The sequence below is a fragment of the Pelecanus crispus genome, chromosome 5 (genome assembly GCF_030463565.1).
Source record: "Pelecanus crispus isolate bPelCri1 chromosome 5, bPelCri1.pri, whole genome shotgun sequence".
Taxonomy (NCBI): Eukaryota; Metazoa; Chordata; class Aves; order Pelecaniformes; family Pelecanidae; genus Pelecanus; species Pelecanus crispus.
In genome coordinates this window covers 14,259,635-14,331,723 of record NC_134647.1, presented here as the reverse complement: position 1 = coordinate 14,331,723, position 72,089 = coordinate 14,259,635, and the positions used below count along the sequence as shown (strand labels likewise).

General features: G+C 44.7%; 1 protein-coding gene across 1 annotated transcript; it reads right to left on the bottom strand.

The window, feature by feature from the left end:
* Positions 1 to 20,144: 20,144 nt before the first annotated feature.
* On the bottom strand, positions 20,145 to 52,644 carry TFCP2L1 (transcription factor CP2 like 1). The gene is made up of 15 exons (XM_075710652.1): positions 52,583 to 52,644; positions 47,515 to 47,666; positions 33,247 to 33,323; positions 31,515 to 31,620; positions 31,139 to 31,245; positions 30,375 to 30,527; positions 29,082 to 29,192; positions 27,271 to 27,362; positions 25,830 to 25,878; positions 25,640 to 25,733; positions 24,652 to 24,742; positions 23,899 to 23,999; positions 22,763 to 22,905; positions 20,631 to 20,682; positions 20,145 to 20,182 (listed from the first exon to the last, which is right to left on the bottom strand). Exons 1-15 carry the CDS (start codon positions 52,642 to 52,644, stop codon positions 20,145 to 20,147), a joined length of 1,428 nt encoding a protein of 475 aa, XP_075566767.1.
* Between the last annotated feature and the right edge of the window lie 19,445 nt (positions 52,645 to 72,089).

Sequence of the window (72,089 nt, the reverse complement as noted above, 5' to 3'; positions counted from 1 at the left end):
GATCCTTTTGACACAGTCACCCTCAAACACAGCCTATCCCCATCCCCAGAACCTCCCTGCCCTGCTGATGGCAGCTTCTGCCATGGGCAGCCTTGGCCTTTGCAGGGCCACAGCCAAGCCTTACACCCCAACCCTTCCTGGTGATGGGCTTCAGCAGCCTGGGATGGCGGCATTAAGAATCAGGTCAGGCAACTGATTCTGCTTTAAAAAAAAAAAACCACAAAAAGACACTTTTAAGTGCTCAATTCACCCATCCTTTTCACAATGTAGCTTCACCACCACCTGTGCCAGAGATACCCTGGGCGATGGTAAGGGACAGGGGGACTGAGAGGGCAGTCACAGCCTTGTTGCAGTACAGTAGCAAGGCGGTGAAGTTAAACCATCACAGGGGTTACTGCTGGAGGCTGAGGGAGGTGCTGGTATATGGAGATCTGGCCCCTCATCCAAGCTACACTGGAAAAAGAAACAGGCTCCCCAGAGCATAGCACAACTTTGTTGCTGACCTCGCTGGTATTGTCTTCAGGAGGTGTCATGGTTTAGCCCCAGCCAGCAACTAAGCACCATGCAGGCGCTCGCGCACTCCCCCTGCCCCTATGGGATGGGGGAGAGAATCGGAGGAGTGAGAGTGAGAAACACTCCTGGGTTGAGGTAAGAACAGTTTAATAATTGAAATAAAGTAAAATAGTAATGATAATAATAACAATACAATAATAATAATAATAATAACATAGAAAGCAAGTGATGCACAATGCAATTGCTCACCACCTGCCAACTGATACCCAGCCAGTTCCCGAGCAGCAATCGCTGCTCCCCAGCCAACACCCCCCCCCCAGTTTATATACTGAGCATGACGTCATGTGGTATGGAATAGCACTTTGGCCAGTTTGGATCAACTATTCTGGCTGTGCCCCCTCCCAGTTTCTTGTGCGCCTGGCAGAGCATGGGAAGCTGAAAAGTCCTTGACAAGCATAAGCAGTACTTAGCAACAACTAAAACATCAGCGTGTTATCAACATTCTTCTCATCCTAAATCCAAAACACAGCACTATGCCTGCTACTAGGAAGAAAATTAACTCTATCCCAGCCAAAACCAGGACAGGAGGACAAGATACACATTCTTCATTCAAGGCTGCTACCGTTAAACCTGAATATGCATTTCTTTCCCCAGCCACCTCAAACACACTGTCTTGGGCCAATATAAACATTTTTGTAGCTATGGGATGAATCAGATCAGGAAATTCTCCCGAGTCAAAATCAGTCATTTGTTTCTAACCTAGAATATTGAGTGTGCATGTGCTGGCATATGGCGCAGGCAGCACACCACAGCCCAGGCAGGAGCGGGATGCAGGGCAGGAATACGCCTTAGGTCAGTGCAGCAGCCAAACACCTCCTGTTGTGAGAGCCCATCCCCAGGCGACCCACAGACATCATCCTGAGATAAGCAGTGCAGGATCAACAGTAGGAGTAAGGCAAATCACATGCAGAAAAACTGAAAGGAGAAGAAAAAGAAGGAAAGAATACTGTGGAAGAGAAAGCCACGTGGCAAGCTTTCTCTGGTCTTGCCTACAAGCGTGTAGTCAGCTGCTGCATCAATGGCGAATGCTGGACAATACAAAAGCTTGGTCATGAATACACACATCAATCCCTGGGACTGTCTGGCCAGATCACACCCTAACCCAGGCAGTGTGCAAGAGCAGGGAGGAGGAAGGGTTTACTTTGATCTGCTAAGCAGTGAAGAGCAGGCTCATTGCAATGTCTACATGAGGATTTTACTACCTCGTGGTAGTTCACAAGCTCACAAAGTCTCTGAAGACACAGGAAGCACAGTCTGGACATGTCACCAGCAGGTGCTCTGATTGCCCATGACTCCCACTTTACCCATGTAGTAAGATGAAATATTGCTCCTGCCTGCACAGGGCAGGGAGTCCCACCTCTGAGCCCTGTATCTCCAGTGACAGTGGGAACTGGTGCAGCCGTGGCTCCCTGCCCTTTGTCCCAGGGACATCCCTGCCTACATTTTCCCATATGGAGGGCCCAGTCTGTATGGCGTGATACATTACAACTGGTTGGTGCTGATCCAGCACTTGTATGGCTTCTCTTAGAGGGCACTAACCTCCATGCATGACCGTCACCCAAATACGCTCTCTTTCCACTACACTTTTTATCTCCCCAGCTGGTAATTGCACCAAAGGAGGCTCTCGGATAAATATCAGTAGTAACACTTTCTCCCTCACTCGTCATTGTTCTTCCATGATTCAAACAGCTTCAAATGACAGGTTTGAAAAATGGCCAGGGCTTGTAAAGTGTGGGAATGGAAAGTTTCTGAATGCTGGCAAGTGCTTATCAACACCTGCATTGTAATGTCAGCAACCAAGTGGCAACAGAGCTGTGCCAAATTAGGTGGAAAAAGAGCACACACAAAGAAAGATCAATAGATGTAAAAGCAGAATTGCTATGAGCATGAGTACTCCTGAATAATTTCACCTACTATTGGAGTTTCTCTTCAGTAACATCTCTAAGTGTTGTTCCAGTGACCCTCAAGGAGGCTGACAGAAACATCAAAGTTTTCCAGCTGCAGGAAAATATATATCTCACCCAATTTTGCAACTTTTAAGCAAAACCAATCCAATAGCTCAGTCTTGGCTACTTGGGGAAAATATTTTTAATCCGTGAACTCTTTGTTTCTGCTGAAGAACATTAGAGCGCTCAGGCAGCCCTTCAAAGACAAATGTTACTGGCTATCAAGTACGATGTGATGCTACAGAAAAATTCGTGCTCAAGAATAGATAGTGAATATGTTGTTCTGTGTGGTGGTATGCGCTCCCTGACCAGTTCTGTAATAGATAGTGTTATTTCACTGACCACCATTGAAGTGATGCTCCTGGTTACAGTATGTGGGAACCTCAAACACTGAGCAATCATACACTGCTCATCTTCTCCCTATGGTAAAGAGAGCTTAGCCATGCTTCACTAGAGCAGATATTGTCACAGGATTCTGCCAGAACAAAGCTATTTTGACATTATAGGATTTTTATTTTTCTGAAAGCTTCTGTAGCAAAAAAAGACCTTCACTCCCCCAAAAGTCCATCCAAATATTACAAAAGTGTAAAAAAAAAAAAATTTCTGCCCTTTCTCCAGCAACTTTTGCAAGAACTGGGGCATCTTCACCAAGCGTGGCTGCCTCTCACGCACTGAGAAAACCCACCCTTGACAACACTAAATCCCTCCCCCCTGCCCTCCACCAGTCACCATGTCCTCCTAAGCTCTCTCAAAGGCACTCCATTAAAAATATATAAAGAAATAAAACATGTCACAGACTAGTTAGTAAAGGCTGGGCTTAAACTTAATGCTAAGAAAGTTCCTATTAACCTTACAGTTCTCAACTGAGCTGTTCCCCCGGATGCTGCAACCATACCAAGGAGGCATTCAGATTTATCTAGCCTAATGTCTTCTTCCATGGGTCTTGTTGACGCCCCTGCCCAATGCCAGGCATAGCTACAGCAAAGTCCATGTTATACAAGGGCAGCCCTGCACATTTGTCTCATTCCTCCTGAAAGGGAAGTGTTTAAAAACTTAATCCAAGACTGGGTTTTAATAAGTCCTCTCTACTTATGCCATATCTATAATACCCGTATCTTATACCACTGACTTCTGTTATGTATTTAAAGCAGGGGGAGTCAAGACTTATGACTGTTGCCATGGAAATCAGGAATTGCTGACCCTGGTAGACAGACCTACCCTGAAGAATAGGCAGTCGCTGGGACTCAAGGGACTATGAACCAAATCTCTACTCTGCCACAGTCTTCAGCCCACAGGTAAGTCATTTCTCCCCACACCCACAATAGCATCCAGGCACCAAACGGTGTGGAGGTGAATCAGGTGCCCAAGTAATTTAGAGGCTCTAAGTCTAAACCTCTTTGGTTTAGTTTCCCCTCACCGAGCAAGTGGAAGAGCACCTCCCAGCCTCCCTGGGCTCTTGAGAAGAACCTGGGAGATGGGGAGAGATGGCACAGCAGTCCATCAGTAGAGCAGCTAATAAGCTATTTAGCTATGAAGCACATGTGGGGATCCAAGGGACAAGAAGAGCTAGACAAGCCACTTTGCCCAAAGTTCAAGTAGTGAAATGAGTGATGCTCTTTGGGTTTTTGTACTCTTTCTTAGATGAAGGCACAAGGGACATCACACTCCTGCTGTCCAAAAACACATCCTTCCTAGGCCAGGACTTGCAGCATGCACAACTGCAATACACCAGGAGATGCTTTGGCCAAGCCACTTGGTCAGGTACCTGTTCAGAAGACAGTTTACGTACTCAAAGCAGTGAGAACAAAGCGTACAGGCTAAATAACTTAATAAACAAAAATGTACCTAAGGCAATTGGTGTTCTACCCTGCTCTGCTGCCCTTCACTTACTGAGGTGAACAATGAATTAAATTATGCTTTGCCAAGGAAAAGAAAAAAGGTCTGCTGAATTGTGTCAGAACATCCCATTTTGGAAATGAGGCAGGAGTATTTTTGAATGGCAAAACTTGTAAATTTACCATTTGTTGAGTCACAGTTTTGAAGTGGTATTTTCACCCTAAACATAGATTACTCAAAAAAAAATTACCAGCTATGAAACAGGAAGAAGTCTTCTCTTTCTCAAAAGCCATATCAGACACGGGGGGACTGTTCAAGGGAAGTTTAAAATTAAATTTCACAAAAGCATTTATTACTGAAGTTGACACAAGAGAAAGATAGCTATACAACACTTTATTATTTACATTTTTTGAAAAACAAGCTGTTCACTCAGACTTTCAGAAAAAAAAAGATGTGTTGGCATTATTTCTGTAGCAACGGACCAGAAGCTCAGTGTGCTAGCTCTGGACTAAGGTGTAACAAAAACATGGTTCCCACCCACCTAAAAGAACACAGAATACCTAAAGGGTATTTGACAACTCAAGCACAGCTGCTCAGGTTTATTCCTGCATGTGGTTCCTTTGAAATCAGTGGGACTGGTGGTTAGAAACAAAGCAAGACTGGTTAGGCTGCCTGAACAGCAGGAGATGCACATGTACACCACCAAAGGGTCCAAATCCACAACACATTTCATCACAACAGACCATGGTATCCACAGATCCTCAGTAATGTTGGCAGGGACTACTCACAGCAGCATATATGTCAGGTAAGATTTGAAATGGGGAAAACCCTAAAATATATAACTGGTTTTATTATTATTATCAGATTATGCTGTTCTCCACATTTTAGGTCTTTCAAAGGTCAAAGCCTTCCTAGGGTGTGTCACATGTTCATCATGAGTGTTGCACTTAGGACGGGCTCTTCAGCATAGAGCCCATGTGTTTTTGGACAGCATGAGTGTGATGTCCCTTGTGCCTTCATCTAAGAAAGAGTACAAAAACCCAAAGAGCATCACTCATTTCACTACTTGAACTTTGGGCAAAGTGGCTTGTCTAGCTCTTCTTGTCACAACTCAGATGATTAAGGAAATTGCCAAAGCACCTGCTACTATTTCCCCCTTTTTGAAGGAAAGCAAGACAATCATGCTTTCCTTCAAAAGGAAAGGCATGAAGGCACCATGTAATGCTTCTTGTGCTTATAGCCTATGAGCCAGACTCAGCTTGTAAGACTTATCTTGGTTTCATGGTAGAGTCCTGCTGATTGTAGCCTCTCCATTCAAATTAAAAAGCACTGAAATGAAAACAACTTGCATCTTCATTTACTTCAAGCCTGTAACTTAAGAATAAATATCTCTTATCCACTGACTCTGCAGCTATTTCTCCTCTTGATTGTGTATTCTTTTACCATACACAAAAAAGCTGAGTAAATGCACCCTCTCACATCTAGGTTACATAGGACACCAGAGCAAGCAAGCAGAGCAGGGAATTTGCAGCGCACACAGCCAATTGCACAGATACTAGTTTGGAGATTTAATGCATTCACAGCACAGGTACCCTAAGCTGCTCAAAAGGCAGTGTACACTGCCTTGCACCACAGCACATGTAGAGCAAGAGGGCATCCACACAGTATGAAGTAGCTCATTCACTGCAGTTTTGCCCCAGCTTAAAGCCCACTAAACCCCTCACACTGCCAATCCTACCTGTCACTGTGAAGCAATACTGTTAGCAAATAACAAGTTATAAGGTTAGCTGGCAACCATATCTCCACAAGAACTGCCAGACTTAGTAGAAAGTGGTTGTCAAGTTATATTCTATATTTGCTGGGAAAAATTAAGTAAACAAATATATCCCAACTTAATTTTAAAGTAGCCATTCTTAAAGGATGAACTGAAAGATAATTATGGCTTGGCACACCTCTGTTATTTTACATTTCTCCCACTGGAAAGACAAAAGCTTTTCTTAGTGAGTGTATTCACAAATTATCTGAGGCAAGAATGGAGCATTGATCTCTGGCTAGCACTGGCCATGGGCTTCCTCTTGCTGACCCCACACAACACCAAGCAGCCTTTGGACTGGCCCTTCTTTGAGCAAGGTCTGGGCCAGATGAGTTTTGAAGACCCCTTCCACCCTAAATTATTTTGTGAGCCTATGAGTTTATAGCCTTTGTCACAATCACATGCTGACGTCAATTGCTCATTCTGGCAAGACGGTGAAACCTGATATTAAGGCTGGGAGCAAGTTTTATCCATACTGTCAGTTTTCAAGAGCAATTATTTCATTGAGTGCAAAATCACCAGCCAGTAATTAGTTTAATTGCATACTTCTGCAGCTCCCACCAATGCCAAACACTACACAACCAACACTGGGCTGGTAATAGATTAAGCACCCACAGGTGAGCCATGTCAGGAGGAATCAGCACAGTTTACAGCAGCAGACAATACTGTTGGCTACCCCAAGACTTTGGCTTTATGGTTTGGGGTCTTTGGGCAAGCTACTTGCCTGCGTGCCCATTTTTATCCCCTAGACAGCTTAGATGAGATTAATTTTGCTCTGAATTGTTCAGGAGTTGTCTCATTTACATGACTGGATAGGCAAAACCTCAAGTCACACAGATCCTTAAGGAACAAGGCAGAAAGAGCAGATGGAGCATCACTCACTAGAAAAAGACCATCAGAATCACTAGAGGTTCCTATCACAAAACTTCTCCAAACTATGCTGTTAGCTTCATTCCTAAGGAAGTATTTACTGCGTCCAGCTCTGGACCCCTCAGCACAAGAAGGACATGGAACTGTTGGAGCGGGTCCAGAGGACGGCCACAAGAATGATCCGAGGGCTGGAGCACCTCTCCTACGAGGCCAGGCTGAGAGAGTTGGGGTTGTTCAGCCTGGAGAAGAGAAGGCTGTGAGGAGACCTTATTGCAGCCTTCCAGTACTTAAATGGGGCCTATAGGAAGGATCTTTTTAGCAAGGCCTGTTGTGACAGGACAAGGAGTAATGCTTTTAAACTAGAGGAGGATAGATTTAGACTGGATATAAGGAAGAAATTTTTTACAATGAGGGTGGTGAACCACTGGCACAGGTTGCCCAGAGAGGTAGTGGAGGCCCCATCCCTGGCACCATTCAAGGTCCCTTCCAACCCAAAGCATTCTATGATTCTGTAAGTAGCACCCATTGCTATGACAACACCTTGTAGTACAGCTGGCATGGACCAGGCATTGCCAGCCCCTGAGGAAATGATAGAGAAGGGCAGAGAGGTAGGGAAAATATTGTTAAGGGTGGGGAAGACGATAGGGATTTTCACACGGTGAGACCTGGGACAGACCTTCAAGGAGCATAATAAAGCCCACCAAGAAGTGCAGGATGCACTAGTGGTTAACACCACACAAGTTCACCCTCTTCAGCTACTCACCTGGGATAGGTCCCTCCTCCTACCTCGGCACTGCCCCTCATACAGTCACCTAGGAAGGGAAGTGGCTGAGTTTATAAAGCCAGGTCTCCTGACCAGGTGCAGGGAGGGCTGCTTGTCTCTGCAGTAGTAAGGCTGACCCCATTATTGAACAATCTGGGAAATTAAAACTTGCAGAAACACCTGCTGACTTGTTTGTGTGTCCCAGAAATAGTCTCCCATCTTTGGTGGAAAGGGGATTTTCAGCCCTGGCTTCCTTTCAAGACCTCCCCAAAAAGTCAAACGTGTACGTAAAAAAGTGTGATTCTTAACTAAGGGCCATCATTTTCTTCCCCAACACTTACTAATAAGGGGCTTCCTTGCTCTCAACCCACCTGGCACCCTGCTGAAGGTGACAGGCAAAACGGCTGAGAAAGGACTCCAGTGGTGTGACTCAGAGTCTCTGGGGGTTCAGCACTCTGCCAGGATGGGGTTTAGTGTCTTGTACTCCCAACTACCAAAATGGCCTGTTAATTTTTTACTTTATGGCTTATCCTGGCTTCAGCTATTAACCTGTATAGAATCAGGTTTAAAATTGTCTTACACTTAGTGATACACCCTGGCAACACACATACTGTCACAAGGGGTCTTTGTATTTAGGTCAATTATTAACTGAGTGATGCACATGTTGTTTAAGATGCTACTGTTCTTCTAGCACTTAGTGGGTGCTATGTAAAATTTCTTTTTTTTTTTTTAATGTATGCATTTTATATTTATTACCTTTTTCTACCTGAACTCACCTCCACACATATTCCCACATTCATTCAACTGGGATTGGTGGCAACCAGTCAGGACTTTATCAGGAGTCCGATGGTGTGGCGTTTTCTGAGCTCTGCAATGCTGTAATGTCATGAAGATTTCATTTTAAAAGCAAGTCTAAAAGGTCCCCGATGGCCCTTACCTCAAGCCAATGGACCCTTCCCCTCCTGCAGGGCCTGGTGGACCTGGGCAGTCAGGCTAGTTCTTCTCCACAGCCACCAAGCCCTAGTAAACATTTACATCTCCTTGGCCCGGGTTCTCAGTGTGGGCTCCTGGTCCTGCTCTTTGCACCACTGGGGCTCAGAGGCTTTGCACTTAACTATAATTTTTAAGGACTTCCTCAACAAGAGAGACCAAGAGGGACATCACCTGTGGGTGTGAGAGCCTGAAATGTGACAGATTAACGCCACATGGTGACGTTCAGGAGAGAGGAAAAATTGTTTCATTGTTTTAAAGTGGGAGTCTCCAAGAATCAAAGGCTTATTTTCTCAATTGCTTTGCTTGTGTAGCTGGCCAGTAGGTGACCATAATCATTACCACAATTAGATGGAAAATTCAGCTGTTCAATGGAGAATTGAAAAATGCAGAATAAAACCAACACAAAACTGAGTACAAAATTGCATCACTCTCACATGAAACAGCAGGACCCTCTTTGCCATGCAGACATGTTCAGCTGTGCACATCAGGCAGGATCATGGGGGTTGCCCTCCCTCCATAGTGAGCCACTGGTGCTCAGCCGAGGCCACTGCACATCATGCCCAGCTCTTGGCATTTGTGCCAAACAGCTATCTGTGGTTTCTGAGCTGCACAAAGGGCATGGTGTTACGTCAGAAATAATATGGGAGGGTGAATGCTCATTTTCTCACAGGTTGCTTAGTGAGCCATTTGCCAACATCCAGCTGAGTTTCAAAGTGAGTCAACAGCGTGTTTCCACTTTGTCCTCATGGTTTTAGAAGTGATTCATGCTGGATTTGAAGTGAGAGCTAAGTTGCGTCCTTGCCTTAGTCACCATCAACTAATGGTGGCGGTTTTGCTTGAATTCCCCTTGGCAGATGGGCTGGAGACCATTTATTTAGCTGGAATTCAGCTCTATTTCAGACAGGGACAGACAAAACAGGACTAAGACACCCCAGTGCTGTTCCTACTGCTGCAGTAGCACAGGTGGGCTTCATTTTGCTTGTCCCCTCTCTCCATCACAGGCAGTCTTTAAGGTCAAGTCAGACAATTATCTGCCAAGAATGACATGGGTGGTGTTGATAGACAACCTTCTGATTATTTTGGAGCACAGTGGCTACCATCATGAAGCAGAATGGCTACTCTGTCATGACTTCACATGAGCAAGGACATCCTTACAGCAGCAGTTGGCTTAACCCCCTCCCCAGACAACCCTGGAATAGTGTGTGCAGTTGTCAGTTATTTTGGGGAAGGTAAGAGTAAAGAAGCAGCCTCCAAACAATTAACATCATTTCTGATGTTAATTTTAACTACATGGCAGTGAACCAAATTTTCTGATGACAAACGAGAAACCCAACCATAAATAACCTACTTTAAATAAGAGCCACTAATCCTTAAAAAGGTGCCCAAAGATGAGACTGTGGGGGCAATCCCACCACTTGTTTTCAGCCATCACAGCTAGTATGAAATACCCTGTATCATCCCTGGAAAGACACGGTCTCCTCCAGAAACCAGTAAGAAGAACAGCCTAACTGGGAGGCTTGGGCTCCCTTTATCCAGACACCCAAACCAAGTGGTGGATGCTGGTAGTGCAAAATCCTCCTCCCCACCTTCATTATAAAATTTGTGGACTCAGTTTGTTGGTTTAAACAACGATGGAGAGAAGCGTCCTCCTGAGCAGGCTGTCAGTAGGTTGTGTTTCTGAGCAAGGTGTTCAAGAAGTGGACGTGCATTTAAACCAGTAACATAGCTGCATGTGTATTTGTTTGGGAACAGTTGCTCCTCTTCTGCAAACATGGCAGGGGTGCTGCAAAGCCATTGGCAGGAACTGGCAGAGCCAGAAGGGAGCCAAAGCTTTTGAAAAAGCAAAGTACAATGCCTCTCCTTTTTTGTCTCACTAATTACTTCAACAATCACCAAATTTATCGCCATGTTCTCACTTGGACTTTATTTCTTTTAGGCTACGCATGTGACAGTAAACAACTATGGCTGCTCAAGAAACAAAAGTTGTGGCCACATAGGCACCGCCGTGAAATGAGGTAAATCTGTTGGAAAAGGGAAACTGTGGGTGGTTCTGGAATAATTTTGCCCAGGACAATGTTGTTTGTCCTCAGGACAGCTGTGCTGAAGCACACACTTGGCTTAACTTATGTGGCCTCCATGCTTTTGTGCTGAGCCTTCCTTTCCCAGGCTGCTCCAGCCACACAGCCTCAGCCACATTTTTCTTCCTGCATAAAGTCATGTGCTCATTTTTCACTCAACTTTCCCCTGATTTTACTACCACAGGTTGAATTACTAGGAGATGTCACGGAGTTCTTAATTCTCAAAGTGGTGCCAACTATCCAGAAACTCTTTCTTCTCGGAGATGCTAAGTTTTGAAAATGCTGTCATGAAGAAATTCCTCCTATCGCTGCATTTCCTCCAGTCTATCCAACATAATATTTCTAGCATTCCTTCTGTCTAAAGCATAGTCTTAAATTCAGCATTTAACAAAATTTTCACCTTTGAAAATGATTTCCCAGTCACTAATGTGCTTGGCTAATTTTGGATTTCTGCTAATCGATGTTTTTTCCAGCTCTATCATACTTGCTTATGATTTAATATCAGTGAAATCAGAACTGAGGTTTTTCTAGGCTGCAAAATGGATAGCAGCTCAGTTTGCAACAGTCAAAAATAGAAGATTTTAGGATTAAAAAATATATATAGCAAAAGAAAAAAAAAGTGTATGTATTTTCATAATGAGCAGCACTTTTAACATAGCAGGCACCCTCAGAGGGAAAAGGACAAATCGGGGCCCTGTGCCTCCACATCCACAGCAGGGAGCAGGCAGATACTGGCTGACAAGTCCCAGCATAAGGACATAGGTGATCTGGCACTCCAAGATCATGCATAACCTGGGAGGGAGCTTTATCCAGGGTGGTAGTATACTATCCTTTACTGTTTCATTTTGTTTTATTTAAAACACTATTTTCTTCCAGCTTTCTGTTTGTTGTGCTTGCTCAACAAGCTACAAGGTAGATTTTATTTGTTGCTGTAGCTTACCAGCATAGCGTGATACCGAGTGTAGAGCCTGATTCGCATCACCACTCTCCAAGAAATTGGAGGAAGGACATTTTGGCTTTGTGATGAGCCAAGACAGGCACTACAGTCTGTTGTGCTTTCCTAAGCAGGCTCACAGCACTTGGGACCTTAGTTCCCTTCTGAAATGTGAGAGGCTGGTGCACCCCAAAGCCCAGTGGCTGCCCTGCCTCCCTGGGCCACAGATCTCTGTGGAGCAGAGAAGTCTATACTTGTCTGAAACTCCAGTTTGATCAGGACAACCAGCCTCTGCTGTAATATGCTAAAAAAAAAATTAAATTATTGCAGTGTCAAATCTTTCCTACTCAGGTAAACCTGGAAGCATTTAGCTTCTTTACAGAAAGAGTATGTGGGATGTTATTTCCCTGCCTGCTCCACAGTTGTGACTAATCCTTTTAACTGAAAGACTGCATTGTTTTGTAAATTGGAAAATTCATTTCAAAATGTTTGCTTGCTGTTGAGGATTTAGATGAGATTAGGCTAACACTATGGCTTAGCAGCTCTACTCTTAGGTCATGGCTCTCCTCACTCATGAAAATTTCTTTTCAGCTCCTGTCCAGTCTTAATTACAGCTGCCGCTGACTTCTGGGTATGTTCCCTAGGAGATCTTTTCCTTATAAGCTTCTTGATGTGTTTCCCATAGAAATTAAATTGTGCAGCATTACCCCTTTCCCCGTCTTTGAACCCCTTTTATTAGGCAATTTTAGATAAACAAATTTCCTTTTTGTGTTTACCAACCACTGCCAGCACATGGGTCAGGCATAACAGGAGAAAAGGGATAATTTTGCATGGAGCTCAGTGGGAACCACCCGTGCATGTGATGCTTACATGGCACCCTATGCCTGGAGGGCTCAGGGAGGGATCCACCTCTGTCCTCCCAAAGGGCCCCAGGGATGGCCCCTGCAGCTGGCAGGGTTCATACAGCCACCAAGCACTTGCTTCTGGTGGCCTCATGCACTCAGCACCCTCCAGCCAGCCCTGGAGAGCCCAAATGCCAGCCTTGGACCCCCGAGTGCCTACCAGCATCCTTCCATCACAGCACAACCTGCCCAGCTTCCCTGCTGCTGCCTGCACATAGACTTGAACCTGTGCTGAAGCTGAAGAAGCTGTGTTAAATCCCAGCAGCCCTGTGAGACATGATGCTTCCTAACCATGCATGGAGCAACTGAACACCTCACCATGTCAGGCTTCAGGTACCTTGATTTTCACCTCTGGTGAAACTTTAAGCTAAAAGAAACTACAGTAGACAGTCCCATTCTTCTTCTCAGGGATGTCTGTCACCAGTAAGGGAAAAATAACCAATTCTCATCTATCCTCCTCTAGGAATGTTGTCTGTGTGCTTATAGTTTGTATATGAACTAATATATACAGAGGCACATGCTGCATTTTCTAGTTTTGTGATTCAAATACTTCTTCAGCAAAAGAAAGGACCCAAAATTGCTCTTGAAGTCAAAGAGATCTTGGGAGAAGCTGCTCACTTTCAAGCTTTCAGACTGTCTGCAGTTTGAAATTTGGATTAAGAAGCACCCTTACATGGTACTACATCCATTCCCTCTCCTTTGCCTTAATGTGAAGTTTGGCTGCTGGAAGATGCTATCTGCAAACTGGGCTCCATCTTCTCCAACTGGAAAATTACACTGGACATCTATCAATCTCCTGAATATGTATGTGATTAGATCTATGACTTAACGCTTAGAGGATACTGAAGTGTTCCCAGCCAAACCATTCTTAATGCTCCACATCCAAACCTCACTGCCTCTTCTCCAGCACGTGTCTACCAGCTGCTAAATGGGACAGAGCACTGCTACCAGGAAAGACTTTTTGCTCGGCTCTGATGTCACCGAGGACCAGGGTCTGAAACACCTGTGTCCTCTGAGCACTGCAAGACCAAAGCCACCTGTCATCCAACACAGCTTGTGCTCTCACTGACATGTATGCTCATTGTCATGGTTTCTGTAAGAATTAGGCATTTCTCCTCACGCCTTGACCTGGATTAAATACGAACTGGTCACCGCATTGTGCTGCAGAGAAATGAAGTCAGTCCCAACATGAAGACAATGCTGAAGGACATTTTGCTACAGCTGATGTTCTCTCCACAGCACTTTGCAAACTCCAATCCCACTGATTTTGAGAGGGTGCCCAGCACCTTACAGCTGCGTGCCGAGGCTCCCCTGTGCCCATCCACGCCAAGCAAAACAGAGACGAAACCCGTGCTTCTTACAAACAGGTTTATTTGCATTTTGACTGGAGCACAGATTCTAGATACAGATTTCTTCTGCACAACAGTACAAGAGCCAGTGCAAAATATGCTTTTTTTTAATTCATGTACAAAAAACCCCCAAAAACCAACAAACGAAAAGACAAAGAGTGTGGCAGTATTTACTCACAACTGGTACGCCTCAGCCTCCCATCAACCCACCTCCACTTGCCCTCACCCATCATGCCGACTTCACGGTCAGCATCGCCTATCTCGAACGGCTGCATTGTCAGTGAACAGAGGTAACTCCCCTAGCCCTTTGAAAGATAAACACTCACCCCAAGCAAACTGGGACAACAGCAGGCTACTTAAAAAAGTTGGACACACCAGCTGCTCAATAATGCGTCCCCCCACAGGGAGCAGAAGAATTTTGAGGGAATAGCAAAAAAAAAAGTACACATTGGAAATGCACAAAAAATTAGGCACCAGCTTAACCCATTTTTTTTAAACAGAGGCAAGGATGTTAAGATACACCTGCAGTCTGCCTTCTCATATTCACCCACAGTAGTGATGATCAAGGCCAAACAAACACTCCCTACTTTGAGCACCCTGTGTTGTCAAACAGATTATAATCTTAAGAAAATATTTCTATTGGTAGCATAAAGTTAAACCATTTCATAACTGGAGGAGAAAGAGAAGCTACAGTCTGAATACAAGTATTTCTTTAAGAACAGTCAAAACCAAACCAGAAACAAACAAAAAAACCCCTGTCCCAGTCATCCACCAGATGATTGTTATAATTACAGCCAATGCTTAAGCAATACAACACCGAGCTAGGAAAGTCATCGTATGGTTGTTCTGCTTAGGGAGTAGCTCTTACTAGTTTACAAAGCGTTGGGCAATCTATTTCTCTTTTACTCTAACTAATTTTTAGAAGCTGCAATATAGAACTGCAGTATTAGTGCAGGAGTATGCTCGTCTTCACCAAGGCCTGGGATTTATATTGCAGAAATTCATCAAATTTACATCACTCCAAGTGTACCATGTCCAAATCACCTAGAGTCATTATTATGGACTTTTACATTTCTACCCAAGGAATGGCTGGGTTTCGAAGCTTGATCAACCAGAGTCTTTTACATTGAACTGCAATTAAACAAAGCAGAGTACCAGTTAAAGCCAAAGAACACAAGTACTCAGCACATATATGATTTGATACAGTACGGTAGGTATGTGTATATATATATGCATAAATATGTATATGTTACATTATAAGAAGAATGCCATTCAGGACTTCTCAACTGCAAGAATCCTTGTACCACCTGCAAATCTTGAAACTTCAGCCCATTAAATTTCACACCAAGACAATGAGAACTCCAATATTTTCCAGATTGAATTATTATTTCTATTTTAGCCAATTAACCAAGCAGGGCCAGCTGAAAGAACAGGAACTTTAATTTTAATAACACCAGTTCTGCCACCTCAGGCAGATGGCACAAATTTCTATCACCAGATTATTTGCCCCTTCCCTGCCCTGCAGTTGTGTATCATGGGCATTTCTGAGTTCTCAGACCATCATCAGAGTCGTACTAACTGATCTGTATCAGTTTACTCAGTTGCCAGAGAAAATGCCACAATTTATGAAATAATTTCAAACAGCCAGTATAGTCCTGACAAGAACGTAGCAGTACTGGCTGGAGACATATTGGTTTTAATCATGTAAAGGTTCTGCCTTTTCATCCCCAGCAAGCCCACTTCTACTTATAACGGCTGTCACCATACCTACAACCTAAGAGCTGGACAGTTTGGGATACCATGCTATTCATTGTAATCCTAAAAGCCAGAGCTTATAAAGGTCTGCTGTACAAGTTTCACATATAGAGCTGAAAAAAAGTCTCATTTAAATCACTTTGAGCAGGAGGTTTCGTTTGTTGCTTTTTAAAAAAGAAATAGGAGCAACAACAAGTAAAAAGGGCAAGAATAAATGTAACAGGCACTTAAGAGCGAAGTAAATTCAAAACCCTTTTGGATATTTAGATAAGGGGGAGCTACTCATCTCCCTTGCCTTTAGCCTATCTAGAATTTAGACATCTAAGCCCAGACTAATCGTTTGTGCTTCCTCCAGTCTTGAGGAGACAAAAGCTTCCTTCTGGAGGCTGTCACATCCTCAAATAGGGCAAATGAGTCTCTCCAGGGATGGCAGACCCTCTGTAACCACAGGGAGACTCTAAGCAGTTAGCTAGATTACCTGCCACTTACACAGGTGAGACAAGTCTCTCTCTCACTCTTCACATAAGCCGCTAACATAAATCCTGAAGGCTTTGCTTGGTTCCTGCATGGACAAACTCACCAACTTCAACAGGGCAAGGGTTTTCTTTTGTGTTTTTGGGGAGCAGAGGGGGAAGGTTGGTCAGCAGTCCAATCTCACACCAACGTTGCTCTGACCACTTGTACTAGCCGCTCAACCACGATGGTTCATGGCCAGTTTGCCCACACACAAGCACCCGTTGGTTACACAGCATCAGGCAATAAGGGCAAAGGATGCAACGTGTTTTCCTAACAGCCAGAAATGCACCTCAGCCTACACCTTCCTCAAGGGTGGCAGTGGAGAGGGAGGTGCTGATCTCCTCTCTGTGGTGACCAGTGAGAGGAAACAATGGAATGGAATGAAGCTGCATCAGGGCAAGTTCAGATTGGACATTAGGAAAAGGTTCTTCACAGAGTGGTTGGTCACTGGAACAGGGTCCCCAGGGAAGTGGTCACAGCACCAAGCCTGTCAGAGTTGAAGGAACGTCTGGACGACACTCTTAGTTATAAGGTTTAGTTTTAGGTAGTCCTGTAAGGAGCAGGGAGTTGGACTCAATGATCCTTATGGGTCCCTTCCAACTCAAGATATACTATGATTCTAAGTTGAAATAACTCGACATTCTCCTAGACACCAAACTATCTGTGCTGTGTGTCTTCACGGGCACATATGTTACTGAGCACAATCCTCCAAATTTCTGCTGGGACTAGAGAGGTTCAACAAGGACTAGAACTACTCTGACAGGTAAGCATAGGGCCTTACACACACATTAAAGTTATACAGCTTTACAAACAGGCTAATATAGATACAACAGTAGACCCCACCTAGTAGGACAGTATTTATAATCTATGTGATTGTTTACTCTGGTATACCTTCTTATAGCATGGAAAGGAGAACAAGATATATTGTCAAATTCACCCTCATATCAGTATAAAATTATTTTATTTTTAAAAAATGTAAATACAACAAGGCCCCAACAGAAAGTTACTTTTGTTCAAAATTAATCGAGCAAGTGCTACTGAAACACTATGAGGAGTTTTGCATATAATTCCTTATGGGCAAGATTTGTTTTTTAAATAATCAAGGACAAGTTGTTTTTGGGTTTTTTTTTTTTTTAAATAAGCAAACAGTTCTCAGTCCCTAACTCTGGGAGCAAAGCTACCTCTATCCTTTCTTCATACTGTTGTGTTTCAGTATTGCTGTGTCCCCTGAATTACAGGGCTATCACATGTAAGTGGATACGGTACAGGCTATACTCCTGGCAACTCCAAGATCTTTTTTAAACCCTTCTCATCAGGTCAGATTCACCTGAGTTGCATGCCAACAACAGCCACAGCAGATGTTAGGCTAGCATTACAAAACAGGATGAAAAAGCACAGCTAACGTACATCTTCTAAAGTACTTTCTACAAAATAAACCAAACAGCTCCTGATTGCTGGGGCATGTTGGTCCCACCTACTCACAAACACCACTGGAATTTATTCTCTGTTTTGTAGGACAGCTGTAACTGTGTGGCCACAACCTGGATGCCTCAGTGCCCAGGGCTGGGGCATCCCCAGCTGTCCCCCTCCATGTGCACAGCAGTGCAGAGCCGGCTGCAGAGCCAGTGAGGCAACACAGGCACCAAGGCAGGTTCGAGCTTGAAATAGCCTCACCTTCCTCTCAAAAAGATGGCATTTCCCATCCTCCACAAAGGCATATCTTCCCTGAAAGCTCCCCCCAGCTTCTCTGTCTGACCTCCCTCACTCCAGGAGACCATATACAACTTCCTCACCTACACAAGCTGGTCCTCAACAAAGAAGCCTCAAGTTCCTTCAGTTCAGGGGGAGGAATCTCCATGTCCCAAAGCCTGGGCATCCTTTTTGGAGGAAGCACTACAATTCATGGAGCATCTAGGACAGCCACTTGAGCAAGATCGTGCCTAAGTAGGCAATGTTACTCAATTAGCTGAGCTGGCTGAAGGTTTTCCCATTGTAACATGATTTTTCTATTCTAGTATTATTTTTGGGGTAAAAAAAAAATCATTGGGGATGGGTGGGGGTTTTTTTGCGCAAAACTCGATGCTTTTAATGAAAAAAAGGTTGCCTTTCTCAATATTTTGCTGTTTATTTCTGTTGGGAAAACTTGAAACACATCGTTTTTGTCAGAAAAGTATCAGTCCATGTCTGTCCGAATTCCTCCAGTGTCAGTTGGGAGCTGTAATTCACAGGCTCCATGTCCCCCTCTTTCCCAAAAGGCTGGGCTCCTGGGCAGCCCTCCAGCCTTCATGACGCATTCCCCCTTTGACTAACCCATGGTAAAAGCATCATGGGATCTGTAACCCAGCCAAAGAGCTGGGCCCCAAGGGAGACACGGCGCACAAGGCACTTGAATGGTAATTTCTGAGGTTTGCAACAGTAGCTCAAACTGATGTTGCTTTAAGGGCCAAATGGATTTAATTAAATGTTTCCATTTCAAAAGGCTAGAACATTTTATTCAGCGTTTTCCAGCTGACAGTTTCTCATTTTTTGAAAAATTTCCATTCCAGGAAAAATTTTGGTATTTCAGCTTTCCATCTCAATTCAGGATGAAATTAAATGTTCAAGTATCAGAATTTGATGCTACATGGACATTCTGTTTGGGAAACAGCCTTATTAATTAGCTGCCAAAAGTAAAATGACTCCATCCATGCAAGAAGGGTGTGATCCAGTTTGCCTTTGACATCAGTGGAAGCCACTTTTTCAGCTTAGTGGAGTCTGGATGGCATCCCAAAAGACCAAGGGAGGGTGGAGTTGACCACAGTTGCAGATATTGGAAACAGGAGTCAAGAGTGAAACAGCAAGAATATAAGAAGCAGCAACTAAGATGACCCGTTACCTGGACTCAATTAAAACTCAGTTTTACTTACTTTAGTGAGTAACAGGAAGAAAAATCATTAAGATTATAAAACCTAATTCCCAGTTACAGTAAAGATAGCAGTTAATCAACGCTTTGTAGAGTAGAATAAATCCATAGTATGAATTTGTCATGAGCTCTATAACTTTCAATGTTCAAAACATTTCCTCAGAAACTTTCATATACTCCATTCAAGGAGACTACTCTAAAGCTAACGATATAATATGGTACTGAACTGCTTGCCTCAGGTTGTCCTCCCTCAAAACCCGCAAAATTGTTCTGTGGGATTGGTATTACAGAAGCTTTGTCAGGATGGACCAAGGTCTCTGTACTTTGAGCACATCTACAGGTGGAAAGCAGCTAAGTGCAGGCTTCCAGAGTTGGCACTCGGGATGAGGACTGGGCACCAAATCCATCCTCTGCATTGCCCAATCTGTTTCTAGATTTAGCCCCAAGCCTTCCACCTCAAAGCATAAAAGAAGAGCCCCAGGGAGACTATGTCCATCAGCAACAGGGTGTGGGTTGAAAGCAAGAGAGCACTCGGAACAGTAAATTAATTCACCCAGCCATGAGGGGTCTAGAGAAGTGGGTTTTGTTTATCTTTCATTTCCCTTTGGTACAAGGCAGATGTTTCTAAGTAATAAGCAGAAACCTCGACATTTTTAAGACTGAAGAGGAAGGGAGGGAGGAAGAAACATGTACAAGCTTTGAGGATGTTCTCAGCTCCAGCTTCAAAAAAACCCAAAACCACACACCACCAAAAATGTATATCTGTAAAAGCAAGTTTTTCCTTAAGCTGTTTGGTAATTCTTAGTTCATAGGAGCATTTTATCCAGAAGGTTCTTCATGTTTCCAGTCTAGGTTGTAGCAATCTCAGTGAGGCACTAAATTTTAGGCTGTTAAAGTCTTTCTGTGCAGCACGGTCATTTTAAAATGATGTGGTAGCCATCATTGCTTTCAGCTGTAACAAAGAAGTGCAAAGCATTTTTTCATTGCTTTCAGAAAACAGCAGAGACACAGAACTCCAGATTTTCTTCTTAGGCAGTTTGCAATAGTTTGTACTCTTGTTCCACAACCCATTCATAAAAATCGATGTTGAACATCTAGGTCAAAGCATTTACATAAAAAATACAACATACTAACTGTCACCTTTTATCATTTTACTAGAAGGTTTTCTGCTCATTTATGTTAGTGTTATCAATGGATTTATGAAAGTTTTATGACTAACTGAGAGGAAAGCATAGATCAATCAGTCTATCATAGTGTAAGTTGATGCAACACCTTGACTTACAGTAAATTAGATTACTTATCTTCTCAGGATAACAGCACTGAGTTTGCGATAACGTTTAGTGCAACTGAAGGGAGAAATTATCTTTAGAGCTACATGTAATAGCAGCAGCAATACGTACCTTTTAATGTGCTGATAACAAAACAAGATTCATCTTGGAAGTTTTGCACCATCTGAAGGGCAGAAGGAAAAAAGACAACACAAAATATTTTTAGCAATTTAATTCAGGTTTCCTTCAGTGCCAGTACAGAATTTAGAGGAGAGTTATCAAACAACATTTGGTGTCTAGTCCTATGCAGTCCTGAGTAACCCTGCCCATAAGACTATTAAAGTACATGACTGATTAATTAAGGTCCTTGCAGCTGCTAATGTGCTTAAGAGAAGCTTATACTAAAGTGCTTGCCTGGAACTGATCTGGCTTGTTCCGCATTTTACCATCCCCTTTGCAGTTCTTGATCCTGCAAGTTCTTATACTGCTCCAGTTAGTCTATTAAAGACCGAGCTCTTAATTGCCCTCACTGAAGCTATACTAGTTTAGACTGGATGAAGACAGTCCCTCTCCTAAAATCTAGCAATGGTAATATACACACACATTCAGCTGAACCATGAAGCTTCACTGAGCTTACATGAGCATCTGGGATAATATCTAGAGGTGGTCAGCCCTGAGAAATGGAATGCTTGCTGAATAAAGGAATATTGTTACTATAAAGCCAATTCAGCAGCCTTCACCTGGTTATTTTGACCAGACATTAGTATAGATGCTGTGCTTGCAGGAATCATTTACCTGTTTGTATTTTGTCAAGGCACAGGAATCTTAATGAAACTGCTACAAGAGAGGTAAGGCAGATCATGGGAAGCAAGATCAGTATCTAAAGCTATTTGAGTCATTCATGAGAAACAACTAGATTTTCAGAAGATGTGCAGGTTCTAGTGAGGCCCCTAACTAAAGAGGTGAGTTAAGAGATTCAGCTGACTTCAGATCCAACCTGAAATTCTTAAATGTAAGCTTCATCCTTAGTCAATGCTTCCTCCCATCTTAGAGTAGCTGTGTGGGACAGAGGAGGTGAATTACCTTCAAGAGATGTCTCATACTGTTGCAGCAGATGCTGGACACCTAACCTCAGAGGGGAGGTGAACCTCTCCAATCAGCTCAGAAAAATCCAGCTTTAAGCAAAAGCCTTCTCCTAGCTATTGAATATCATTCAAGGAGAGCACTTTCCAGCTGTAAGTTTTCACACCAAATACCCTTTTCATCTTAGGCTAATCTCCCTATTCTCTTCTGGGTTTAACATCCCTGCTCCCACAAATCAAACTTCACTGGTCAGTCTGTGTGTCTGTGCCTAATCATGCATGCAGTACATTCACAGAGTGCCTCACTCTTGCCACTATAGTACTAGAACAAGAAAAAAAAATATAAAAAAAGTAATAGACATTGTTAATAATTGACTTAAATACTTAAAGCCTTATACACAAGCTGGTTCAGGCAATTCCCCTACCAAGAGTTGCCTCCAAGCACTTTACATCCATAAAGCATCAAGGTTTCAGATTTAATCAGGCTGAAATAGCAAGGAGACTTTAGGAATAAGCATTACAGCCTTCAATTTAGGCTCCAGTCAAGACCTATGCTCTGCTTCATTTGTTTTAACAATGTTTCTTATAAATGAAGCTCCTTAAGTGATTCTGGTGCATGAATGAGTAAGTAATTTAGCGGGGGGAAAAGAGGAAGAAGGGCAACTCACTATTAACCTGCAAGTTAATGGAATTGACTAAATTCAGCCACCATATAATGGGACACAAAACAGCTAGCAGAGGTCCACGAAATTATAGTGTGCACTTACACAGCACTGACTCAGACCCAGTGGCTGTAATCATTGGCCAAGACGTAAGACTAATTGCCCTAAAGATTTTCAAACTTGCCTTCCTTAGGAAACTTTTCTATTCAATTTTAAAGGTTCTCACTTTAGATCCTTACTACAGAATTTGTGTAAGTAGCCAACATGAAAAGAAAATGACCAATTTTGTTATGTTTTGTTTTCAAAAAAAACCCCTCTGTTACAAAGCAAAGATCTTAAAACCACACCAAAATCAATGCTATGCATGAATGATTTGCTTTAAGTATTTGCTTTAACTTGTTGGGATTAGTAACCTTGCAAAGATTCCTTGAAGATTCATTCCATAATTTAAAAGGTCATTCTAGCTTCAAGAAGTCAGACAACTGTTACAGCTCTGACAGAGTTTGCATTAACCCCTTACCTCATTGCTCACTAATACATGGATCCCTGTGGGTCCCTGCCGATAGATTCGATTTATCTGCTGTGGAGAAATGCTGTACAAGTTTGCAATCTTCTCGATTAATTCCAGCGTGGTCAATTCTTCCAAGAAGATTGCATGATATACTGCAACAAGTTGAAAGGAATTACAGAATTACAGCGTAATTCTAGAATAGCAACTACAGATAAGACCAAGACGTTCAATATCAACAACTAAATGGATTTAAGATCAAGGTTCAAATCTTGGCAGTAGATAAACCTTAGTACCTTTAAAGCAGCCCCCAAATATCCATCTTGATGATTTGCAGAAAAATACCCAGTATTAGGATGCAGTGGGCAAATAAAGAACACGTCACTTTTGGCCAGAGGAAAACACAGCAACTAATCACAACATTTATCAAGGGGCACTGGAAAAACCCTCTCACAACGGTGTTAGTATTTTTGGATAATCTACTTCCACTGATTTTGACATTTTAAAGTAGATCCAATTAAATAGTAAAATACATGACATGATGTTACACAAAAGCAGTATTTTGTTAGATGTTATCCCACTGACCCCATAGGCACAAATCAAAGACTACAATGTATCAAAGAACTGTAGGTGACAGTATTTTTTAAATCCAATCCAAATGGTAGAAACAGCCAGGTAGAAAAGCTGTGCCTGGTTAATGCTATGCACAAGAACTGAGGACAATCTCTGTTCTCATTTGATTGTACATCATGTCATGAGGGATAGTTAAGAGCCATGAGTCCCCAAAAGCTTCGAACTTCCAAGAATTAGAACCTCACTTTAAGACATACCAATCTTCCATTTCCCAGAATATTTTCAAACAAGCCACAGTCTAAAGCAAACTGTGGATTTGGGAAGGTAGTTTTTAATGCTATGGTCCCTATTAAGAACTGAATAGAGACTTTGCTGTGGCATTCTGCAGATAGCTGTAAGTTGGGGCTGTTTCCCAGACAGACAGTACCAGTTGGAATCTGTAGCCCTGAAACTAACCAAAGTGTCAGAACTGGGATAAACATGCAGGACACCAAGCTGTCCCACGCAGGAACTCAGGCAGAAAGCAACATTCTCACCAGGTAAGTGTTTAACAAAATCCATACATAAAAACTTACCACAAAGACTGCCATCTCCGTTTTCTCGTTTTTGGTGGAGATGGGACCTGTTTTGCTCTGGTTCTTGACAGACATAAATTGTCATCTTGGGCCTTACATTTCTATGGATTATTAAAAAACAGTACCGAGTTATTTAGTAGATCTAAAATTGTTCCAGTTAGCTAGCAAACACTGAGAGATAGATCATTCAGGGTATGCATAAATAACCAACTAAGGGATAGTCTTGATGCTGGTGACTAGTTGTCTTAGGAGGTCTAGTAAGAGCTCCCTGGGAGATGGTGGTACAGTGCAGAGCACCTTAATCTCTTCAGGATCAGATAAGAATAAACAGTTTTCAGCACTTGCCAAGCTGCCTTTACTGATTTGAATCCTGCCCAGCTGGAGAATTTATGTTATTGCCATATAAGTAAGTTTAAGAGTCATTTGAGGCTCCAGGGATTGGTTGGTTGGTTTGTTACCTGTGATGGAGATGCAACACAGGGTACTGTAGGCTGTGTCTCATACAAAGTGGATGGAAGCTATCAGCTAGTAGCAAATAAACCACTGGAGATCCACTTTATGATGCTTCATTTCAGCAACATCTGAGCTGTGCTGGGATTTGAATACCATTGTGATCTCCAGCCTCTGAGATGGCCTCTCTGAAGTGTTAAAAGGAGGTCTAAATGCTACAGCTCTAGGATTAACTTCTAGTGAGCACTGAAATTATCAAGGGATGCTGCCATAACAAAAAAATAGGAAGGAAGACGTACAAACCTTCCTTTGATTGCATTAAAGAGTCGAATTCCATCAGCAGGCCCACAGATTTGAACAAAATCTTCTTTGGACATCTTCAGTAAGTCAGCACCTACATATTTCAAATTGACGTTTTTTCAGAAGTTAAGCAAATCTTAGCTTCCAAACTGTGTGTATGGGCAGCAGGAAAGGGCAGGGGGAGAGAATCCACAAAGCTAAATCAGACAGATTTGCCTAGAGAAGTTGCAAATTCAGAGAGGTGTACACTGTAAATCAATCATTGTGAAACAGAGAGCTAGAAGCTGCCAAAAGAGCAGTGCTGCACTGGAAGATATTCTAGCCAACTCAGAGACAAGTGAGATATTTAACATTGGCCATTAAATGGCCCAGTTTTCTCCAACTGCCATGTTCACCAGGCTGTTTAATCATGTTGCAAGTCAGAGAGAGGCTCCTCAAGGTTTCAACATCTTTAACAATACCCACTTCCACCGTCTTACTACTGTGTACAGCTACCTAATGGGAGGGTACAGTGAAGATGGAGCTGCAAATGGAGCCAGACTCTTCTCAAAGGTGCACAGGGACAGGATGAGAGGCAGCAGACAGAAGATGGAAGATGAGAAACACTGATTAGGTGTAAGGAAAAACTTTTTCACTGTGAGAGTAGTCAAGTATTTGAAGAAGTTGCTTAGAGAGATTGTGGCATTTCCAACCTTGGAGATACTCAAACGCAACTGCACAAGGCCCTGGACTTGCTTCAAGCATGGGGCTTGCACCTAATGAACTCAAGAAGTCCCTTCCATCTTAAATTATTCTCTTCCATCTTAAATTATTCTATATTTCTACAAACTGTTTTGGCAAATGCTAACTAATCTAGAACAAAAGAACCACCACAGTGGATCAGACCAGTGATCCCATCAACAGTGGCCAGCAGCAGATGCTACTGATATGAAGCATGAGCTGCACTTAAAAAAGAGAATAAAGACAAAATAATTGGACTGTTTAAACTCACCCGAAAAACTTGAGAAGAGTCTACAGAATGGAGAGAACCTATTACGATGAAGCCACTGCTGGGCATCTTGAATAGAAGCAGAAGGAAGGAGATGCTACATTGCAAAAAGAATAAGAAGGTCTTGAAATGAACTGTTCACCAGTGTCCTAAAAAAGAAAAGCACCACATTAACATGATCTCAAGTACTTACATCATTGCTGGGAGGCAGGAGCTCCACTTGGTGGGTTGGAGAACTGTTGCTAAAAAGAATTATATAAAGTTGGAAGAGAAAAAAAAAACATTATTTTAAATTTTACATTGCATTGTCCATCCTTTTCCCCCTCCTCCATTTGACTCAACTGTCACAAGTTACATACCAACTTGGCTTTTTTCGCTATCAGATTTAAAAAAGGTGTCCAAAAACTGGACCAAAAAAAGAAAAAAAAACTAAAAAAAACCCAGAACACCAAACCACTCTACTTGAGCCTGTTGTTGGTCAGTTGAGGTCCTACTCAACACTGAGAGAAAAACTCAGTTCTGACCTGATTCAAGCTTTTCCATACAGGTGACTCACTTATGTGACACCATCTAAGCAAGGAAGTTGTGACCTACTATTGTGGCCAAACAGAAACATTCTATGAGCCAGAGATACCCTAACTAAATCCACTCTCTGATAATGATTCTTTGCAAAAATTTAATAGAGAACCTTGTAATTCAAACCTGGTGTTATTTTAAACATAGTAAATCACAATTTAACCATATTAGACAAAACTACATCTGTACTAAACCCTCCCAAAACATAGACAGGACTTTAACACACGAAGGGTTTTCCCAAAGAGTTAATAATCTACCACTGGAAGAAAATGCTCAACAGATCTCTCTACTGACACCAATTTTTGTCATTTCAGTGTTTGTCCTTATTCATAGGTTGAGGTTGCTCACTGAAAATTTGTGATACAACATGAGCTGTGTGGGAAGGTGACAAGGCTGTAGAGTCCTAAAGGAAGAAAAGAAAGGTCTGTGCCAGATTCCTAGGGGAAGCTATGTTGCAGGGAGGACTCAGAAGTACCAAGGGACCATGCTGTGTATTTCTGTCATCGGCTATCATCTTCGGTGTTTCTTTATGAAGGCTATATTAATGAATTAAACATGCCTCCTGTTAATCTTTTGTTCTGGAACAGCTTCTCAGACCCAGGCTGTTTTGCTCCAGACAGAATTTCTTTAAATCCCATTCAACTGGAAATTCAGCACCCCAAACTGCCACAAGACAGAAAGGAAGGAAGAAATACGAACTCTGAAGAGATGCTGAAGGCTGAAAGTCTCTAACACTCTTGTCAGAAGATACTGGGAATTGCTGGTACAGGACATGGTGTGTTCTCTCCCCAACAGAAGAGTAAGAGAGGAAACTCATGGCAGAAATTGCCATGGTAGTCCTGTGATGCTCACCTCCCATAAGCAGTGAACATACAAACAGTACAGGGAATTCGTGGCTGGAAGATCTTAAAAGTCTTTATGGGAAATATTTTCCCCTTTCTAGGAAGGGTGGTCCTTGACCTCTTCTTCCAGGGCATGAAATGCATGGACACACAAAACACACATACACAAAGGCTACCATATCAACAGGAAAGATAAAGCATTTATTTGTTACATACCCATCTCCAAGGTTGAAGCTGTTGGGAGAACTGTTGTAGCTTGGGGATGGAGCATTGTTCATTTGATAAGGCACATCTGGCCAGGGAGAGCACTGTTGGAAGAAAGGCAGCGGGGATACTTTCATAAGGATAGAAATAAAGGATTCGATTCTCCTCTCATACCACATTCATGCTGTTGCCACGCCACTAACTTCAGCTCATCGCTCCTGCTGGGAGGAGGAGACGGGCCATGGATTTTCTACACCGCTCTCCAAGCGGGCTGTCAGGGGGCCAGATTGATTCCAGTTGTGCATTCCACATTTCTCCCATTTCACAAAGCCTGTCCCCAAATAACACTGGCCAAAGTGTGCACAGCTGTATGTCAGAGCAATGCCAGTGTCAACTCAGACTGAAGGCAGCAATGATACAGAAATACCCCTGGTCTCAATTATAAATCCCTAATTAAATCCAGGCAAGAGTGACAAATATGCTCCAGTGGCATTGCTTCAGGTTTATACCAGTGAAAGAGCAGAATTTGAACCAGCCTGTTAAAACCTCTGGCTATTAGTCGAAGAGCTCGAGTTATAAATGGGTATTACAGGGAGAAAATTTAAGATAGACAGACAAACACAAAGCTACTAAAAGTCTTCACAAATATAGGTCAAACTCCATATTCCATTACAGTAATGTAAAACCAGAGTAACCCAGCTAGAATTGGTGACTCTGTTCTGAATTTAAGCCACTGTAATCAGCAGGAGAAATCTAGCCCTGTGGAAGCCCCTGCCATCAAGAGCTCAAGAAAATGCTCTGTAGTATCCTTGTTTGCAATGATAAAAAGAGGACAAGCATAGCTTTGGAGTTTTATCATCTCCACAAATACTAGCAAATATTTTATCATCTCCACAAGCACTAGAAAATATTTAACTCTTCGGCAACCCACATTTCCCCCTGCAATATCTCAAAGTGCATCAGAGCTCACAGGAAGAGTCTGGGATCTGCTAACTCAGTAGAATTAGGTCTGTGTACACAAGAGCCTTGTTAACAACCACCACGTTGAATTAAAAAACATGCTGGTCGCTCCTGGCAACTTGAGGAAAATTGAGTGGGAGGGCCTGGATCTCTCAAACAGTTTATTTAAATTAAGAAAAAAACCCCTCATTTTTAGAAGTCCAGCAAACCACTTCAAAAAACCAAGAACTAAATCAAACAACAAAATATTCCCATAGGGAGATGGGACAGCGCTTTTAAACCACTGTCTTGAGTCTTTTTGCTTCATAATTCTGCAGCCTGAGGTAAGCTTATATATATGCCTTAGTAATGGCAGGGAGAGGTAGAAACACATACATCACTACACCAGATGCATCAGAATATAAGACATTCAAGATATTCCTAGAGTACAAGCCAGAGATCTAGTATGTAATAGCCTCATAGGCATGTTCACAAACAGATTAATAATTTAATTAGACAGCCTATTCATCTATTCCAGTGCCCGACTCCAACATGAGCTTTGCCAGACAGTTCTGAAGAAAATACCTCATACAAGTGGCATCTAAGTGCCACGACAAGTGCCCAGGAGCACAGCAGAAGATAGAGAAAATGCTTCTTTTAAAGCTAGGCTGTTAAGGGTTGTTTTATACCCTGAAACATAAGAAACTTTGGCATCTTTTATAAACTTCAACAGTGAGAGACATTTTATAATTTCACTCAGCTCTCAATTTCAGTCAGATCTGGGCATACGTGTCTCCACTCCAAGGCTCAATTAGACTGCATTTTCTCTGGAATATATCTCCCAACATGCTGAAGTAGCATGACACGTGTCTAAAACATTTTACCTCTGTGAGAATAGTTGTCTCATAGGAAGGCTGATACTTCTCCTTCTCTTGGGTGGTCTTCTTCTCCATTTTTTCCCTGTCAGTCTTCTGTTTTCTGTCTGCTCCTTTAGGCTATAAGCACAAGCACAAGCTTTCCCTTATGCCAAGTATTACAAGTTTGGAGACAGAGGCCAACAGATTTTTTTTTTTCTAATCTGTTCACAAAAGTCTCCTTAAGATTTATGGGGACTTGACATATGGAACAAGATCAGACCTGCATTTTCTAGACAAAAAAAAAAATCAGTCAAGCATCTCTACTGTTTCTATATCATCCCCCATTAATGCTTATTGCAATTCAAAACAGGCTGACCACAGTCCTGAGATTTGATACCAGCTATTTCAGACCATGAGTTATGCACTTCAACTGGTATTTGTAACATCTCTACAGGAATAAGAAAGACACTGCTCATGCGAGCAAGACTCAAGCAGCAGATCCTTTGAGAACACAGGCCCATGAAAAGCTTGTTGTTAAGTGACTACAGGTCTGCCGTGCCCAAATTAGGAGCTTCGGAGATGAACAGAATCATCTTTCTCTCCTCCAGACAGGATGGAGAGGAACTTTGCTGAAACCAGCAAAGGGTATTTAAGATCTCCAAGTTATACTCTCACTGTTCATGGAGGACTGAATCAAAGAAACCGGAAATGATCATACAGTCTTGGTTACCTAGGAGCACCAAAATACAGTGGATATCCTGAATATCAATTAGCGTAATACGTTGACTCAAAATTACTTAAACCAGTAGCCTCAATATTCCCAAGAAACTGGACCATATTATGTATAGTTTGCAATACACATCATCTTCAGGACACAAACTAATGAGGGGCAATGCCTTGTCTAGAAGGCTACTTGTCTATATTCCACAGAAATTTATTTTGTGCACTGATGCATCTCCAGTGGGTTTCCATTCCAACCAGTCAAGGTTTGAGTTGTTGGGGGGGTTGTTGTTGTTGTTATTATTATTACATCCACACAGCACAGATCTCAGTATTTATATAACATTCAAGGCACAATGGACTGGCACAAGTCTTGGTGCGGCACTTGGGTCATTTGAATTTAACTAGAATTGCTGCGTGGCACCTCAGGGTTTATGTCACTTTGTGTGCAAGAGTCCTGGTTAAGATCTTAAGTATACCCAGTTAGAAGCCTGTTCTTTTACCCCAATATTTGTATCACTCCTACACAATTTAAAAACTGCGCATGTTCCTGTGTCTTTGTCTAATCCAGTTGACGACAAAGCTAAAACTACCTCATACCTTGAACACTTTGATCTGGCAGCTTGCAGAATGCAAGTGGTCTGTGTATTCACCATTTTCATTCTGCTTAAACGTGTCGATTTGCACCCGGAAGGGCACCCCTTTCTCTCCTCCATGTTTCCGTGGAGTAAATTCTGTGCTGATGCAATGTACCTGGCAAAACAAAAGCTGTGCTCATCTCTGGAGACAGTTGGAAGCTGTGCAAATCTGAATTTCAGACTCCCTGAACTTGCAGGGTGCCTGAACATGAGGTTTTGGCTCCTCCTAAGACATTAAGAGAGGCAGAAGAGTTCAAAATGTTTTAATTTCTGTTCCTCAGGACAAAACAAATAGAAGAACAAGATGCCCAGAGAGAAACAGGGCATCAGGAAAAGCACCCTTTGATTTAAGTAAATCCCACATACAGATTAAAAACAGATAGTTGGTGTTTGGGATGAGAAACACTCATGAAAGAGGAAAGCAAGCAAAACTAACAGGCTGTGAACCGTTTCCTCCAGACAAAACCCATGCTTAGAAAGCAGCATCCATTTTTTTTAAAAAAAAGAAATTCCTAGCTGTAGCAGGTAGTACTCCAAAGCTAGCAAGTAGCTAGCAAGTTGTTTAACAAGTATCCTACAAATTAATTATACATGATTGTCACTTGAGTTTGTATATTATCATTAGCATCTGTCTCTCTTCTTCATGTTCTGGCTACCTTAACTCTCCAGGTCTTCATAAGATATCTCACCATTGTATTTACCGCAGGAATATCACTTCTCTCTTACCTGAATGAATGCTGAGGCTCTCTTTGATGGATCCCACAGAAATTCAACAGTGTTCAACTGGGTGGGGCTGGCCCTGGGATCCAAGATACCAACTGACAGCGGAATATCTGTAGAAGAAAACCCCTAAAATTTTAAAAATATTAAATTGAAGAAGAGAAAGCATTTCCATACAATTACAAGATGCATGCGAAAAGCCAAGCCACTAATGATATATCTATTTGGGACCTATAGTGCTAGATCTCCTTCCCACCCAAAGACATACAGGATTCCTAAGAGAGCACGATATAAAAACCTAAACACACATGCAAACACGCCATACATCAATCAGCACCTTGCTTCCAAACACTGCACAAAAACCATAATGAAATAGTCTCACCTATATCAAGGATGCGGTCCCCAGGCCGACTCCACCTCCAGCCCTCGAGCTGCTGATGCTCTGTGTACTGCAGGCGTCGATCATGGAAAACTACACGAATTATGCTCTGTTAAGAAAAGATGGCAAGATGAACAACATGATCCAAAGGCCCTTCTCTTGAGATGACTTTGGTTTTCCAGCGTAGAAGCAAAAGCTGATCTGTCATGTTTCTCACCCCCATTCATGAGGAGAGCAGAGGGTCCACCTAAGAGACCCATCACCATGTTTATCAAATTCCTAAGGGACCCCTGAGTGAAAAAACAACATACTTTCCCCTTCATAGTGCACGTCTACACTGCGTAATGCAGCTCTGTACAGCTTTCTGGGATTTGGTCTGGAAGCACTATAGCAATGTCCACCTAATCTTAGGTGCTATGCCATGTAAACATCACTATACTGCCTCCACACCCAAAATGGCTCACAAGGGGGTAATATTTAATGTGTCTGTACCATGCTCCAACCCCAGTATATCCCACTCTGACTAGCAAATGTGAAAGCCAGCTCACCTGTCCCTGCACTGGTGGAGCTGACATGCCCAGACACCCTGTCAGTGGGAATTAAACTTGATTCCAGCCATTAACAGCCAGTCATTGGCACTGGATTTGCCCCATTACACTGGTAAACTGCCCCACGACACAGGTAAATTAATGTAGAATAGGAAAGCTTCTGTAAGAGGAGAATTTTCATCTCTAGCCTGCAACAGTGCAGCCATGTCAATAACTGGAGAAAAAAGGCTGGAATAAGAGCAATCCCCAGGGCAGACAAGTCCAAAGTATCCCTAACTAATATATCCTTTTGTATATTGAGAGTGCTATGCTAGCATGAGTGAATGACTCCTTACTTCCCAGTTTCTCAAGGCCATGCTCCTGCCGCGGACTTCTGTATCAAGTGGGAGTGAGCATTTTTTGCCAATGAACCTGAGAAATGCCCAAATCAAACCCAGCTCTAAGAAGCAAGCAAGCTACAGTGGGAACTCCTGCAAAATTGGAATCCCAATCCACATGCTTCCTGAAATGGGCCAGAAGACAAAGAGGAAGCTGCCTAAACTTGGACATTTCAAATCCAGACTGGAATCCAAATTTTGCAACTAGTTCCCACTTCTCAAAAGAAATCCTGAGGCAGAACAACCAAGAATTTGAGAGAGGAAGGCTTGAAGGTTGGATCCAGAACCAAGATCCAGACCCAAGTTCTTGAGTTTGAACTGTTTTGGGAGGTGGGAAACAACAAAAAAATCCCCAGAACCAAACAACCAAGTTCTGTGTGTTTGTAATTATGCCCATTACCAAAGTAAACTGGAGCTATGCAGAATCTGTATGGCAGAACAATGTAAACACCGGGGTCCTCCATTTGACGTGTAACAACCCAGGCATCTTGCTGGGATTAAGAAGGGAGACAAGTCTGCCTCTCAGTGGTTTTGACCATGTTCACCTCTGAACTTTGGGATTCCCTTGAACCCAATATTCACAGAGAAACTCTGGGGCCATGACCACAAACAGAATAAATGTTCCCCTGAAGCCCTGTAAAGCCAAGCTGCACGGTCCCATGAAACTAGCGCTCAACAACTGCATCAGCCCTGCTCCCATTAAAAACAATGGCAAAGTATTTTCCATTGTCTCGATGTGAGCAAGGTCAGTCCCTTCATTAGAGGCTGTATGTAGTAGCAGGAAGAAAAGAAATCTATATTTCTCCTTACCTTTACATATTTTGTGTTTAAATCTTGAAACTCTCCCAATTTCCTATTCTCAAGTAGACGGATTTCATAAGACTGACCTAGAGTTTAAGGAAACATTTCCAAGGTGTTTAATATGTTGTAGCAATGAGAGAGTCATGCTGGCATTTACGTGGCTAATAAAGCATACGTTTGATCAGGGAAAGCTCATTTTTGGTACCATAATGCATTTGCCCCCAGTAATCGAGTAGGCACTAAAGCACAGCAGAAATCTGAGGGGAAGGTTTGTCTTTTGGCAGCTAAAAGCTATCAGTTAGGGCATCGATCATGGTCTGTCTCCCAGGGCTGCTACAGTTTTCTGGTCACCCTTCAAAAAGTCACCAAGGTGTTCGAGGCAGTTGTCCCCCCATGTCACGTGGCTGTAACAGCACTGCCTTCATCTGTCCCTTCTGCTGAAGCAATGGTTGTGTGAAGAGCTGCTGGCACAAGTCTAGGCACTATTCTGCAGAGGATAGCAACTTGGGCAAAATCTTGCCTTCTTGAGAGCAGTCAGGTCTATAAGGTGTTTTGGTGAACCAGAAATACAAGATTTGCTCCATAAGGCCCTGAACGTGGCTGCCCAGGGCATAAATACTCCTTCAGACACGTGTGGAAGCAGCAAGGGGTATTACAGGATGCGCAAGGACCAATTCCAGGAAAGGAATTCATACTCCAGCACCCCACCAGCACCACCACCTTCAGCATAAGGAATTTAGCTGACTGGTTTATGAAATAACACCTCCCTCCAAGGCTGACAGCAGACAAAGGAGACTGATGTCCCAATACCTTAAGCACAAATGGCTAAGATAACACAAAAGCTCATTGTATAGGACCAAGTTTGTACAATAAACCTACAGCCGGCACAGAGGCAGGACAGGATCACTAGGATTAACTGAGCATATGTATACCTTATAGCTAGTTTTTCTTGTTCATCTCGCAATCCTCCCTTTTACTGAAAAATGCACAAGTACCACAAGGCAGGCACCAGGAAAGAGATCAGTTTCGCTTTTCTGGCTCAACCAGTATCTCCTCAGAACTGGCCCTGCAGAAAACTGCAAAGCAAATATATTTCCCTCTAAGCAGTTGCTACCAGCAGAGACAAAAAAATGCTACATTTCTGGATCTGGACCTAGAAATAGAAGACTTATGACAGCAAATGTGTCAGGAGGGCACCGCATTTTAAGCGGATTCCCTTTTGGGAATCCGAGCTTTTCTGGTTGCCCGTGTGAGTACAGACCATATCACTAGAGCACAAGGATAATTGTGCTTATTCAGCTGGCTGGCAGGAAAAAAAAAAAGGACAAGAGAGACCATATTGAAGCCCCAAATGTTTGCACAACACTCCTACTGATGTCAATAGGAGTTCTGCAAACAGGAAATGACCCTTGAATCCAGCAAGAGGCTTAGGGCATGGGGAAAGGGGAGAATAAACTGGATGAAGTACCAAATTAAGCACTGGAAACATGCATAGATCTTAACCCATCTCTTTGCACATACATCAACAAAAATAACAACAGTGACCTTCCTTTGAAGATTGCTGGGTAACAGGAGCGGATTTTGTAAATCACAGTCCTGAAACTGAGGTCTTCCACACTTTAACTCGAGAGACTTTCTAATGTTCCCACTGATACATGTTAATATTGTTTACTTGGCAATTTTTAGAGAGATTACATATCTCCCCACATAATAAACACTGTTGTACTAGCATAAAAAAGATCAGGCTCAGGTTCACAAAATTGGTTTTCTATGTTGTACTATGTATCTGTGTATATGCTGTACATGTGTATCTATGTTGTATGAGGTACTTGGCTGCTTGATGGCTCAGTTGGGGGATAGATTTCACCAGCTATAGAGTGATACAGTTCATTGCCTCAAACAAATTTACACAGCCAAGCATCTCTTGCACTTACAGTTCATGCCCGTGCAAGTATGAGGCTAATTAATCACTACAGAAAATTAATTTAGTATTTGAGACCATGAGCATCCAAGAGACAGCAAAATACATCTATGACTGTACTTAGATGGGGTAACAGGGACAGAGAAATTAAGTGGCATGAGCTGTCCTATAGAGGAAGGCAATGGTAGAACCAGAAACACTGCCAGCCATTCAGCTAGTATCTCTGGGATAAGCAGGTTATTGGGACACCTTTGTGCACCGATACACTCCTACTCTTTGGTCAGCCTGATCTGCTTATTTGTAGTTCCAATGAAACAAAAGAAAATAACGGGCATAAAAACATCAGCCATGTTCCCTTCAAACTAGCAGCAAGCACTCAAAAACTCCGCAGCATGCATCTTCCAACCACTTGCATGGGATCGGAACAATACTGCAACAAGGCAGACAGCAGGCACTGCACATCTCCTGACAGGAGTGATTCAGCCTGGATGGAGTTAGAAACAGATTCTGCCCACTGGTAAAGAAACTGTAGTAGAGACAGAGTTAATATGAAATGGAAAACCAAAGAGGAAATAAAATGCTTTGATGAAAGATATATGGGTCATCTGATGTAAGCCCTGGAACTCAGTTTACGACATGAAAAATCTTAGTCTAAACGGTATTTTATGCCAACTGCTTTCCCCTTGACCTCTGAATGTTTAACTCCAGTTACTACACAGAACTGTTATCAAAACAAGACTGCTCCCAGCCAAGCTTCATAAACATGCAGTTTATCTCCCTCTCTGTGGAACTCTATCAGTGAGAATTTGGTCCTAATTCCTCAGAATTCCTTTTTATATAAATGTTTTTGTATTCATTTTGAAAAATTCATTCTCGCTACAACTTATTCCAGCAAATACATTGCTTCACAGCTAATGGTACCTGTAATTCATTGCTATTACATGGAAAGGGTTTAGATAATTGTACTTTCATAGCACCAAGCTGCTTGGATTTTTCCTTGAAAAATACCTTCCAAACTTGGTATACCCTACGTTTTCCACCATCACTACCAGCAAAACTCCTGAGATGGTGAATTACAGTCTCAGCCCTGCAATTATAGCAATTTCATGGAAAAAACAAAACTAAAGAATCAGTATTTGGATGCTGGAAAACAGGATTCCTTTGTAAAATAAAGCAAATAATAGTGGCCTAACCTGCAGAAAGCTGAACTCCCCCTGGCGTCAAAGAGGGCAAAAAGTCACTCAAGGCTCTGGTACACAGATCATCTACAAATCTTGCATCACTGACTCATCAGCACTAGCAGGCATAGACCACAATTTTCTGCTAAAACTAAATCAGTAACAGATCATTCTTACTCAGGTACCTAAATCTGTACAGAAATGTGGCTGCAAGGGTGACTAAAACAAATGGTATTCCCAGTTCCCAAGACAGACTGCGACTAGCTAAGCCCAAAATATACAGCTGAAATATAGAGTTCCCCTATACCTAGTTTTCCCATCCGTCTCAGATGGAAATACAGATTAATACAGTTTAGACTACATCTTTCCAACTCAACGCTTGGTGGTAAAGCTGGAGACAGCAGCAGAGGGTACTGGTGCTGAGACTCTGCAATGATTTGATTGGATGGTCTGACCTTGACCAGGGCAGTATCTGGTCCTCAGCTGACAAGGATTTAACACACACAGGTTCAGATGGAAGGAAGAGCCGGAAGAAAACATCTGTGGCAACGGAGAGCAGTGGTGGCAGTTTCACAGCAGCCCCCCTTTACCAGCATGATCTTCAAGATTGCTGAATGGTAGTCTTCAAACCAGCGCTAAAGACCAGCAACTTGCTGAAACCCTTCTCCTTCCATGTTCTCAGCATTGGCCATAGCTGCACCACCACAGGCAACACAAGTTCAAGATAGCTTCAAAGGTGGTGACCAGCCAGGTCTCTGATCATGTTGTAATATTGGACACATATGTACAAGGGCACCTAAAGCATCTCTATCACTACTTGAAATGAAGAATACATTTTGCAAGCAAATCCCCAGCACAGCTGAGGCCAAAGCAGCCTCCTTGCCTGCCTGCGCAACCCGGTGCTCCCTCGCACAGAGCTTGCCACAACCCTTCTTCCCTACCTCAGACAGGGAACAGAACGGTAATAAATATTTGGAAAACCACATTAAATTCCTGAGATGCAATTTCTCTCCCAGCTTCACTGAAAGCTTCAGGGGCACCAATAAAAACCTGGGCGGGTGATGATACACTGTAATTTGTAATTTGAACAGACATTCCCTGAGCAACAGCAAATTTATGCAATCTCCTCCTAGGCTAGAGTTTGAGCAACTCTGCTTTACAAACAAGAGTAGTATCCAGCAAAGTAGTAACCACCCAGGTCCAGAGAGTTCCTGCTTGGTGATTCATAAAGCAATTGCATCTATCTTAAAGAGGATTTATAGACTGTTTACTTTTTTAACTTTTATTGTCTTTGGTAATTAACGCACATTAAATGCAGGCATGACCACTTTGTTTGGGGACAAAAGAACTGACAGTCAACAATTTGCTACGGATGAAAAATAGTTTAGTTCAACATGGCAACACTTTCACACGCTCAAAAGGTACAAGCTATAACAGTTTAACTGATTTCCATTGCTGGAATTTAGTCAGCCATCAGGAATTCTAGACATCTTCTGATTATAGAAGATTATCATTATTTCAAGCTCAAAGTTACATTTTGTTCAACGATTATTTGCTACACAACCACAATATCCTGCTTGCTTTTTTTTGTTTTGGTGTTATGTTTCAAGGGCCACTTGCACTACGCATTTTGTGGTTTTCTGCATGATACACTGATACAATACACTAATTTCCAATTAGGATGCTGATGTTCCAGACCAATATGACTCAGGCCTTACTTAATCTAGCCAAGCAGTCTGCTTGTCTTTCCAGCAATTAAACACTAACCTTATACTAAGCAATATCCCCAACAAAAATTGGTGGAAAGACAAAAACCTGCGAGTCCTCTTTCTCAGAATGGATCCACACAGCACTAGACAGAACCAGCCTGGAAGCTGTTTGATTATTAAGCCAAGCTGGCCAATAAAAATTCCATTTAGCAACTTTATATGGACATCCTAAATAGCGCACAGATAAAGGCAAAGGAATGCTGACAGTCGAATGCAGCATGCAGAAGGAGGGGGAGGAAAAAAAAAAAAGCAAGCATTTATCCTCCTAAACCAAAGCACATCCAGCAGGCAGGAGGATCACCTCTGAAACAGCCAAATGCAACTATTCAGGGCATCGGGCACACACAGAGATTTTTCTGACAAGAAAGATTAATGAACTCATACGGTAAATAGGCAAGAGTGACAGAGCTGGCATCTGAACCTGCATGCTTGATTTTTCACCAGACAAAAGCAAAAATAAAACTTAGCATAAGACTTGTCCAAGTGTCCTGTGTGCAGACACTCTGCAGGACAAGGAGCAAGGGCAGAATCCTCCCTCCCCGAGCCACAAATGGCAGTGGATATTCTGCAGTTGCTTACTGCAGCCTCGTTTGACAAGATGCTGTAGGAGATGTTTATCCAGTGGATATTAGGAATTCACCAGCTACACAATAGGCCACCCTGAAAGCTTCCGCTCTGCGAGGAACATGGAAATCCTGCAAAGGAGGACCAACTGTGGGCCGCAAAACGCAGAAGCAGCACAAAAGTCATCCTGACACAGTAGCCCATCTTGCCCCGCATCTCATCTTCAACACAGCATGCAGTTGTAAGCGCACAGGTGATGCCGCAGGGTGGATACCGCCCGCCCTTTCCTGGCTATAACTTCCCAGTTTCTGATATTCAGTGTCCAGATCGTACCCATACCAAGCTACCCAGCCATGACCAATGCTCACAAACTCCTCTTTTGTACAATCTCCTTCTGATATCGTTTATACTGGGGCAATAAGAACCACAATTTACACGTGCCTTGCTTTAGTAATCACAGTCTTGCCCTTCACCTGCCTCCTGACAGTTTTCCTTTGCAGCAAAGCTACCTTAGCTCCACTGTGTTTCAGTACCTGCCTGAATCCAATACTGAGGATACCTGCCTTATTTGGCACTACCACCAGGGTAGCAACACTACAGGAACACAGCAGTCCAATTCAGCTACTAATTCTACTACCACACCATAGAGCTACACTGTCATCATGTCTCTTCCTATGTTTTTCCTCCATTTACAATCCATCCCCAACTCAAGGGGGTTTCTCTGTCCCCTTCTTTCTTTTTCCCTACCTCTTTCTTGTGGGAAAGCCAAACACATGCCTTGGACCCAAGTTTGCTGGAGGCAAATTTCAGTGCTCATTTACTATATGAACATTTGGCTGAGCCCTACTCTTCCCAGGCTTTTGAAGATGATCTACTTTACAGTGGTGACACTTCATAGCTAACAGGCACTAACAGAAATGCTCATTTACAGTGGTTTCCACTCAAGAGAGGGATGTACATTTAATTCCTTGAAGACTACAGCCTAACTTCAATGAAGGACACAAAACCAGCCAGTAGACACAGAAACACTCCCAGCTGCTAAGGACCTCGTCCACTTTGTTGGACCCCACCTAATCTAAGCCATGGTATAAACTTTGATTTTTAATACAAATTAATCAGTGGAGAAATTATGGACTTCTGATGGAAAGCTGAAAAAATACCTGCCCTGTGAAAATAACTTCTTCCTGTATTTCCACTTCTGTAGCATGTACTTGAAACACCCAGGACTATCTTAGTCACATCTGTCCAGCTCAGAAAACCTCAGCCCCCTCTGTGTAAGTAAAAAATACAGGCTTTTTCTGGTTTCAACCTGTTCTAAGTCAATTTGGACAACAGGTTTTATAGCTCTGTAAGAGTAGCTTCGTGTGTAATATTTACTTGAGTTTCAGATAACCAAGAACGGTCCTGGGTGAGGGTGCTGAAGAGGGATGCAGAAGAGCTGAGCATGACTTCTGACCCCACCCAGCAGCTCCCTCAGATGCCCTCAGGTAAGTCGCATCCTTCACCACGTTTCCACAGTAAGAAACTGGGAGAAAGCAAGTCCCACTCCCACACCTGGCTACTCAGTTAGTGCCTACCACAGAGCAGGGGAGAAGATGTGATTGACAACTGTCCCATCAAAGCAGACTGTACCTTCAACACAGGTCACAAATGTGGCACCAAGCTCGGACAAGAGGAATCTCACTGCTCAAGTACCTGCCATCTAGTTTCAGGAACACATAACAAATGCTTGGTAAGAAGCAAAAGGAAAAAAGGCATTTTTCTTCCCCAGCCTCTTTGGAAAGAAGGTATCATACATTACACCTATAAAAACAGATAATCATGTCAAACCTACAGTGCTTGCCAAGCTTCTTATTGCTACCTAAAATGTGATCTTTTAGGACACTAATTGAAAAATTTCCCTATCTTCTCAGATTGATAGGTACATTGATACAGACAGCAAATGCTGTAAAAACACAGGCAAAAATTTCACTATCATAATTACAAGAATGTCAAAGTAGATATGGATATGGAGGAAAGTTAAAAAGTGACATGGAATATAAGGAAAAAAATCTCACAGACACTCTCTTACTTCTTACTACACTCAGAGGAACTTCTGAGCACTTCCTTCTTTCACAGATATTGAAGATTTATGGAAGTGGGAGAACAAAATGCAGTCTAGGGGCTTCCAGTAGGAGTTGTGCACAGGCTACAATCCAGCAAGTTCACAATCCCATCTGAATTTCATCCAGATGTTAGCAACAGAAGAAAGGATTACAGAAAGAATAGAAAACAGCCTGTTGGTTAAAAGACAACTGAGATTCTAGCTTCCTAGGGACAACAGAAGTCAGACGCTCTACTTATGCAGAGGTGCCCTGTCATCTGAAGCAAGATTCATAGTGAGCTTAGGGATGGTGTGGTTTGGAGACAAGGTTGTTTATCCTGGGCTGCCAAGTGAAGACAGAGCTGCCAAACATATGGAGAAATTGCTGCTAGCACAATTAATGGTTTCAGCTGAGACACCAAAACCTACTCTGAGCTGTCTTCAAAGTCAGGCAAGAGACAAATTCCTTCTTCAAGGATGAAGAGGTGCACCACAAGAACCAAAAATACCAAGTAGCCAGTCTCAGAAACGGGAAAGACAAACCAGCTTTACTAGCCATTCTTAAAGCCATCCAAAACTCAGGAACAGAGTGGAAAGGGGTCAAGGAGCAGTACGGCACCCCACAATGATCAGGGATCCACAACACATAGGTGAGCAACCACCAGGGAGCACCTGATATTCACAGCCTCAACAACACAAAGTCATTGTTGTGCTTGTGATCTCAGACAAGGGTGGAGCACATGTTCACACAGGAGAGGCCACCAGCAACAGAGCTCCTTGAAATACCCAGGGCCTGGGCAGTAATGGCAGTGATTGTTAGGAAAAGAGGCAGCTCTTAGCATGGGACAAAGCAAAAATATCCCCACAAACAGAGCTATAATTAAACCAGAAGCACACCCAAGCAGAGCTGGTCACTCAGCCTTCTCTACACTTCATTTAGGCAAATAGAGAATTGTTCCAGGAAAACTACAGACATTCAGACAGTTGTGACCCCATAAAAACTCAATTACGTATGAGTTAACGTCAATACAAAACAGCTTTTTTCATTTACTGTAAATATCAGTGTTTAAAACTGGATTGTCTGGCTGTAGAAGATTAGACAACCAAATTTTAACTTTAGACTTTTTAAGGGAGGTAAAGGTTCTCTCTTGCCTTCTGTTACAAGCAATTTCATCTACCCAAGCAATTAGCAATCAGCTTCAAGACATCCTCTTCAGCTGCTGACTGCCCAGTGCTTTCTGCACCTTTCTTTGGAGGAGAAACCAGGACATGTCTGCAGTGAGCTGAGGCAGGACAACATCCAGGAGATTTTAAACACAGCACAGTGTAAGGTGTACCGGTTTATGCACGCAGGTCCTCAACCTGGATACATGCCTTTGCACCTGCGGGCTGAAATTTGGGGCTTTCATTTAGGTATGACCCAGACTCAAAGTCCATCTTTAGCTTCACAAGGCATCTGTTGCTTATGCACCTCTACAGCAACATTCCCAATATCATCACACATCTCAGATGTCAGTGGTTTTCTCTCATGGTTGGGGTTTTTGGCTTGTTTGTTTTCTGAACTGTCTAGGACTGGCAATAAAGATGACTCCTGGAAGACACTGTAAAGCAGAGATGGCCAGCCTTCCTAACCCTAACCAGCTGTATACTAAAATCCTCACATGGCCAAGAACCACAAGTCACATACCGCAGATCTGGAGAGCTGAACAGAGCCCAGGAAAACTTTACAGGCAGGTGACAGCCAGTTACGCTGAAATACCACTGGGGGACAAGGCTGGATTTGTCACACAGCCTGCTCTCAGTGACCGCCTGCCATCAACCTTAACCGCCCTCTGTTTGGAGTAATTTAGATCTCAGTCTCTGAGCCAACCCAATGCCAGTCATGAAACAAAATCATGACTTGAATAGCTCAGAGTCCACATGCGGTTCTGGCACTACGAGCCGATTCCCTTGGGCAACAACTTTCAGGTTTTTGTGTTTTTTCGCATTTTGTTTTGTTTAAGGGAATGATTTTATTTCCTCACATTTATTAGCATTCAGATCTACTGTACAGTGCTTGTTTCCTCCGCATTCCTTCTGGTGCGATTTCTGGAACCACCTTCACTGCTCCCATTGCTGACCATGTTTGAAACTAGTTTTAACCAGCCATGGTCAAACCACACCCCATATGACTGCAGACCATGGAATATGCAACTGCATCAAGCCCTCTTGCTAAAGCAGTGGTTTGTAATATGGTTGCTGGTTGATTGTTTGTCTGAAAATCCCTATCCACAAGAGACACTGAAATAGTGCTAAAAGGCGGGCTAGTTCCAAAAACGTTAGGCGATGTTTGTGCTGCAGACTTCTGGACAGTGTAGCTCTGTTGACAGATGCAACCCTGACCAAAGGAGCGATGCCAGCAGCAGCTCCTAATGTGAGGATGAGCACCTTTACCAGTTTTGTGGACTGAAGGTGGAGAGGTGTTAAGACACCATACTAATAATTCTATACTTTGTCCCATTAGATGAACAGCCCTGCTGAGGTCCAGTAAAGATCTCTTAATGTAGGAACTGCCCTAAGGATTAACAAACTAAGATCACGTTCAATTTGGGCTAACAGGACTCTGGCTCCAGTTTCCCAAGGAATGTGGGAAGGCAGGGGGGGAAGAGATCAGGAAGGACAAGTGTAATGAGTCAGTCTTTGGAAACCAAGCTAAGGATTTGACTCTAGTTACTTCATTTACAGGCTGGTTCTAGAGCTGCAGCCAGAGAGCACTCATGGTTTCAAACTGGAGCAGACAAGCTTGGGAGCCTGCCACTGCTGAATGTCCCCAAGTCAACTTAACACAACAGCTAAGCTCACTCCCTTATGCTCCCTCACAAATGCTTCCCCTGCCCTTGCTGAAGACACTGGTCTCCAGCTCAGGAGTCCTCTCAGCTTCCTCCTTCACCCCTGTGGAGAGCCCAGGCCGAAGACCTCTTCCTCCTCAATGCCACTGACCATCCATCTGGGTCTATCCAGCAAGAAGCAAGGCTCAGGAAAAGTCATTATGCTCCACAAGCCTGGAGCCCTCTCCCATCCCTCTCCTGCTTGTACACAAACACAGCCATCGGACAGCCCTTCTTCCTAGCCCATATGAAACTCTTTCAGATCTCACCTGAATCTCTCCACCAGTTCCTCTTCTATCTCTGCTATGCAACTTGGCCTTCAATTTGCTACCCAGTTCTTCCAGCTTTCCCCACTCTATAGCTCTGTCAGACCTGACCTTTGTTCTATCCAGTTCTGCACATGGACTATCTCCTGAGCTGGTCCACTCACCAACCACCATCGAATAAGTCATATGTGGAGTAAGCATTTCAGGGCAGGGAGCAGAGCTGCTTCATGGCAATAAAGGGTCAGCTACTGAGCTGTGAAGAGCTCATGTCAGGAAGGAACATTTGGACAGCAAGTGGCAAGAGTCACCCAGCAAGCAGAAAATCCCAAACCCAGTCCTCACTATTTTGGTCAGTAACCACACTGGATGTGAATTTCTCTTGGAGCTGGGACAGCCACTGTGTCTTTGTATCTGCCTCACTAGGAGCCAGCTATGACTGAAGCTCTCACTAGTGCAGACAGGGTGGAGGGACATCCATTAATGAAGTTACCCATTTGCTAAAGTATCTGTCACAAAACTCAAATATACAAGGAAGAAGGGAAGTTTTGTGTAACAGTGTTTGGCCAGACCATGATAAGCACAGAAACAGGGTAAGGTGCAAGAGGTGTCCCTTTGGTTACAGTCAGTGTAGGGTGATAAGGTATAGGGAAATGGTCTAAATTGTTTCATGAGATGGCTATGGGCACTGCAGCTGGGTCGCAGTGCTCTGGAGTCAGTCAGCTCTCCTACTATGCCGTGACTATTGGGTCCAGAGACCTGGGCTGCCTTGAGGTCCCCTTCGCATACTTCCTCAGGCTCATACAATAATTCTACTTAATGGGATTAATTTTCTGTCAGAGCCTTTAACTTGCACTTAGCTCTAGCAGGATAATTGAGATCAGTGTGGAATTCCCTGGCTTGTGTTGAGCAGGTCAAAGTAAAGAGTTGCAGCACCCTCCCCCGGTTTAGGAGGAGGGATGGGAAAATATCTACAACAGGTAGCTGCCGGGAAACTATATAGCTCAAGAATCAAAAGTGTTTCCCACAGAGGAGTGTTGCTGAAAGGAGAAGAAAATTTGCTCAAGCACTTCAATTTTTGCTTTTAAACAGACACACCTCCTACTTTTCATTGCAGAAGGTCAATGCATTTCAGACCATGCTTTTGATGCAGATATCATGAAAAAGACCAAACACCCTATAATGTAGAAGTTCCTAAACAGGAACCTCTAAGTGAAATAGGAGGTTACCTGCCAATTTAAATTGATTCTTTGTCCTGGAATTGCAAGACAAATCTTCATCTCTTTTTAACCCCAGGCAGTGTCCTCGCTGATATCCCACCAACAGAAATTAGACTCCCCAGCTCTGACCACAGCTGGCTGAAAGGTGTGTCCACCATCCTCTTCTCCCCATATCTGTAGTTACCTTCAATGAACACATAAGCTTCTCACAGCAGCTCATATCCACATGGGAGCATGCTCCAGTCCCTTTTTCCTAACTAGCACAGACAAGGGATTTTGGTCTAAGGGACTTAGTATCAAGGTAGACTACATGTCAGATGAATTTACGGTCAAGGCCTGCTCTTGCTACTGGAAACGGTCAATGCTGGGAATAAGAGTGCAGCCAATGGTGTGGACTCTGAAGCAACCTGCTGGAGTGGAACAGAATAGCTTTTAAAGTAGGCACATTGCAAAGTCAAGAAAAAAAATTAATCTACATACAGAGAGCCTTGAATTTCAAGAGGTTTTTCAAGCAACCCAGAACATCTCAGTGTAAGAAGGAAGACAAATTGCTTGGGAGCTTAAATAAATGAGGTGAGGATGCTCCTGAGAAGGTGGCAGGCAGATGCAAAGCTCCTGCCAAGAGGAACAGAAGCAGTGAGCCATTCAACTGTCAAGAGATGCATCACCTTTTACCACTAATCACCCCAAAGACCCTCTAGGAAAAGATGCTGTTTCCATCCACTGTGGCCAGTCAACAGCACTAAGGAGCACCCACTTCATCCCCCAGCCCCCTCCCAACTCTGCCCCACTGCACAGCTCCTACCAGCCTCATCTGTGCTTTGTGCCTCTGAGCCTGTCCAGCCTCATACTCTCCAGGGTGTATTCTGCAAGGATACATCCCACCTTCCCCCTGAGGGATGAAAAGATGGAGCAGGAGAGAACTCCTTGCAATAGGAAGCAGGAGAATGCCTAACACAACATGGTCTATCTGCAAAGGCAGTAACAGTCTTACTTTACATAGGAAAACCTAGTGCTCTAGTCACACAGTTTTTTTACAACTCATGGTTTTGTGTACAGAGTTGTCTAACTTTTGCCCTACCAAGGTAAAAAAGCAGGCACTGCCTCATGTATGCTAAAATATTTGGCCATCAACTACTTTTCACAACAGAAAATTTTACTCTGGAACAGGAAAGAATTTAGTGTTTCACAGGCAGATTCATCTCCTCCTCTCCTTCATGTGCCCCATATCACCTCCTGAGGTCTGCTGTATTCAGATGGATAAACCACCACAAGTCTCAAGAATCTTTTGATCTGTGAGACAGCACAGTGCCAGCTCAGGTGTTAGGAAACATCTGGCTCCTCAGATAGGGCCTGCAGCACTTGGCTGATCTTCCTAGGGGGGCTCCATGGGTCTACCAGCTAGCAACACGGATCCAGCAACCAGACACACCTGAGGTCAGAGCCCAAAGGAGGTCAGAGCTCTGCTTTATACAAACATTGAGAGAAACATAGCCAGAGCAGCACCTGAGTGAGCTTCACGCTCAGTGCACAAAGCTTAAAGAGCTGGAGCAGTGTCCTGAAGCCGGAGAGGATCTCAGTAACATAGGACAGGCAGCCTGCAGCTTGTTGCCAGGCTAATGCCCTTGTTTACAACGTGGCAGAAAATAAGCGTAGTAAGTTTTAGCATAATCTGTGCCTGGAGAAGTCCGATCCCTCCACACCCCACGTGCAGGAGGTGCTGCACAGTGTCAGCCAAATTCCAACCACCGATGTGTCTGCACAAATTATGCCAAAGTGGAGTTGGGGGGGGGGGGAAGCGTAGAGAAACACACAGTGCTTGTTCAGCCAGGAGTAAAAATTAGCCTATGAGGCCAGTTACAGAGGACCTTGCTGCACTGAACCCCAGCAACTTGTCAAGTTAGGGACTGAGCAGAGCCACATCACCCGGCCAATGGGAGCGATGTCATGCTCTGCCCAGGCCACCAAGGAGCACTTGGATACTTGCTAACTCATCCTCTGGCAATGCCCTCCAGCAGCGCTTGGAGACTTGCAATGTTAAGAGCCCTCCCCAACCCAAAGTTTGCCATTCTGCTTAATTAACCTGTCCTTTTAAGATGAAGGTAGGAGGCTGCAGTTTAAGTTGTCTGAGATCAAGCCAGTACCTGGCCACAGGGAACTGTGCATGCTATAACGCTGCTTTAAGTCAACAGTTAAATCAATGCTACTTCATTATTTTAGATCAGTTGAAAATCTGGTATATAAGTGTGAAAAATTAAATATTCCTCCTTTCCTCCGTCCCCCTCCCCATCTCTTTCCCTCTTTTTCCCCATCCCACTGCCCTCCCGGTAAGGCACAAGTATGGGATTCAATCTCCCTCTCGTGAATTGTTCCCAGGAAATACGCCCTCCTTCAGTGTAGTACAAACCCTACCTTGGTTGAGGTAGGTCAGGGTTTCTTCATGCAGCTTCACAGCAGGTGACGTGGCTGTGCAGAGGACATACTGAAAGGGAGGCAGTTTGGCATCATTCTCAGGAGACAGCTGCGGTTCTTCCTGCTTGAAGATCGGCAGTGCAAGGACATCGCTGCAACATACAATTCACACATGTTTAGTTACAAAAACTTCATGGAATATTCTCACCTCAATTTCCATTTGATTCTCATGCTCTGAGATAATGGAGATGGTCTCTGGAGAAACACCGAGTTATGACAGCTAAAAAAAAGAATTTGGCCTGTATAATGTAACAAGGCAACTTCTGCCTCTAGGATGTCAGCACTAGACACAAAAGAACACAGCATGAGCAAAACAGAATATTTCTGAGATCTTTATGTTTTTAAAACATAAATCAGATTTACTTTTCAGTTAAGCAGTCTTCCTGATTTGGAAAAAAACATGAAAAATAAATTCATCCCTGCGCAAATACATTTGTTTCATTCTTGGGTTCTGTCATGGTTTATCCCCAGCCAGCAACTAAGCACCATGCAGCCGCTCGCTCACTCCCCCTACCCCGATGGGATGGGGGAGACAATCGGAGGAGTAAGAGTGAGAAACACTCCTGGGTTGAGATAAGAACAGTTTAATAATTGAAATAAAGTAAAATAGTAATGATAATAATAACAATACAATAATGATAATAATAATATACAAAGCAAGTGATGCACAATGCAATTGCTCACCATCCGCCAACTGATACCCAGCCAGTTCCCGAGCAGCGATCGCTGCTCCCCAGCCAACACCCCCCCCCCCCCCCCAGTTTATATACTGAGCATGATGTCATGTGGTATGGAATAGCACTTTGGTCAGTTTGGATCAATTATTCTGGCTGTGCCCCCTCCCAGTTTTCTTGTGCGCCTGGCAGAGCATGGGAAGCTGAAAAGTCCTTGACTAGCATAAGCAATACTTAGCAATAACTAAAACATCAGTGTATTATCAGCATTCTTCTCATCCTAAATCCAAAACACAGCACTATGCCTGGCTACTAGGAAGAAAATTAACTATTCCAGCCGAAATCAGGACAGGTTCTCAGACAAAACCCTTTCAGGAAAAAAAAGGCAAGAAAGGGCCCTTCATTTTGACAGCTGAATGTCAGATTAGTAAAATGTCTATAAGGAGCAGCCAAGGGTGAGGAGCAGACACAGCTCTGGTGTAAAAGGAAACATTCAGGTAAATGATGGCATGAACTGCTAGATTAATTGACTCAGAACATCCCCTTGCACTCTAATAAACCTGCTCCCAAGGAATCGCATAGCTCTTGAGAGCATGGGGCTACCTTCATAAGTGCACACACAGGTGCTCAGGAGCCACTTCACTAGGACCTGTGCACAGCCCCAGTTCTGGCTCCTTTAACAAGATGTTCATGCTAACCTGCCTGCTGATTTACAGTCAAACTGATCCCAACCAACACTAATCCCCGAGCAGAACAGGTATTAACAAGGCTGAGAGCACAACAAAATGATTACTACAAAATTAGATGTCAGGAATAAGCATCCTTATCTTAGCACGTCTGATACTGAAGAACTCTATTAGCCTTTCCCATGTCACTAACATTGCTGATCATTGTGTCCACCTACTTAAGACATTAATATCCTTCCAAATTAGGAGGATTATGTTGAACACAGAGACAGTTCACAATAAGAAGTGATTTTTTTTTTTCCTCCTCCATTTCCTCCAGATATGTGAAGACTTCAGATTCCCATTACAGAGGTTGCAGTTCTGCCTCTTCCAGTAATCCCATACACAAAAAGCTTTAAGGAAAACTGTTCGGGAACATGCCAGCATGTACAGGCATGCTCCCTATGGAAAGAGCATTAAGAATTTTTTCCTTGCCTGTTCAGTTAATGATCCACCCTGCGTTCATTCATTGCACCCACAACCTTGAAGGCTACCCAGGTCGTCAGTGAAATGGTGCAGCAGTTTATAGCAAATTGCTGAAGTACCAGATTCCAACACAGGTACTCCTACTTATGGCAAAATAAAGCCAGAGAGCAAACTGTGCCATTTCAGGTATAGATGGGAGAAAAGAAACAACCATCTCTGTTTCCATTCTCTCTTCCAACCCCACCCCCTCCATATTATCACCAACGCAAAGGCATCCAGCCCCAATGCTTACTGGCATTACTGACATAATCACAGCTCTTGCCTAACTGCAGCCATAGAGAGGATTTTTTTTTCCTCCCTTAGTGATGACGATTTACTACAGTAATGAAGTGACAGAAATGCCTGCAGTAGATTTCTGAAATAGATAGCATTGCTCCACACACACACAGGATCTGATACTGCTCCACAGAGTCATCTCACTCATCCTGGATGCCAACATTTGCTCTTAACATGCTCATCTGCACAATGCTATTGGAATGCCTGTTGCTTTACAGATGACAACAGACCAAAAAACTCTGAGGCCTGAAAGCCTCTGCAGTTCCACAAAAAACAGCACAGAATCTGGCCCAGGTTTAAAGCTAACGGTGAGGAATTTGTACACCTATTCAGCTGAAACAGTTGAGAAATTTAGGCAAGGGGAGGTCAAAATTCAAATATCATATTTCACATCAGGCTCTTAACACCCCTACACTTGCTGGAACAGCTGTCTGATCAATGAAGACTCTAAGCATGGAGGAATCCATGATTTGGTTTCTGGAAAGCTTCACCATATTAAAGCACTGATGAAGCCACACAAGTAATCACCTGTTTATTCCTATAACATTTGAACTAATGGCCAGTGGTATCCATGGCTTTGGATGAAGCTCTCCTAAAATACTGCACCTTATTAAAAGTGTTTGGAACTTAGAAGGTTGTGAACAACAGATCAAGGCTTAAAAGAATTTCTAAGCTATAGGTATACAAGACATCACAATATTTGTTCAACTCTCCTCACTCAAGAGCTGCAAATCAAGTTTTGGAAAAAGCAGGCTTTTACAACAGTTCCCATCTTTAAAAAAAAGGGAGGTGAAAACCCTTAAAACTCTCCCAAGTTTCACCTTTATGCTAAAGCTTTACAGTTCTTGTCTTAACCAAAGGGTTAGTCCACTTACCTGGGAAGGGAGAAAGTTATTTGAGACAGTTCAGCCATCTGGCAGAACAGAGAATGAAATACATACAGGGTTTCCATAAAAATTAATTCAGATTTACAAGGATTTTTCTGTAGTATTGTCTTGCTATAACTACAAATACCACTGAGGTATCACAGAATTTACAGAGATGTCCCAGACATGCACAAAACCTTCCATCTCTGCAAAGTATAATTGACACAAACTTGTCCTACAGCTACTTCAAGGATTGTACTATTTCAGCTTCCTCCACAAAGTCGCTACAAGTGGGTACGTAGAGCCTTCAGAAAGGCGCAGCTCAGCACAAGAATGTCCCTCTAGAAATGCATGTCTTGACACATTCCCACAGAGAGTGAATTGGCCAGAATTAGAGGTCCCTACAAAAAACAAGGATTTTATTCAACTGACCTTCCCTGAAACACCTGAGGCCATTGCTGCCATAAAACTGGTTTTAGGGCTTTTAGTCCCAAATCAAAAACACCACAGTCACAGGGGCAGATACTCACTAAAGCTGAAATTTGTCCCTAAAACACCAACAGGTTACCTTCATACTAGCAGCTTTCCTGCCAGATCAGGTATGCTTTATCCCAGCAGCTAGCATTCAAGTCAGGAGAAATAATCTAACATGTTTTCTGGTCAATTCCAAGGAATTCTGAATTGTGGGCTCGAGCCCGATCTAGACTTGATGATCTTGTAGCACTCTGGTGCTACAAATGCACGGTGTTAATGAAGCAACCTGAGCACTGTAAATGCTCTCTAATGCGGAGACCATATGCACAAGTACCAATGCTGAGGCTCATCTGCGACTACCATACGTAGTACTGCTGCTACTGTCCTCAACTAATCACATTTTTGCAAGCACAAAGCAATAAAGAACAAGACTTTTGCCATATACATGTTGTTAAAATAGACTTACTGGGACAGAGGAAGGAGGTGAAGCACCTTGTATGAAGAAACAGGGAAGCTGCCAGAAAGCAAGAATCTCACAGTGTTGTATCATTTGATAATAGGAAATTATTGTTTGGTCAAAAAAATTCCTTTGCAAATACACCAATAGGGAGCATGAATAGTTAAGATTACATGTCTCCTTGAAAGGGAAGTATTATCTGTGTTTGAAGTGCTTCGCCGGACAAACTCAACATTCTCTCAACAGCAGTTATTTGGGGGTATGTTTTAAAAGCAAGGTTCTTGGGCCACAGCCAGGTTCTCCACTGCTGCAATTCAGCAAAACAGCACTTCAGCAGAGCAGCAGCAATTGACGCCAGCTGAGAGCTCAGCTTTACATATTCAGGAAAAAAGAAAAAAAAAAAATGCACGAGCACCCGGCAGAAAGTAAACTCCCAAAGTTGCCTGCTTTGTTGTCTTTTGGAGGGAGGAAATACGGGTTTGTGCTACACATGTTACAGACTATTGTTTAGCAGCCCTTGTGCTTAAATTAGGCACATTTAATTAAACACGACTGTGCAGAGGCAGGAAAAAGCTGGTTTAAACAAGTTCAGAAAGTGAAATTCTGAGCTTTTTACCCGTCGTCCCAAAAAGAAGAGAAACAAATCCCGTCCTGAGAAAACTGGATGCCCTCTTAGTTTGCCAGCGGACGTTTTCCAGAGACTTTTGACAGTGCCCCGCAACTGTCACACCTTCTCCCTTCGAAGGGCACTACTTGAGCCCCCGAGAGGAGGGCAGCCGGCAAAAGCCATCAAGCAGAACTGCAGACAGCTGCCTCAGCAGGCGCTAAAAAGAAGGGAAAAAGACAAAAGAAGAGCCCGCACTCCTCAGAAAGGGTTCTTTTGCGGGCACCCCGGGCTCCCGGCGCGACCGGGCGATGCCGCGGCCCCGCTGGCCGCCGGGTACCGCCCGGGCAGCCCCGCGGGCAGCTTTTGGGGGCGGGGGGGCAGCCGGGCCGGGGGCGCCGGCACCCCCGCGGGCTGCGGGCTGCCCGGGGCGGGCGGGGACTCACCGCAGGTAGCTGCCGGTCGAGTGCTGGTTGTAGTGCTCCGGCTGCGTGTGCCAAAACAGCATCTTGGGGGCGGCGGGCGGGGAGGGGGCCCGGCGCGGTGCCTGCGGAGGCCGGGCGGCGGGAGGGGGCCAGCCGGGCTGCCCACCCCGAGGCGCGCCGGGCACGGCTGCGGCCAGCTGGAGCCGCGGCCCCGCCGGCTGCCGGCGCTTTTATGGCTCAGCCCCGGCGGCCGCGGGTTGGCCGGGCCGGGGCGCCGGAGCCCGCCGAGCCCTCCCCCGCCCCGCCCCGCCGCCGCCCCCGGCCCCCGGGGCAGCCCGGGGCGGAGGGACCGGACCCCCGCGGGGAGGGCGGGGGCGGCGGCCTCGCCCCGGGGACGGTGTTTGGCGGGGCCGTGGGCCGGGCAGGGATGTACGCGGCAAACGCTGCCGTGGGCAGCGTGGGCAGCGTGGGCAGCGTGTGCGCCCCCGGGGCGGCCCCCGCGCCCTGCGGGCAGCGCGGCTCCGGCGGGGTCCGGGGGGACCCCCAGCTCCGGACCGGCTCTGCTGGCACTCGCCCGGCCGCCCCCCGAATTGCCCGTGTTTTTTTAAAAGCAAGCCCCCTCGCGTCGGGCCGTGGTGTGTCCCGGCAGCTCCGGCTGACGGCGCCGAGGCTGGGTGGGAAATCACTGCTCAGGTTCCTCGGAAGTGCCTGGTTTTATGCTGAGGACAGCTGATTGTTTTAACTCCGTGCTGTCTGTCTCGTAGGCTGGCCTGTGCCTCGTGTTAACGCGAACTTTATGTCAGGGGGGTATTTTCCAGGTGGGAGAGTGAAAGACAAAGGAATTTGCCGGAGGACATGCAAGAACAAGTGGACAGTGTCATAGAATCATAGACACTTCAACTTAGAACATAGAATCATAGAATCATAGAATGCTTTGGGTTGGAAGGGACCTTGAGAGATCATCGAGCCCAACCCCCTGCAGTGAGCAGGGGTTGAACATGTGAACTTGGCGTTGCTAGCACCATGCTCTAACCAACTGAGTGTCAGGGACTAACGTCACCCCTAACCTGTTAGCCAGATGACAGCATGTCCAAAAACCCTCTGACTCTCCTAAACCAACTCCCTGCTGGGTAAAGAGAAATCTGTTTCTTTACCATTTCAAATTGCAGACCCTGATCCTCACCTACAAGGCTGTTCATACCCATCATTTTCCTAACACCCCACCCCCACCCTGTTCTCTGTGCATCTTCCTGTCCCGCCAATCCTTCTCATGTTTGATAGTTTGGTCCTATTGTCTATCCATCAGCAGAAATTGAAACAGACCCTTAATCACTCCGAGTCATTAAAAATCTTCCAACTGGTTTTGCAGGACAAGCTTTCGCACCTGCAAGCTTCCTGGTCAAATTTCACCTGAGAAAAAGGCAGTTTACTCACTGCTGTCGGCATATATTGTTATGTACTGCCACATTTCACAGCCAAGATAGCAGCCTTTCACTGTCAGATGAAATTTTTATTAACTTGCTATGATTATAGAATATCTATATTGTCATAGCACCTATAGAGCATCATTAGGTCAAGCCCTAGAGCGTCGGAATCAGTATAACTATAGGCATTGGCAGTTCATACCCTGATGTGTCATGAGGTGAAGAACAAGGTAACCTGAAGGGTAACTAAGTAGCTTGACAGAGGTGTTATGGGTCCTAATGTTTTTAAGATGCATTATTTATATCTGACAGTCTCTGTTAGTTTCAGACTAAGAAGTAGCACAGATAAAAATGCCTGTAAGGTAGTTTCTCTTTCCTCTGTTACTACACACCCAGACGAACACCTGGTTCTTTCAAAGCGAAATGTCTGGAGTTATCTTGTCACTTTTTTATACTCGTAAAAATATTTAGCTCTGTTCACACAACATCTGAGCAGCAGCAGCTGCTCAGACCTTGACTGAGCAAAGTCTATATATAGCTCTTGGATAGAGAAACAAGACAAAGTTTGCTGAGGTGTCCAAGGACTCCTCTATACAGTAAATATCCTTGCACAGTTTGAATATTTTGCTGCGCTGACTGGAGAAATATGTAGTCCAATGTAAGAGTAAATGACCGCACCGTATGAAACAAAGGATGCCATCAAGTCTGGCATGTCAGTATTTTCTTTACTATCTTTCTAGAAAGTAAACATGTTGGAGGGAAAATGACTTTAAAATAATCCCATTCGTTTCCTCTCTGGCCTGTTGCTGAATGTAGAAAATAAGGTGAGATCTGCTAATTAATTTTACAGAGACTCTGCCAGCAGCTCTCTCTTCTGAATCTTCCTGCCCCTCCCATCCCTTTCTTAGCCAAATCTAATGAAAAAAAAAGACATCTTTGTTCTTTGTCTACCTCTCCTGAAAGAAATCTCAGTCCTCTTCTGGTCTAACTCCTGCTTTCCCCCAGTGCAGAAGTTTGCATCACAGCATCATATAACCTCTCCTGATCTTCAAAAGCCACCACGTCATACAGACCACATCCTCCTCTGCTCCCCTCTGGGGCTCCCTTGATCGCCCAGCGTCTGCTCTTCTTCTTTTCCTAATGCAGCCCCTCAGTGAAGACATCTTCTCCACCACAGCTTTCTCATCCAAACCTCTCTTTGCTCTCCTACTCCCTCCCAGATGAAAGTCATTTCTTTCCCTCTGCTGTGGTGGTTGCTCTTCATCTCTCTTTTTAGATGCTTATTCAATTGGCCACAGTAAAATGCCTTGCTCATATGATTAGAAGGGATTGAGTGAATATTTTGTTTGATGGATTTTTCTACTTGAGCTAATGCTATGAAGGGACCTTGGCATATTTTTTGTGTGAAAAAGTATTTTAAAAATAAGTATCTTTTCCTGTGGACATTTGTGCCTGGCCACAAAAGTACTGTGCCAGTGAGTTCAAACTGGCATAAAGAACAGTATTTTTAAGTGTGTAAGTCCTTTTGATAAAAAAAAAAAAAAACAGCACACACACACAAAAACCTAAACACAAAACCTTCAAGCATTAATATCTGCACTTTCAGTTTAAGATGTTATTGCCCCAAAAGTTTCTTCTGCTGCTCAACTGGTCATTACAACCCCTTTAGCTAAACACTGAGTGGAAAACATGCATGCCCTTCATCTGCTTTGCTGGAGAGTCAAGCAGTTTAGATCAGCTTCTTGGCACTTAGAGCCAACCTAGTAGACTTTGCACTGAAGTGACTGAGATACAGTCACATATTCTGTTCCCTTTCTCCTCTGGAAAAAAGGTGTTTCCATTAGCCAAGGGGTAAAGGGGTGTGAGCATGGGAGCATTATAACACTGCAGAGATGGCTAAGTAAAAGCTCAGATCAGTAAAAGTAATTAAGCACTTAACTTCCAGCAAATTCAAAAGAAACAAAGCATCTCTACACCTTCATGATTCCACTACAAACATCTGAATCACTTCTGAAAAGTCTAACAGGATCTTCTTCGTCACATAAGCAATTTTGTGTTCATGAAGCCCAAAATAAACTTAGTTAAAGGATCAAGGTTGAACATTATACTGTATTGAAGAGCTTCCAAAAGCCTCCATTAGCTCATTACGGCATTAGTCAAGGTTATTCAGGGATTACTCCAACTGTCTCCTGATGCATGGGCCATAGAGTTGCAGCCTGTCTGCATGAACTGCAGAGATCTGAAATGAGCTGCAGAGACTTGGGAAGACTTACTGGGATGGTCACCCAAGCACTGAATATGCTTTAAGAAAAAAAAAAAAAATCAGCATGGTGCTTTTTGTGTTGCCTCTGTGTGTCTTCTAGCTCACAGGTTTCCAGCCTCTGACTTGGGGATCCTTGGGGGAACTATATTTAAGTAGGCTCTGCAAGATAAACAAAAGTGGCTGTACTGTTACTGGTTAATTTGCTTTACCTTCCCTGGAAAACACTGAAGGCACCAGAAACTAGAAAGGACTGAAAACCCAAGGTTGTAATCAACTGTGATGTTCTGAATGAAGAAAGAAACAGGTTTTATACAGCTCTTATTGATCTAAAAGCTGGAAAAATCATTGCTATGCCTTTGCCTGGGTTTGGGGCAGCTTCCAGTGGCGAATGCAAGCTCTCCTGGCTAGCCCACTGACCCCCGAGGTCTCCTTACCCATCCTGTGCAGGTCCACTTTTCAGAGGGAGACCAGCCCAGATGGGTTCCGTCAGGGCATAGCAGGTGGCCAGCAGTTTGGGGCAATGGTTACCACCAGGAGTATGAATGTAGTCTTGGTGTTACAACCCAGGAGGAGGACACTGAACTGGAAAAACTGAGAATGAATAAGGTCTTGAAAATGTGCCTCATAGTGAAAGAAACAAGGAGCTTAGCTTGGTTTTACCCAGACGAAGATTAACGGGTGACTCAAACATAGTCTATAAATACTCACATGGGAAATCAACATTTCATAACAAATGCTCCTAAACCTCACAGCAAAGATACAAGAGCCAGCGAGTAAATACTGCAAATTAATAAACGGAGGCTAAGAACGGACTGCACAATTTAGCAAGGAAAGCAATCAACCATGAGTGCAACTTTCCTGAAGTTTGTGGTTAAAGCCCCCTTTCCCCATCCCCATTTTCTAGATGTAAATCAAGACTAAATTTTTCTCCTAAAAAAAAAAAGTTGAACAGAAAGGAATTCCTTTAGGTCCTGTGGCCAGTTTGACAGAGGAGAACAAAGATGCTCGCTGGGACCCTTTCTATCTTCACGATCTCTGACGTTGCCTCGCCAAAGGCTTCCAAATGCCTTCCTATTACAGTCACCTCCCTGTTCCACCGTGTGTGTCTAAGGCGGTGCGTCCCCTTCCACAGCAGCCAAACTGCCAGCAGTGCTCGTATGTCGTGATGTGCTGTCAACACAATCATCATGACACAATGAGAACCGCATTAACTGAACTTAATAGCAAAACAAATATCAGGAAGAATACCACACAGACTGGCTTATTTATTTTCTTATTCAAGTCATTCATTAAAACCCTCACCATTTTCTCGCTTATCAGAGGTCACCATCAAACTTCCAGCTGCCACTGAATTTCCAGGCACAACCAAGCACTGATGAATCCACGAGGTCTTTTTTGCCACAGAAATTAAGCCTCGTTTGCGAACTTTCCCCAATGTCATATTAATCATTTTGACTGTCCTGATTTTATCAGCAGAATCAAAATTTTTTTTCTTCCTGGTGAACATTTCTTTTAAAGTCGTTTTGTTGTGGAAACAAAAAATATTTACACAATGAGGATGATCGATGATTGGATGACAAAATAAGCGCTTTTTAAATGCTCATTATACATCTATTGGCATTGGCTTGCTCATTGTGAGCTACAGGCTGCAATTACGGGACCGCCACTCTCTCCGATGGAGCACTCACAGTAGCTGTTGTTTACATTGCCGCAAGAGAGGCCTTCGGAGCTGACAGCGCTAGTAGGGAAGCGACAAATGACTTAAAAAAAAAAAAAAGAACAACAACTAAAAAAAGCGTGTACTTTTTGGCCAGCAGCAGACACTGGCTCTGCAAACAGCTGTGCCCAGTGTGCGCCTCGGGTTAGTTACGGTGCCTCCGCCTGAGGTCACCACACAGAGCCACCTGCGGCCATGCGTGCTGCCTGCTCCTAGCAGCCTCGGCTGTCCTGGATGCAGCGGCATGAATACGTTGCATCCTCGCCACGCACGAGGCCGGCAGAGCAAGGGGGACTGTCACTGCCTGGCGCTTCGCAGGGACCAGCGGTGGGAGGTGAAGCATCGTCACCCAGAGCTGAAAACAGACCAGCTCTGCTTATGGCTCTGCTGTCTGAGGAAGCTTTGCTTCACAGCAAAAAAATTGTAGCCGGGACAAAAATATCTTTGATGGCTGCGTGTATCCCACATCCACCCACCGGTCTGGTTTGCCGCCCTGCCCCAAACGCTGGTGTCAGTGCAGTCAGGGAGTGGAAAGGGAGGGATGGAGCAGCCGGGGGCCAGGCTGCAGCAGGGACTGCTTAAACCAGCTTTGCCCGAGAGGCAGGTGTGTGAAAGCATGGAAGGAGATGCCAGAAGATGTCTAGTCTATAGATTCCACAGACCAAGGCTGTGTTCTCTCTCCTCATCAAAAAGGAGCCTGAAAAGCTTGAATGAGAGGCAGAAGGCACTCTCTGCAGATTTACAGACGACACCAAATTAGGTGGGGCGGTTGGGATGCCGAGCACCAGTGCATTGATCCAGCAGGACCTTGGGAAACTTGAGGCCAACAGAAACCTCTTTAAGTTTAGCAGAGACATGTGAAGTACTGCATCAAGCTGGAGTAACCCCACATGCCAGTTCAGGCTGGGAACCAACTGGTTGAAGAGCAGCCCTACTGAGAAGGTTATCTTGAAAGCCAGCTTAAATAGGAGACAACAGTTCCCTCTCACCACAAATGAGGCAAACTACTCGTAATGCAGGAGATCAAGGGAAGTTACCATCCCTTCTAGCTGGTGCTGGTGAGACTGCATCTGTTTGAGCCTCCAATTCAAGAGGGATGTGGAGAAGCTGGACAGCTAAAACACTCAGGGCCTAGAGCACTTCTTCTGTGAGGACAGCTTGAGGGCATCAGGCTTGCTGAGTAATGGTGATGAAGTTAAGACAGGACCTAATAGCAGCCCACAAGCTATGCAAAGGCAGTTAAAAAGATGATGAAGCCAGGTTCTTCTCAGTGATCAAAGCAATGTCCACAAGCTGTGACTTGGGGGTTAGACTCAATGCTAGGAGAAACTTCTTCACTAGAGGGCTGGAACACCGGAACACCAGACAGGCTGTGGCATCTCCATCCTTGGAAGTGTTCAAGATACAATCAGAGCCACGGTTGACTCAATCCAGTGCAGGCTCCAGCCCTGTTTTGAGGTGGAGGTTAGATTAGAGACATGCAGAGGTCCCTTCCCACCAACATTTCAACAAGTCTATGAAATCCAGCTGCAAGGGATACTATGGTCCTGACACAGGTTTTAGTGTATGCGCCCCACAGTCCTGTTCCTGCTCAAGGCAATATCCAGGTCTCACCACACAGGTAACTCCCAAGCACATGTGAGAAGTCCACAGCTTCCCAGCTTCTGAAGAGACTCATGGTAAAAGGTCTGTGCTACTCTACTGCATCTGCTCTCCTGCCCCATTGAGACTTCTAAGCAAAAACCATCTGAAAAGTGGTTATTTTTAACTCTGGAAGAAAGGCATTATTATAATTTGGACCTGGCAAAGCAACAGTGACAAGCAGATGCATCCTCTCCAATGTAAACTCCTCAAATGTGAAATGATTCCAGGATAATAATTAGACACAGTTGAGCATGTAGAAAGATCTGAAATGCTCCACCCCAGGGCATTTATCTGTTGTAGGACAGCACAAAGCATGAAGAAGTACATTACAGAGCCTTTCATCTCCCCTTAAACGCTTTAGCCATTTTTTAAATTCCTTAAAATAAAAACATTTTAAGACCTTCATGTACTCAAAACACCTTTAAATAGTCCCTCAGAGAACTCTCTGTACCTTAGCAGAATCACAATTTACAGCTCACAAGACCACTAGTCCTCCACAAATACTATGACTTGTAAGAACTCACAATATGAGAAAACAATGAACATTATTATTATAATATTTGGTCTTTGCCTCAAAGCTCTCTTCCATCAAATGAGGTTTTTCTTATAGAAATGCTCTAATTAGATGATTCACACAACAAATTCATAACCAAGAAGAAGATAAACTGGAAAAGGGAGTGGTTTTCTTGTATTAGCTACATACATTCTGACTGTAATTATTCCCAACTGGTATATCCATATATAAAAGCACTTTTGCAATGACAGTAATTTGTACAATTATTCTAATAACATGTTATTCCCTTAATTTTTATAAACCAAATTTAAGACTCTTTTTTTAATTGTTTGCACAGCAATTCCTAGGTCTAATGACAAAGCCTTCCAAGTCCCCTGCAAGGTAAGGTGAGGTGAGGTGAGTAGAGCCTCATCCCTACTGACTGGCTACAAATGCATTTATTTCCTCACCATTCCTTTCTCCCCTCAGTATGCCAGATTTCCTGCTTGTACAAGGTGTCACCTCCCATCTCTGCAAGTCCCGTGGAACGAGTTAATACATTTGTACCAACTTCATGTGATGGCACGCAGTGTGGATGCACCTTACACATGCAAATATCCTATCAGCATTTGGCAATGAGCAAGTAGTCCTACCTTACAGGTGAGGAAACTAAAGGGCAAACTTATGTCCCATCGCCGAGACAGTGACAGATCTGTGAATAAATCCCAGTTTCATGAGTCCCAGTCTACATAGTCTGGCTCTCCGTAATGGCCATACAGTTAGACCAGGGAGAGGCCATCTCTTTCAAGGTGGGATATGCTATACTGAAGTCTGTGACTTCACTTTCTTCTCATGCATACGAGGATAAACTTAAGAATTGTTTGACAAAAACTAGTGGAGTTACACGAATGTAAAAGCCATGTAGGTGGAAGAAGGATCAGACCCTTTATCTTCCTATAGCAGCAGTGGGGTACCTTGACCTGCCTATTCAATAGCCTTAGTGAGATCAATAGAAATTTGACCATTTTAGCTCATTCCCACACAACCCAGGGCAGCTGTACTTGCAGTGGTTTAAGACACTGTTGTTTCTAAATCAGCAGAAATTTCTTATCTCTTTAACATACAAATCACCTGGCTGCTGAGGTACCCCTATGGCATTCATGAAGACTTCCCAGAGCGGGATGGGATGATAGTCTGAGGCCATGAACCATAATGAATATCCTCAGATAAGACGATCCAAGTAACCAAAGTGCAGAACTGCTACATCCTCACTCCCAAACCAAGGCTTGCTGGTTTGTTTTCATAGTGAAATAACTAACCTCACTGCAAAACCCTCCTGGGGACCATTGCTTTAACTTTTCTCATGATGTAGTTAGGCAAGGTCAGCAGCAGTTCAGATGCGCGGTATTCAGTACCACTAGCTATATCATGGCAAAAAGTACCTATTTCTTGTCTCCTTTAGGTTTGATTGCAGAACAGCTGTTGGACAAGAGACATTGAGGATATAGCCAATGCTTGGTGTGCCAAACAGAAATCGTTGTCTTCAGTAGGATTTTATCTCAGGCCAGAAGGGCTCCTGTATTTCATAGTAAGGACAAGCCTTAAGACTTTCAGAGGATGTTTTCCTTTGTTCTACTTTAATCAATCAGTGCCAATTAACCAACATTTAGTTTCAGCTCAAGGAAGGAACAACAGAAATAATTATGTCCCGAGACAGACATCTCATCAGCTTCTCCAAACATATTAACAACCTCAGATAAATTGGCAATCAATTAACTGAGATTAAAAAGTCTAACACACAAACCATCTTCTTTACAACCCTCTTTATTCCCATCTCTAGAGCCAGGATGACACAAAATTACTACCCAATCTCTGCATATGTTCATATAAATGCAATATTACTCTGTCCATAAAACAATTTTGCTGGTTCATCTCAGGACATGAGTTCCTCTGACACTGAAATACTATGTGGACTTGTTCCAGGCTGCCCCTGACCACGGAACAGAATAAGCTGCTCCTATGTGTCTGTTTATAAGACATCAGCTAAACAACTATATTATCACAGAATAGTTAATCAAGAGTTACGTGCTATAGGTTCAAGTTGCCCACTGTACAATAAATTTGCAGTCTTGAAGACAGGTTATTCTAGATGGATTAAAGATGTGAAAAATACACAGACTAGTGTGAAATAGGAGGATAAGGTTGTAGCTTTAGGCTTTTACAAGGTGTAGGTCTGCCTTTCTTATTTGACTTAATGTAAACATCTGTTTAGGATGGGATGCACAGTGTCCTAGACTCCCTGGACTATGTCAGTGAGATTTTGCTGTCTGTAAACACTGGGGATGAATCAGAAGGATCCTGCCAAACATCTGCTTTCATTTATCAAAACAAGGTTAAGAAATTTGATCATAGTTTATAAACATCTCTTGGGAAGGGACTTTTCGTAACACAAACAGAAGGGAGGCAGTAACACTGAACGGGAAGCTGACCCCCTCCAGCAGTGTCCAGCTCGTAACACCTGGTATGAGCTGTACCAATCACCGAGATTATTATGTGAGAGCACTGGTTTTTTTATCATGAAGAACTAGAACTGTGAACTAGAAAAGTGACATAATCTACTTGGTAGTGCCAAGCAGTCAGATTTATATCTAATCTTCATAGCTGCTTTTCAATAGTCTCCATTTATTTGGAGCACCTGGCATTTTGATTTTGTCATTATACATGCCACCTGTGCTTTTTTTCTACAAATATATAAAACAAACAATTCTTGAGTTCTTCTGCCTGCAGGTTTCTTGTTTGGACTTTTCTAACCTTAGCAAAGAATAAAATTACGTGGTTTTAATCCAACAAATCCAAGCATAAACTGCGTTGAAGAATTGTCTGCACCGCTGGTGCCAGTGTTCAGTGTGACTTGGAATCCATGAGGAATTCCAGAAGAAAACCCGTATTGTGATAATATGTACAAAAGGGGAGGAACGGATTCCTTAAGTAGCTTTGTAACTGCCCAAATCTAAGGAATCAAACAGTAAATAACATGACGATATGGGGAGATGGCTGTTGGTGGAGGCCCTCAGAGTCGCACACCCGGTGTTTTCCCAGCTCAGCAGCAGGGAGTTAGGAACAATCACAGCCTGTCACAGAAATGTGCTTTTAGTAAAGGTTAACTTCTTAGCCAGACCTCTCAATCTTAAATATTAATAATTGTAGCACCACAGCTATCTCTAGTAGCACTTAGAAAAATCTAAAATCTGCATAACTATACAGAAGATACAAAGATTGCCCAAGTGATACATACCGAGGAAGACATGTGAGAGATGCCAAATATCCTAGCTCAGAGGAGGGGGGGGGGGGAGGGGGGGAAAGGTGTGTTTTAACACAACCAAGCACGAAGACAGAACATGGGTAGGGACAGAGAGCAACAGCCTTACTCACAGGGGGCAGTCTGCCCAGGACATTGTAGGAAATACTCACCCGTTGGTTAATGATGACCGTGCAAGTGTCAAGAAGAGACTTTGGAGGAGGGGAAGGGGATCTTATTTTAAAAGCAAACCCGCTTGCACTCACACCCTCATACCCACATACTCACAACCAGAAAAAAAGCATCTGTCCATCATCCAGGCACCAAAACATGTGTGTCCAGGGTCTGCTCAGGATCCCTCCCAGTGACACAGAGCACAAGGGACATGGCTCTGTAGTCCTCAGCCTGGTTCTTTCCGCAGCTGGTGACCCCTCACAGCTTTGAGATGTGCTTTTTGAACCCTGGAGCTGACAGCAACTGCCTTCTTTTGTCTCTCCATCCCACCCCACCTCTGTGGGGCATCAGGGCTGACTCACTGCCCTTTTTCTCTTCCCTGAGTGCCTCAAGGCTCCAGTCCCAACCTTTATCCTTCTGCTATCACCCCTTTGATGGTCTGAGGCTTTGTTTCAGCCTGGGTGTAGGTTGTCCTTTGCTGTAGGCCATCCCTTGTTTGCCTGATCCAGCCTGAAGGTGTATTGTTGCCAGCTCCAGCTCAGCCCAGATTTGCATGGATAAATGTGACCAGAGGTGTTCTTCTGCAGCATCACCCATGGCGATTTAGGTGTCACCAACTGCCCATGCAATCCTATGGTTTGTCCTAGATGGGAGGTCACAATACAGCAGACTTCTGCCAATGACCCAGAGACCATGCAAGGGCCCCAGGTTGCTCCTAAGGGGTCTGTGGAAAGTGATTGCACTGAGCCAGCCAGCTAGCTATAGAACTGACTTCTGGGGGATTCCTATCTCTACTGGAAATAAAAAAAATAAAAATAAAAAAAAAGTTTGAAAAACATTGAACTAGATAATGCAAGAGCCTTCCAGTGGCCTTGAATATGCTATTCATTGAGGTCGGAAGTTGTTATGGAATTTTTCAATACACAATTTAATCTGGGCAGCCTGAGCTCCAGAAGCAGAGGGAGGAAACCCAACGACTCTGGAGCCAGGGCCCCTCAGGCAAGGAGAGGCAATATTTTCAATGGCTTTTAGAGGACGTGTTGGGCAAGTCACACATGTTACAGCAGTTAGTTCACTGGCAGCATTATAAAGCTAGAAAAGCAGTGTCAGGTGAGCTGCCCAAAAGGGCAAAAATTGCTCCCTCCTCTGCAATGTGCTAATATTTGGGCATTTGCAGGTTTTAACTGCCCCATGATCAGAAGGCAACTTCTTAAGCATAGGGTTTTAGTGGCCATCCTAGACACAGAGTTAGCAGCGGCTCCTCAGCAGGCAGAAACCTGCTGTGGCACTGACTTCTCAGTAACTGAGGTGTCCCACAGCAGGAGCTGGGGTGACACAGCCCTGCCCAGGCAGCAGCGTTGCCTCCCCCTGTGCCCCCATCCACCCACCACAGGATGTGTCCCACCTCTCCCCTCACTTGCACCAGCAGCACCTGGAGGTGAGTGGCTCCCTCTGGGAACTGGTCTTTCTCCATGAAAAGAAAAAGGCTTCTTTTTTTTTGTCTCCAGTTTGCTTCTCAGCTGGATTGGTCCCTGGATCTGAGTTCCAGTGTGGCCATGCAACCAGTGGTGTCAATGCAGCAAGGGGAGCAGGGAGGGAAGAAGCCAAGGGAGGGCTGGGGATGGATCCTGCCCTCATTCCAGTGAGGCATGAGTACCACTGAAGGTGTAACCTGGTGTCAGCCCCAGAGAGACCAGTGGCAAAACAGCTTTCCATGAACCATGTCAATAGCTCTCTACCTCGGTGGTATTCCTTCCCTCCTTGTGCCTGGAAAAGTCTGCTGAAGCTTTCTGCAGACAGCATCTTCTTTTCTATTCCAGAAAATCTGGAACTTTATTAATAAGGCAAACAAACCTGTGAGCCCTAACCTCCAGTGCTTTGTTTCATTCACTCCCAATGGAAAATAAACCAAAACTGTCACTGACGGATTCCCGCAGGGTGCGGGAACAGCTCGCAGCCGGGAGAGGTGGCTGGGAGCTGGGGAGCACCCAGGGGACACCGCAACTGTCCCTCCTCACCCTGCACTGCACAGCTCTTCCCAGGCCCTCTGGTAAATGTATCTTGTGACAGATCTTCAAGGGTAATGTCCTCCAGTTAAGGGAGCGACACCACCGTGTCCCCACCAAAGAGGAGCACATTAAACTTTCTGTCCCTTTTGTGTAGCCTTTTTGTGGGTGCCTTTGATTTTAGAGACCAGTAGAGCCCAGGTATTTATACTTCACACTCAAAACATCCAACTGTTTTTAAAGCAGAGGGCATTGCCAGCTCAAGAAATATAATCTTATCCCAAGGCCTTGAGAAATTCAGTAGCTATTGTGTAAGTGTCTTTCTCTGTGAAAAGCAGGTCTTGGTCAAAGCCATCGGACACTAACCAACGTTGATAAGAGGACGGCATCCCCTGCTGCTGCAAATGGTCCTACTACTCAAAGTAGATCAGGCCCTATATTTTGTTAAATAAAAAACCACCACAGCCTGGCGAAAGCCATCATGTAGGCAGTGTCTGAGGCAGAGTTCCCTGCCCATCTCCAGGTACCCTCGGTGCCGAGGGATGATGGAGACCTCAATTCAGGCTGTAAAGTCTACATGCCAGCTTTAGTCCCAAGGGCAGCAGCATTGCTCCACTCAAGCAGAGACCATCAATTGCATGACCCATCTCAGGGCCAAATAACCTCGGAGAGCCGAGGGGAGGACAGCAAAGCTCCCCAGCAAAGTCGCCTTCTGCAGCATCCACGAGATGGGGAGAATCTGGGGCATAAGTGAGGTTAGAAAACAAACTCTAATACAAACAGAGCTGAAAGGATGGTTGGACATCATTTAAACATGTTTTAGCAATAGAGGAAACCCATGTCTGAACAGATGTTTTATCTCCCTGCAGATATGGGATAGCTGTGGAGGGGTCCTGGAAGTACAGGGAAACAGCAGTGACTCTCCATCCCCTTGATAACAGGGGGCTTGAAGGAAGACGTGCTCCATGCCCCCAACAGACCTGCCAGTGGTCATAAATGCTTTTCTAATTTTGGGGGTTTTTTGGATGCAAGGTTTACATGGCCTTCTCCAGACAGGGACCCTGCTAGCGCACTGTCCTGTGCCTCAGTTTCCCCACCTGCACAGCCAGGGTAACTGGGCTGTCCCCACAGGAGCACTGCGAAGATGGATTGGTTAATATTTGCTTAGTGCTCTGGAGATAGCACTATATAAGTCTAATTACATTTTATGCCCTCGTGTGATAAGGATGTCATCTTGGATTAGAGGGGATTAGTTGTTAATGCCATTCCTGTACATACCAGTCCCCTCCAGGGCTTTGATTTCTGCTGAGAAGGTTTTTCACTCTGCTTTCAAATCAGCAAGAACCTCCTAGTTATGTTAATCAAGGAAATCAAAGGGGTTTGGTGGCTGAAAACAACACTCGATGGATACCTGGAGATGTCTTCAGCCAAGCAGAGACGCGTGCTCAGTGAACGCTGGTGCGCACTTGGCATCTCTCTTGCTTTGGCATCCCTAAACCTTTAACAGAGCTGGGGGGAGGGGGTTGAGTGCATCCCCTTCCTGCGCACCGGGCTCCAAACACACCACCGAGTTATTAGGTACAAATCTAAGTTAATGTTTAGCACTCACCCAAAACACAGAGATTGCTGAATGCCAAAGGAAATGGAGTGAGAAACCACATGCCAGTAACGGTCGCAGGGCAAAATGCTACTGAGAGGGCATCCCCACATCCCAGCAGCACTGCTCTCCAGGGAGTGCTCTGATCTGCAGCAAGGTCCCAGAGCAAGCGAGAGGGCAGTCTGACTCCCACGCTGCACGGTGAGAGCCAAGTGACTCACAGGGATTTTGCTTTTCTAAACCGATTGCCCTGAAGTTTATATCCTTACATCTGCAGTGACCCTGGCCACTCTCAGAGAACTGCCTGGAGAGCCAGAGTGCTCTCTCCTGATTGCAGAGCTACCAGGGACTGAGCTGACATCCCTTCCAGGGATCCCTTTTCAGCACTCCCACCTACTCTGAGCACCGGCTCACCCCTGGCATGGGCTGGATTTCAGCCACTGACTCAGAAGGAAAAGGGCTATCCTGTCACCACCTCCCACTAGTGTGGGTTTGTCCCAGAGGAAACCCTGGATCTGTCACCTACTGCTGACCACCCAGGATTAGCCAGGAGAAGGACCTAGGCTCCTCTCAGCAGCAGGAGGGGAAGGATACCACCTCCCGGCTGTCAGCTGCCAGCTGATGGGAGCAGCTTTGGCTCACCAGCATGTTGAAGCAGCTCAGTGGAAAGGAAGACCTCCAGGAACTTCTCAAGCTGCGCTGAACTTCCAGAGGCAGATTGCACTGCAGTCCTTCAGTGGGGACTCTCTTCAGCCAGGTATAAACCAGGGGTCTGCAACATGAACTGGTGGGCAGGGAGCACTGAACAACAGCAAAGGTCTTGCAAACACCCCCAAAGCATGAAACCGATATTCACCCAGGCTGCACACTGGTGGCCAAGGAAGCCTGTCAGCACAGGTTGGCAGGAGCATTTACCAAAATCCTAGGAGCAGACGGTCTTCCCTGCAGCTAAAGCTGGGAGCAGAGGCTGACAGCCTGAACTTGTTGCGGCAGCAGCATCAGTACCCACGCAAGTGCAGAGGTGTTCCCAGGGCAAAGGGGACCGACCCCATTGAAGCAGATGCTGAAGATGTTGGAAGGGGGTTTGGAGAATACCAAAATCTCAGCAGTGGTGGAGCTGGACATTGCCCTGGGTCCAGCCATAACCGAATAGCCTGTTCCGTGGCACAGCGTCCCGGGCAAGGACAGCCTGAAGCTTCCGTCAACCTTCCACCACAGCTCCGGCTGCCCCAGTTGTGGGGTGGTGCTTCTCTCCAAGCCTGCGGGAGCAGAGGGATGCTCACTGGCCACGGGAAATCAACTGGACAGGCAGAGGAAGCATGGACATGGCTTTTGCAGTTTATATTTCAGTGGGGATAGGTAGCTGCGAGGCTAAATCATGCATGAAGGAGAGAACTGGGTATCCTTGCAGTTATACACTGGGAAGTCCATGTCCTCCTAGCAGGGCAGCCCGTCATTCACACGCAGCATTTTGGAGAGGGGTTGCTCTGTATTATTCGCATTCAATAATAACTGAGAATATTTTTTCATTTGTTAACACAAAAAAAATGACCACAGAGAAAGGAGGAATCACTGCTTTTGGGACAGTTTTGGGGTGCAAAGGGCACTAAGAACCCTTTACGGTCCCAGGAGCACCCATGACAGTACTGAGAGGGCACAGCTGAGTGAGGCAGAGGGTGGCCAAACCTTCAGCCCCCTCTCTGAGGCACCCATGAGGGCTCAGATGAGCACAGCACAGGCTGAGCCTGCTGGGAGCTGAGCTGCACCGTGCTGGTGCTGCTGCTGCAGGGTCAATGGGATGCAAAAGCAACCTGGGGCTTTCTGCTTACCTGGGTTAGCACTACAAGGCAAATAAATACCTCCATTTATTTCTTACTGTTGTCCAGAAGAGCTGGCCTGTTGCAGGACAGGAACTAAATTGCTGCTGCTGTCAGTCCAAGTAGGTGCTCCCTGTATCCCCAGGCAAGAGGAGCTGGAGTGCGGATCAGGGCATCCTATTTAACTGCCTCCAGCACAGCATCCTTAGCTCAGGCCAGTCCTGCAAGGCAGACCTGAAGCTGGCCAGGAGACTGAATTTTTATTTCTAAAAAATTAAAATAAATGGAAATTCTAGATTTTGGGAAAAAACAGGTTAGTTCAGTGTCTGAAAGAAGAACATAAAGACATGTTCCCTAGAAGCCAACCCATGGCACAACAAGCACTAGGAGCAGCTGCAAGGCGGGGTGCTGGGGGTCACAGGGCTGCAGATGCCACCAGGATGCCCTGACTTGGCGCAGCCCATCCAGAGCCGCAGCGGAGCCGGTGCCCTGGGAGCTGCGAGCATCACGCTCCTTTGGCTGCGAAGACCAACCTCCCTCCCAGCAGCTACTCCAAATGCAGGCATGGAGCCAAGCCGTCAGGGAAGCCAGCAGGGTCCCATTAGCAATTTTATCAAACTCAACATTTTTTGGCGGAACATTTCCATTTCGGTGAGTCAGCAGCCTTGGAAAGTGCCTGTTGGCGGCAGCGGAGCTCGAGGCGGGTGTGTGGGGAAAGGCCCCGGGGACACGCACCTGACCTGGCCCAGACCCAGCTGCACAGACACCGTGCTCAGAAGGAGCCACACAACAAACTGCCCCACGTGTTCGCTGAGTCCCCTCCAGTCTGTTCCTTGTCCATCAACGGAAGAGCTCGTCCAAGCTGAGTTTTCAGGTTAAGTGGAACAACATGCATCGGGTCGAGACAACAGAAGGATTTGCTCCCTGGCTCATTCACTCTTCAAGAGTTACTTTCCCTTTTTGTATGCTAGATCAAATCATCATTTTGTCAAAATTAGGCCGGGAGACAAGTCAACTTTATTACCCCCACTATTAACAAGTTTTCCTGTTCTAAATTTTCCTTGCTAAGCCCACGACTTCTTGCCCCATCTGCAGAGAAGAGATCATCCCCCTCTCTGCATTCCCCTCTCACATATTTGAGGGCTGCTCTCATGTCTCCCCAGGCCCGTTCCGTCACCCGTTATCCAACCCAGGTCAGAGCTTGCTGGGAGTCATCACGTCCTCGCTGATCTCTGGCGACCCTCCAACCTGCCACATCTTCCTTGTCCCAGCGTGAAGCTGGCCTCCGCAGCGCTTGTCTGCAAACCCCCAGCGCCTTCTTCCAGCAGGTCCTCACGCCCTTCGCAGGGATTTATGGCCTGACTGTCACTTGGCAGGGATGGAGTTGTTAGCGCTGTCGGAGAGATGGAGGAGATAGGGCAGGGGATGGCAGGCGCAGGGGGAGCCGGCAGATGGGAGACCTGCCAGGAGCCCAAAAATGCTGCCAGCCCCTGCTCTGCGCTCCCTCTCTGGCCACCGGCCAGGGAGTTTGTACACAGGGAGCGGAGCCGGGTCCGCGACATCAGGTCGCAGCACTTGGACTGGGGTTTCACCTGTCCCAAAACAGGGGACGGCTCCGGTGCAGCTCGGGCGGGGCAAGGCAAGGTGTAAAACTGGGCCGGGGACTTGCAGACGGGCCAAGGTTGTGGAACCCCTGCCAGGGGAAGGCTTTGTTTCTCTCCCCTCTTTTTTTTTAATTTTGGGGGGGTTTTTAATCAGGATGAGTTACAGCAGGACTGACAGACGGTGAATCTCGCCGGGCCGGACTCAGCTGCTCACCTCCCTTTCCCAGCAGCATCCATGGGTCTGCAGACCGTCAGCTGCAGATACCTCCTTGCAGGAAAAAGCAGGAAAAAACTGGCAGGGAGTGGAAACGAGTGGCAAGCAGATTAGAAACCCAGCTCCTATTTATAGACCCGCAGCGGAGAAGCTGCCCCTGTGACAGGGCCATCCATTTAACCCTTTCAGCCCCGAGCACCAAGCACGAGGTGCTGAGCCAGCCCCAGCCCATGCTGGAGGGGTGAGGAAGCGTTTCGGCACAGGGGAAGCAGAAGACCCCAGGCCAGGGCACCCCATGGTGCAGAGGGGGCAGGAGGCAGGTCCAGGCATGATGGACCTTGCAGAGCCGCTCCCCAGCAAGGACGATGGGAGTGAAGATGGGGTTACAGGTGTAAAGAAATTGGGTCACCAGGACAACGAAGAGAATATCCCAGTCTCCTGCTGTGCAGTGGCCAGAGCAAGCCAATAATATTTCCTCTAAAGGGGGGGTAATGAACAGGCTTTTGGGGCAATTCCGATGTTTTCAGCCTCTTTCGTGACCCCTGAGCTTTGGCAGGGTTGAAGGCAATGGGGGCTGTTGCTTTGAGGGCCACTGCATACCTGTTGCCCACGAGTGGCTGCTGACGCTCGCGGGGGGCTGCTCCATCCCACGGGAGTGGATCATGGCCCCTACCCCCTGCTGCTCCCCACTGTGGTCACCCCAGCCTTTGTTGGCAAGAGGACAGCAGGAGTTTGTCACCAGCTCCCTGTCAAACTCACAGGGATTTGTTAAATCTAGTAGTGTTGCCAAGGAGAGGTCATGCAAACACCAAAACCCATAGAGTTCACATTGCAAGTGCCAACAGCTGGGACCAGGAGTTGAGTAGAGCATGGGGTGAACCAATGCAAGAGGCAGTCAGCACATATCTGGGTCCCAGGAGCACACTGGTGCCATCTTCCCGAAGCTCCTCTTTGACTACTACTCTACCTGCTGTCATTTATGAGTGCCTTTATGCCATACACAGTCATTAAATACAGAAATTGGGTATTGCCAGCTTGCTCAGTCTCCTGTTTTCCCCCCTCTGGATTTCACCAAAAGTGGTGGCAAGCAGAGACACATCTGGGGAGCGTGAGCTTTATTATGAAAAAAACCAAGCCCCAGTGTTAGCCCTTGCGGCACCCTAAACAGAATAAAAGAGCTGCTTAGCTCTGCCATGTTATGTTAGATTTCAGTATGACCCATTTTATCTGCAGGAGAAGAGAAAGGGCTGCAACGTTGAAAGAGGGTAGATTTAGAT

Excerpts from the sequence above, each read along its gene's own strand:
- TFCP2L1 (XM_075710652.1), bottom strand. The coding sequence starts at position 52,644 with ATGCTGTTTTGGCACACGCAGCCGGAGCACTACAACCAGCACTCGACC. Across the intron at positions 30,528-31,138 it reads GAGCCTCAGCATTCATTCAG|GTACATTGCATCAGCACAGA; the intron begins GTAAGAGAGAAG and ends TTGTTTTGCCAG. Across the intron at positions 20,683-22,762 it reads ATGTATTAGTGAGCAATGAG|ATGGTGCAAAACTTCCAAGA; the intron begins GTAAGGGGTTAA and ends TCTGCCCTTCAG.